Below are 71,816 nucleotides of genomic sequence, written 5' to 3' on the forward strand. Positions count from 1 at the left end.
CTCATTTCAGGCTTTTAATTGACCCTTCCCACCACTGGATTCCTGGTTAGTCAGTGCTGCTTATACCAAGTACAATGCCCCAAGACATGATTATCCAAAGAGTCAAAACATCACTTTCTATATTTATATTAAACATCAGAAACAAACTTATTTAAAATAAGAAAGATGTGCTGCTTTCATATTAGAGGTTTCATCTCAGAAAAAAATACTCAAAAGATGTTTGAATCAAGTTTTTATTTAAACTTTAAGACAACATAAACACTAATAAACAACAGAACTAAACAATGAACCATCAGAGCAAAACAACTTTAACCGTCATCAAATCTAGGATCAGGATTTTCCTGATACAATAATAAAATAAATAATATAAACTGAATAAACAATACTGAGAGGATATAACTGGTTTAAGTCATATCTGCATTCTTAACAGCAGTGTTCAAGTTGATTGTTTGCTATTATCATTTAAAAACTTCAAAATGTGAATCCCACAAGGTTCAATTTTAGGACCACAGTGACTCCAAAATAATTTCCTGTCTTTGAACAATTAAAAAAATTAAAAACTGTCAACGTGTTTCTCAATCAATCATAAGACAATTACGTGATAGTTTTTCCATAATTATTGATCAGAAAAAAATACATGTTAATTAATTAACATGCTGGGAAGTAATACGGACTCATCAATTTTAATTTGAAGCCCATTTTAGAAAAATGCACAAAACGACAGATTGTACAAAGATTGAACTGTTTGACTTGTACAATTATCATCTGCCTGTAAAGGCTGCCCAGTTAAATTTAATGCTATGATTCTTTTTCCTTATCTTTCATACTGTGCCAACCAAATCAGCCAGTAAATGGTAAAATGGACTGGTTCTTATATAGTGCTTTTCTACTCTTCTGAGCACTCAAAGCACCTTACACAACTTGTGCATTCACCCATTCACACCCATTCGCACAAGCACATTTTTCTAAGTGCTTTCTAAGTAACTAACTCACACACACACACACACTCATACTCCGATAGATGCATCGGAGAGCAATTTGGGGTTAGTATCTTGCCCAAGGATATTTGGCATGCAGACTAGGGGAAGCCAGGAATCGAACCACCAACCTTCCGATCAGTAGATGACGTGCTCTACCGCCTGAGCTACAGCCACAGTGGCATTACTGTAAAATTTAGGAAGGATATTATATGTTATAATATAATATGCTTTTTTTAAATACATTTTTCCTTATTAAAACTGTACTTTAGATGTGTAAATGGCCTTGGCCTTAAATCAGTTACATGATTTGGAAATTCAGCAGTAAAGGTGTAAACACAAGGAGAGTTATTAATAATTGTAGGTTACCAAAATGTAGACACATCTGGTCTGCTCTCTGCTAGAGTTAAAGGCCCACAGATTTGGAATACTTTGCCACTGAAAAATAAAAATATTAGTCACTAAATTTTAAATGCAAAGGTAAAGTTACGTCTTTAGTCGACAGACACACCAGTGCCTCCAAATGAGCTCGCGGAATTAAAATTATGAAGTAGCAAGATGCAGTCTCACTGAATCTGTCTCAATTTGAGTTGACAGTGAAGACTAAAAACTACCAGTTTTAAAATTGTGTTGATAGGAAGGGTTTTCTAAGCACAGCGCTTGCCCTTGCGATTGGGGGCAAAAAACCAAAGTATTGGTTGAACAATTCACCACATCAGGACCTCCCCAACATTGGACACTTTCAAAGCTCGTCTAAAAACCCACTTTTATTCCTTGGTTTTTAAAATCAGAATGAGTTTGTACTCTTACTCAAATCTAATTTTTTGAGAGAACGAGGGCCTCTGTAAAGAGGGCGCAGAAACCTGATAAATTAATTAAAACATAATAATTAATCAACAATAATAATTATTGCATATTATAAATAATTAATACATTTTTGAATATACAATAATTATTCTAAAAAATAAAAATAAAAATACAAAGCATCTTTATGCCGCTGAAACCTGTGATATGGTATTCTTTTTTTTTTTTTTAGATTATAATTCTAATTATTTTTGCTATAAAGACACAATTTCCTACTTTTCCCCTATTGCGAGGGTCCCGGAACGTAACTCCTGTGACAATTGAGAGAATGCTGTAGTCTAAAAGACCCGTTTTTATTGTTTTTTGCCACTGACACACTCAGCACAAGCTGTGCTGACACAAACCAAAATGCTGCAAAAAAATTAGAAAAAATCCAGATTTAGACAAAGAATACAAATGGACTGATGTAGAAACAGAAGATGTCTATCAGCTTTTTGGTCTCTGGATTTACGTATCGCTGCCAAGACTAAGACTACTGGAGACACAATCATGCCTTGTCTGTGCCCCTTCCATCAATGACATAAAGACAAGAGACAGGTTCAGAGCCATATTTTGGAACATCCACCTCACTGATCCTGAGTAGGATGTAAAAAATTATGAAATCCTCTGTGCCACCCAGCTTATTAACACCCGAGGAGGGAACTGGCAGTTGATGAAAGGATGGTGGCACCTAAAGCAAAGCCTGGCATGACACAATACATGACGGACAAACCAACTAAATGAGGGATGACCTTTAGATTCATCATATACACTGTTAAGACTTTAAAAGCAAGTGATCATGGGCTGTCTTATGATATGGTGATGAACCTTTTTCAGCTGTTGCTTAGCACAGGATGCCATGTTTACATGGACAGTTGTTTTGTACCAGTCCCAAATGTTCCCGGATCTGACCAGCACAAGATTTGGTGCATGTAGTATCTACACAGGGAATGCCTGGGAGGGAGGGAAAATACTCTCAACAAAAAAATGTAAATTGGGATCTGTGAGATGGATCAGAGATGACCCACTTAACATTGTGAAGTGGATGGGCACGTGGGAGGTGCCTGTGTGCACCACCATCCACCTGTATGTCCAGGGGAGACGGTGAAGAGAAAGGTGGAGGATGCAGATGGACACTGGGCTGTGAGAGGGGCTGACATACTAGACAAGTTCATTCAGTATTAGTCCACCCACAGCAAGACTGCTGCAGGTACGGGACCGTGCTGTTACACTTCCTGGAGATTGAGACAAGAAAAGCATTCATCTTGCACCGTGAGGCGAGCAGTGCCATGCAGGTGCTGCCCATGGCACACAAAGAATTTGTGGCGGAGCTGGTGTGTCAGCATGGAGACAGGCATTCCTCACAGCAGAAGAGCTGAGAAGATCGTGTTCCCATTGTCACAGACAAAGATGCTGTCCAAAAAGGCACTAAAGGCAGACGCTTATTTATACACCGTCTCGAGGTGGACAGCAAGAGGAGTGACACACCCCGGAAGTATCAGGACTGTGATGTGCCCTTCTGTCTTGTGGTGGACAGGAACTGTTTTTGTAGAGGCATCTTATTGTAACACCTGATTGTTTTATTATGAATATTGTTGTTATTGCTGTTTTTTTAAGGGTTTGATTTTATATTTTTTTTATATTAACTGGTGCATTAGTTACTTGCCAAATTGCCCATAGGTGTAAATAATTGACCATCTATATTTTAGCTAAGGAGCTGACCTGTCCAGTGCATACCCATATCAGCCTACGTCAGCTGTGATAGGCTTTAAAATGCAGAAATGTTAATATGTATCATCCTTAAATAAAAAACATTTCTTTTTACTGCTCTGCTCTACACAAAAAATACTGACTTCTTCACTCAAGTGTTGCAGTCATTAAACTTCTGGTCAGTGTGAGCTTTATGACCAACAGACTACTACTACTCACAGCTATCTTATCTAAGCACGAAACTTCAAGTAGTATGAATTTTCATGTGCCTACTTAAGTGTGGCTTTTGAACAAAGCTTTTGCCACAGATGCTACAAGAATGTGGTTTCTCTCCCGTGTGAAGTTTTACGTGAGTTTGCAGTGTTGATTTATGACTAAATTTTCTCCCACACGTGCTACACGAATACGGCTTCTCACCTGTGTGACTTCTTACATGAGTTTTCATTCCTGATTTCTGAATGAATCTTTTCCCACAAGTACTACAAGAATACCGCTTCTCACCTGTGTGGACTCTCCTGTGAGCTATGATCCCTGACAGGTCAGTAAATCTTTTCCCACAAGTGTTACAACAATGTGGCTTTTCACCTGTGTGAATTCTTAGATGGCGTTGCAACTCTGGTTTCAGACCGAAACTTTTCCCACAGGTGCTACAAGTAAATGGCTTCTCACCTGTGTGTGTTCTCAAATGACGCTTCAAATTTGATTTCTGAATGAATCCTTTGCCACAAGTGGTGCAACAATGTGGTTTCTCACCTGTATGAACTCTTAAATGTGCAGTCAGATTAGATGTATGTAAGGTTTTCCCACAGATTTCACATTGTACATACTTTTTCACTTTGTCAGATTTACTTTGACTCTCTGACACAGTGGTGTTGTCCAAGCTCTGACTGTGTTTCCTCTTCTTCAGCTCTGCATTTTTACTTGATCCTGAGTCCACATGCTTTTCTTCATGATCTTGGCTCTCTGCTTCAGGAGAGCTGTGAAAAAGGAGCTGCTCTTTGTTTGACTCTGGTTCACTGTGGTCACTTTCCTCATAAGATCGAGTCACCATGAAGATATCAGTCTCTTGCTTCAGTTCAAGCTGCTCTCCCTCCTGACTGCTGCGGAGTTCCTCCTGTTCTTCTTTAATATGTGAAGGCGCTGGAGCCTCCTGGTCCAGACTGGAGTTCTTCTCCTGGTTACAGACCTGCTGGTCTGTGAGAACTTCCTTCTCACAAATGTGTTGGTGTCGGAGGTCTGAAGAGACAAATTGGGAGAAATGATAGAAAAACAACAACAACAACCCAAACATCTGAGGAACATATTCTGATTTGAGCCGTTGTCTCTTAATAGTAGTCACTTCTGTGTCATTTTAAATCTCAGTAACCTTCTGCTCTTAACTCTTAGGCCTGTGTCTTTGGTTAAAGACAAAGGAAGAGGAGTGGGTGAGGCATTGTTAGAGAAGAGAAGGCAGTAACATGAAGGTTAGAGTACAGGCTAACCTTATCTCACTGGTACTTTACTTTCAGTGTCATCTCTGGAAAACAACACAGTTTGTCACCATGGAAGATGTCTGCTCCACCTCTGCTGTAGTTGTTACGCCTCAAGAGTCTGTGCATGGACCTCTTCTTGTCGCCATCTATGCCCTTTCTTCATTACCACCTACTCAGCTGGACTTGGCACGGTTCACCACACACGCATACTTGGTTATAATGGAAAATCGGTCAATTTGAGTTGAGTCGTGGCGTATCGTGCTGAGTCGATTTGAATAGGCATTAATGGAAAAGGGGCTTATATGTACCCCCTGCTCAGATTTTCCACCACTATGGTCTCTGCTTCCATTTCTATGCTGAAGATACACAACTTACCCTCACAATCACGTGCCATCTAACCTCCCCAATCTAAACAGTAATAAAACAGTGCTCCTGTTTGTGGCCCCCAAAGTCTCACTCAAAAATCCTTCACTGCCCCGACCCTCAATACCTGTGCGACCTGTTGAAGCCAAACGCACAGTCTCAGACACTATGGTGCTCTGCCTTGCATCTGCGTTCTGTCCTTTGCGTTAACCTCCATACCTCTAGTGACAGAGCCTTCTGTGTGGCAGCCCCGACCCTCTGAAACGCTCTCCCATCTTAGTTTTGCAACACCTCATCACTGGACTCTTAAGAAACGTAAAACTGACCTCTTCAACAAAGCCTTTCAAACTCTAGCATTTTTGTATGTTTATAAATTGATTTATTTAAACTCCTTTGTACAGTGCCCCTGGGTTTCTTGAAAGGTGCTATACAAATAAGTTTTATTATTATCATTGTTAAATATAGGGATATGACTCCCCCATTCCTTATTTTCCTACTGGCCCCTTTGCTTTTCTGTAGAAACGAGAAATCAACTGGTATTTATTTCAGGAACAAGGGCCGCGTGCAGGGTTGTAGTAACTACAGCTAATAAGCCAGATATGCGAAACGTTAGCTGAAGTTAGGTTAAGGAGAGAGGTGATGATGAGCAAGCAGTAGTATGACTTCATGTTGCTTATTACAGTTGGACCTTCAATTCTTCCTGTGCCTCTAAAAAGACAAAAAAAATAACTTTAAGCTCTGATTAGGATCCTACGTGAGTCATATTCATTGTCATTAAGCCCATCTCAGTTTTACATACCTTTTCTGTGCAAGTTTATCTCAGGTTTCCAGATGGTCCCCAGCAGTCTGAGCTGCTCTTCATCAGTCCAGACGATAATGCCTTCAGTCTGCTTCAGTCCAAGCTGCTCTCCCTCCTGACTGCTGCAGAGTTTCTCCTGTCCCTTTTTAATCTGTGGAGGCTCTGGGTCCCCCTGGTCCAGACTGGAGTGCCTCTGCTGGTTACAGACCTGCTCCTCATCCAGACCCCTCTCTTCCTCACAGACATGCTGTTGTGGGAGGTCTTGAGAAAACAAAGAAACACAAGAACAATAATCGCTAAGGTGTTGATACAAAAAACACACACAACACTATTTTACAAAAGCATGAATCAAAACCTGAATAAATAGTGATCATTTACACACAAATGTTTTAGAGACAGTGAGCTCAGATTGTGGCGTGACTGGTGTCACAGTGAGATGTTGATCGTGTTAAATAAACTACATACATATAAAATATTTTCATCAGCTGAGGCGCTCCCTGGTGGCACCCTCACATGCCTTGATGCACTGCAGCTTTTTGCAGGAATGTTTTCCACATTTGAAATGATCTGGTGTAAATTTTTAGAGCACAATATGCTTACAGTCTACAAAATCCACAAGTCCAAAAAGGCTAGGCAGCGCCTGTACCACATACGACAACTGAGGAAGTTCAGGGTCTCTCCAGGGATCCTCAGGACTTTCTATACAGGCGCTGCGTAGAGCATCCTCACACAGAACATCACATCGTGGTAATGGGAACAGCTGTATTAAGGACCAAAAAGCTCTTCAGAGAGTGATCCGTACAGCAGAACGCTGCTGCAGGACTGCTCTTCCCTCCCTACAGGACATTTACACCAAGAGATGCTGGACAAGAGCAGCTCAAATACTGAAGGAGTCATTCCGCTCCAGCAATAAACTGTTCCAGCTTCTGCAATCAGGCAGAAGGTTCTGCACCGTCCGGACAAGAACAGAGAGGCTCAAGAGGAGCTTCTACCCTCAGGCCATCTGTGTGTTAACTCAGCCCCCCCCCAATCAACCATAACGAACTGAGAAAGGACTCACATATTCCCATTTCATGCCTGATCCTTCTGACTTCATTGCGGCACAAGCCACTTTAACACCCCACTCACACAATGTACATTCCCAAATTTTGAACTGTAAATTTCCAGATTGTTTTATTCTATCTAACTTAATGTACATAATTCACTCACTTATCGCACTTAATGTCCTCTTTGTATATATCTACTTAATTACTGTATATAATGTTTTTTGTCTCTCTATTTTGCACAGTTGAGGAACGTATCAGGTCACATTTCACTGTGTGTTAAACTGGTACAACTATGTACGTGACAAATAAAGTGATCTTGAATCTTGATATTAAGCTTGTTTTATTTCATTTCATTTTATTTTTTAAAGCCTTTTATTAATGATTATCATGGAAAAGAACCAGCCTACCCTAAACAGAAACAGTGACGTCTCTTATAGGTGGATGTAGCAGTGACCATGGACCTGCACCAGTCCAACATAGTCCATCACTGGACACTGACCCACAGCACTGATAAATACCCAGTTTAACATCTTCTAGTAAAGTCAGTCACACTGAAGAATCTGAGCTTGAACAGCACAGAGTTAAAAACATGTCCATACCTATGATGTGTGAGTTTCTGTCGAGTTTCCGGCTGATATCCAGCAGTCTGTGCTGACGGTTGATCTCCTCCTCATACTGGACGATGGTTTTTTGAACCTCTGAGAAGATTTCTTCACAAACAGCAGTTAGTCTCTCCTTGATGAACTCTCTCAGATACTGATACGAACTCATTGCTGCTTCAACTCAGGCTGGGCGGATCGATACAAGCATTGATAGAAGCGATACCGACAGTGGTATTGGTACCAAATCCACACTAATGTGACGGGATCAGTACTTTAATTTGTGTCTCTCCTTTAAGTTCAGTCCACTTCATCAAACAGCAGCCATGGCCGCACACCCACAGCACCTCTCTTGTTCTTCACAGCTTAATGGCATTTGGTAAACAGATCCATTATCGTCACCTGTGCAGACAGGAGTAAAGCAGGGAAATCAGGTACACACTTCCTGTGTGGCTCTCCCTGACAAATTCTTCCCAATTCTAGCAAATTACTGCATCCAAGATAAAAATCACAGTGCTTCACTCATGATATGATATGATATGATATATGTGCAATGTATATGTTTTGTCATCTTTAAATCACGTCCTCACAGTAAAACTTTTGTCATTCTTATTTAATCCAATAAAACAGAAACAAGTAATCTGAGCTGCTTTGATACTTACAGCATCTCAGAACAAAAACATCTCCGTGGTGGGGAGGTCTAATCTCATAACTAATTTATCCAGTGTACATCTTACTTTGCTCTTAAAACTTAATAACAGCAGCCAAGCCGTTGCCGTTACATTTCTCCCTGTAATATGTGTTTTAAACCAGCACTATTGTCCCTGTCCCTGTTTTCTTTTCTTTTTTCTATTTCAGGTACTCCGGATAACCCACAGACGCTCTTTTGCTGTCAGGCAGCAGACTGTGGAGTTCATTAACGCTTATTTGACTGAGTCGTGTGTGTTTATCTTGCTGAACCACATCCCTACAAACACTCATCAGAGATCCGTTTCTCAGTATTATAGGACTCTTCATCTCCCTACAGGCGTATTTATCGCTGTTGTAGCTGAATCTGGTTCCACTCACCGAACGACGACCGTCTGGAGACGATTTTATGATCGCTTTAAATCCGTCCTCGTGTCTCGTTGTCACGGTTACACTGCGCTCACTGTCCGTTTCCTTCACATTACAGGTTTACTTTCACTCTGCTTGTCGTTTTTCGCCTGTTTTAACGTATTTCCGCTCTCCCGCCATCTACTTCTGTTCGCGTTTCACTTCCTGATACGTCACTTCTCTCCTGCCCATTCACAGCCAGCTGGCCAAACCCTGGTCGGCCCCGCCCCCTCCACTTCAGCTCTACTGTGGTCACTTGGAAGAGCTAAGTTTCTTTATCTACTCTAAAACTATTTCTCTATTTTATTTCTCTAAACTATTTTATATCGCACAGAGACAGCGTTAACATCTAAATATGCATCAGATGTGCAACATGTTGAAAGACACCTCCATATATTTGTTATTGCTACAGTATTTATCACAGGTCCTCCATGCATACTCCTGCTGTATATCATTAAATAAGGAAGAGCAGGAGTGTTTAGAAGCAGAGACAGTAACAGAACTAATTAGATTCCTAATATTTTTCTTTATCAACACATCAGAGCAGTGGAATGGTCTTGAAGGTTGTGTTGCTTAAGTTTACATGTCTGTATGTAGGTGTGTGTGTATCTGGGTCATATAACTCCACAAGTATCTCACTTTAGCACCTAGCAGACCTAACTTTACACAGTAGACAAGATGATTGTTACTTAATGGGTTTGTGCAGGATTTGAACGCAGGACCACTCACACACACCCAGGGAGAGGATCATACACCTAGACCAGGGGTCAGCAACCTTTAAAACCCAAAGAGCCATTTGGACCCGGTTTCCACGCAAAAGAAAACACTGGGAGCCACAAATACTTTTTGACATCTAAAATGAAGATAACACTGTACATCGTCGGGTCTGCCGTGATATTTTTTACAATGGGACTTCTGCTCCTGAACCTCTGAACAAAGCGTCTGCAAATCGGGGCTGTATGAAGTCACTTTCATCTTTACGCAGGACTGTAAGCTGCCGTCTGTGAGGCGTGAGCAGTGTTTGTTTTTAACATAGTTCACGGTGGAGAACTGCTGGTGACATAATGTGGATCCGAAGATCCATAATTGGCCTACCTCGGGTTGAAAGTCTCGATGAATGCACGGCGTTTAGGCTTCCGCGAGTTTGACGCTTATTTTGAACGATGAACAAATTATAGAATATAATTTTATTTTTGTATTTCAATATCACAATAATCTTCCAATTTAGAACTACAAGTTAAAAAAGAACTAACATAAATAAAATACACTTCAGCTAAATACTTCTAATTTATTTTCCCAAACCACATGGAGCCGCAGTATAAGGACTAAAGATCCGCATGCGGCTCCGGAGCCGCAGGTTGCCGACCCCTGACCTAGACCTACAAGCCACAGAGCGTCTGTGAAGTTTTTTCCTAAACATTAGTGTAACATGGTAGACTAATGTGCCTGTGTTAATTCAGCTCCATCTTACTGTGTGAAGTTGCACTGGGTTGGGAGTGGTTTTGTGTGTGTGTGTGTCACATTTTTGGTGAGCCAATGGCTGGAATGGGGTTGGACTAATTAGAGGCAGGTGTACTTGATTGCACTGATACACTGGTCTACTTATAGCCCACACTACAAACACTGCTGTGTCGTTTTGTCTCTCTGTGCAGGTATGTAATGTGATGAAATCAGATATGTTTGGGATGGATGGATGGGTTTTGCGCTTGAATTTTATACTGAAGGTGTCGTTTTGTCTCTGTGCAGGCCAGGGCCTATTATATGCCACAGCCTAAAGGCAGCAGAGTTGCAGAGGCTGGAGTGACCACTGGTTATATGCTTGCAGGGTGGTGGGTCTCCAAGGACAACTTCTAACCCTGTTAAAGGCAACACGTGGAGTGCAACTGGCCGTGTGGCATAGCGGGCTCTGGCCTTGGGACTGTGTGTTTTTATATGATTCATAAATGGGACACTGGACTGTTTTATCTTTTATCTCTTGATATTTTTTTTGTCAATAAATTATCTTTTAGAATTTTATTGACTGTCATCTCTTTGCCCACGACTGAGACGGTTGGTCAGACCTAGAATCTTTCTTTGGGTGTGTTACATTAGCAGAGAGAAGTAAAAATTAATCTGAGGATACAGGATTACTGCTGTGACATAGAAAGTACTGCTTATATATATTTGTTAGCTAATATAGGTTAGACTGTTTGAGCTCATTAGCTAATTTTAACTTTCTACACTATATGCCTGCTGGTATGTCACCAGCCAAAGAGCTGATGTACTTTATCAGTTTACAGAGTCAGGAGACTGGCAAGCAATGCTCCCTCTAAGCTGCGCGCGTGCGCAATTGCGCACTGCTGGCACGGTCTCTGCGCACAGAAAATCTGCGTTGCACACAAAAAAAATCTAACCTGAATTGAAATTAAAATTAAAACTTTAATAATTCTGTTTTGCAGTGTTAGTCAGTAAGTGACTGGCTGCTCCCGTATGGGATTAGAACGATGCCACCTTATCCCATAGTCCAGCCAATAATGCGATTCACATTCGTATATACATTGTTGACAGGCTATGACAGCGTCCTTATGTACCGACACCGGTGTTTTAGCTAGCAAAGCGGCGTGGCTGATGTCGAGTGAAGCCACGTTAATGACAACGTGTACAACCATTGGAGATGTGAGCAGGACAGACGGAACAATTGACGGAAAAAGTGTGGACTTTATACCAGTTTTTAAATTGTGTTGATCGGCAACGTAAAACCAGTTATGATAAAAATATCTGCAATGTTTGGTTTTCTTCCTAAATACTATCGTTGTTTATATTTACTGCGGGAAGAAACGGTAAAAACTGCGTTTTATAAGGAAAGCACTCTCCGCCTGTGAGCAAAAACCAGAAAAAAACCCCACCCTTTCCTATTGGTCGAAAAGTGTACCATGTCGACCAATCAAAAAATGATATGGCATTTAGTTGTTTAGGAAGGGGGACATGAGGGGCGGGGGGAGTTTTAGGGGTGACAGTGTTTTGAGATGTGAGAGATTTACGACGTTTAGCGCAAATCTTGTGTAGTCAGTGTTGTGAGATTATAATATTATTTTATGTCATGTTAGACCCTTAATTAAAGATTGTGAATTATTATGTAGTTTTAGTTTGCATTATTCTCCTGAATTAGAAGAAGGTGATAACTATTGCATTTGTTAAACTGATTTGCATTACATTAGACTGCTGGTTGATTGTGAACGAATGATATTGTTTTATGATGCATTATACTGCTGAGTTATGAGAAATACTGTTCGCAGAAAGTCATCGCCTTATTTGTCTGATTAGAAGAGAACAGAACATACTGGAGAGGTTTTCTGCCCCATCTCAGCAGGAGCAGATAAACAGGGAGCCAAGGTTGTAGCTTAGGCGCTGTGTGAGAGAAAGAATGTGAATGTTTAGGCTTTTATGATTAGGTGGGGGCCACTAGAGGCTATAAGAGTTTGATCAATGCTCCACCATTTTGAGATCTGATGCTGTCTGCGTACGGTGTCCATCTCCCACGCGTGTGATCATTAAAATCATCGTTTGACTCAACCCGGCCGGACCAGTGTTGTTATTGTGGTTTTTCCTCTTGTATCCATCCCCAATATTTGAATCCGTAACAGTGTGTAGTGTAGTCAATAGTTTTGTTGTGTGTGTCAGAACAATGAGGCGACTGCTGAATGTTACAGGTGTTACAGGAGTGATACATCTCCTGTTGTCAGGCCTGCAGGTATCAGGCTGTTGTTCTCCTTTATCTCATAGTGGACAGAAATTATTTTTTGCAGTGGCACAAATAATTTGTGTGGCATCAAATTTGATGCAGAACAGCTGATTGTTCTGTAAATAGTTTGAAATGTTTATTTAAAAAAACACCTTGGCTGCATTTTTAGGTAAACAACAGCAAAAAAAACCATCAGTTTGACCTCCTCGGTTGTAATTTGTCCAGCCCAGAGTCGATCATCACCAACTGCCCAATCCACCACCATTCATTTATACCGTTAAAAAAAGAAAAGAAATTAAACCCCATCGGCCTATAAAAACGAAAAATGATGGCCAGTCCAGCCCTGGTTGTGGCTAAGCAGCTTACAACAGCTTTGGAGAAATGAAGCATTCTTGATGTTTGACGTTTCAGTGTGGCTTTCGTAGATTTCAAAAACTTTGCCTGAATGTCTGCGGGTGGTTTCAAACGCTGCAGCAAGTCCCCTGACCAAATCTTCTAAGTACTCGCATGTGACATCATTGCTAATACAGCTACATTGAATTCAGAGTCCATTTTAAGATTCTAGTTCTGACTTTTAAAGCTGTTAATGCACAAGCATCATTTTACATTATTGACCTTCTACATCCCTATATCCCTAGCTGGTCCCTGAGGTCATGTGATCAGGGCCTACTTGTTATACAGCATACTAGGCTGAGAACTAAGGGAGACAGAGCTTTTGCCAGTGATTGTTTTCTTGCTTTTGCTGCAGATGTAAGGACACGTATTGGGAATTTACTCAAATATATAATGAATAAAGATAAACATTTCCTTACCTTTGTGGCAAATAGCCTCATTTGTGTCCATTGTGACCGTTTAGTTGTTGGCTCAACAGAAAATCCAGCAAATGATGCTATAAGAGGGTTCAAGGCCAGGAATGTTTATCATAACAGTCACTGAATCGAAGGACCAAAGATCCTTCAGAAGCCAAAAACTGATTGGCCTACCAATGTAATGGAAAGCTCCTTAGAACCAGATGACCCTGAAGTCAAAGGTGAGTCCACAGTAAATGTTACTAAAGTACAAGCCTTTTCTGATCCTATGTGTTGATTGATAGCGTACTTCTCAGAGTGGAAGAGGCTCAAGGTTGCTGTTGCTTGGTTCCTTAAAATGAAAACAATCCTTTGTGGAATAGGATGTTAAAAAAAAAAAAAAAAAAAAGGAAGCCGTCATCCTAAGTCAAATAATCATACCTGTAAAAGATGTACAAAAGAAAAGGTAAAGATAACACAAATGTGTGGTCTATCCACAGAAGATCTTCTGGAAGTTGAGCTCGCCCTTATCCGATAATGCCAGCGACAAAGATTTGGAGAAGAGATTGCTACGTCGTTAAGTGGAAGCAATAAATCCTTAAGCTGACATGATAAGTACAGCTGGAGTTACTGGACTTTCTCAGTACCACAAGTCTCATTCATAACAGAGGCATCAGATTTCCCTGCCCTCCTTGGGATGTCTAGAGGTAAGAATCAAGTGCACCCAAAGGAACTTTGCATCAGTGGCCATATGCTTACCATGCAGAGCAGATATTCGGAGCTGCTGCAGAGCATTGCAGTTGTAACTTGTTGTTTTATGTGATTAAGTTGTGCGTTAATGAATCTGTAAGTGTTGTTCCTTTGCTAAATTAATTGGTGTGATTGGCCTTACTGAGGCAGACTAACTGTGTTATTTAAAGGTTGCATGTTAGTGCAGGATAAACAGGTTAGTTTGCTGCACTGTGATGGATTTAAAGTAAAGAACAGTGTGTGACTGCTGCACAGTGGCTGTGGTTTTCATGCTCAGAGTTCGGTTACATTAAGTGTAGCAGAGATGAATTTGAGTTAAGCTGATGATGCTTAGATTCATTCACTAAATTCCACCTGTATAAATTCCACAGCTGTTTTACTTTTGTACATCAGCCTTTTTTTTTGTCAATTCCACTAATCAAAACTCTATTTCTGGGAAAATGTCTTTTTGCTGGTTTATGAAGTGTGTAAGTATCCTCCCCGTTTAGACAGTGTTTCACCTCCAGTAGTGGCAGCGTTACATCTGTTGATTCCCCTGCAGCAATGTGAAGCTTATTCACACTGCCCAAACCCACTGAGTGAGCAGGGTCATGATATCATTTATGTCATGTGTTTTCCACGATCGCTATGAGACACAAATGATCAGAATGTGAATGTTAACATATCTTCTTATTTTATTTCCATCACACAAAAACACTAAGCAGTGCACGCCCGTTAACCCTTTGAGGTCCACACCAAGAAAAAAGCAATAGAAAAATATTTTGTTTGTATTTCTTATTGACTTGGGTGAGTAATAACCACAATCAATTTTTTTTTCAATAGACCCTGTAGTTTTTAAAATATTGATCTCTACCAAATGCTTGAGAAGTCACTGGTAAAAGTATGAAACGTCATGCAAATACAAGTACATTAGATAATACAGTTGAAAAAATCTAATTATAATAATTAAATTAATAACAAACTATCCAGGGCACAATAAACTGTATCCCTGTATCCATGGATACAGTTTATTTCTAGCAGCATGCCAGTAACCATTGCTGGCTTTCATTCCATCAAAGGAAAGTATTACATCAAACAACAAAATACATGTTTTTTAATCTGCAAATGTGACAAGTGTGCAACAGCACACAATTCTCACATTCAGGCCACTTCTGATTGAATGCTACAGTGCAAAATCATTTTTGTTTCAAAAATAAAAAAAATAAAAACAGTGCAAATCAAACACATCTGCTTGTGGTTTTGGTCTATGGTGTAGCATTTATTCTGTGGTCTTGGAGAGCTGGATCACAGTTGTCCAACTCTAGATGCTGGCTTGTTAACTTGGTTCAGACACAGCCAGGTGGAAACCTTTTGAGAGCCATCGGTTTCTGATCCAGTAGGGCACAGTTCCTCTTGTAGATCAGGTATTCAAGTCAAGGATGTATCTGAACAGTGGATTATGCTATCTCCGTAACTTATAACTTGTGTAATATCATATCAGAAAGCTTAATTCCTCTTATATGCTAATTATATACAGGGATGAGTGATGGGCATGGAATGGTGATCTTTGCATTGGACTCTTTGCTCCACCGTTTGACCGATAAAAGAAGCATGAACCCACAGGCATTGTTTAGGAGGTTGACACATTTCTTGTCAAACCATTTCATTGCAATCAGACCTTCATCAGAGCCTGTAATAACAGGCTCCATGGCCCTTCTTCATCAGGTTTTTGTCTGCTATCAGGGGAGCTCCACCAGTGCAGTTTGGTCATACAGTACCAATGCACCTGACAGGTGTGCAAGTTCTGCACCAAGCTGAAACTTGTGAAGAGCTGAGGTTCTTTTATGGGTTTGCATAGTGTTTTTTACAACTTTGGCCCCTTAGAGGTAGCTTCTGTTCCTTTTCACTGAGGGGAGAATTGAAGAATGTAGATCCCCCTTGATACAGCAGCAAGTCGTGGATGATGCCAGATGAACTTGCTTGGCAGAACAATTTAAAGCCCCACTCATCAGTGGACCTGTTGTGGCGGCATGCAAATTGTAGAGGGTCCAGTGAGTCGGGTAGTGAAGAGCAAACGAAGTCCCTGACCAGCTTCTCGAAGCATTTGCTCACGATGGGGGTCAGGGCTACAGGTCGCCAGTCGTTCAATGCTGTCATGCTTATTAATGCTGTCAAGTAACATACATCTGTTTAGTAAGTCCTCTAACACTACCATGTATCAAAAAATTATATCTTCCTACCGTAGTTTCATCAAAAACAATCAAAATATGTTGGATGTTTTTTTGTTTCTGACTTCCTGGTTGGGAGAAGTATAAGAAGAGCCAACCGTTCACATTCACAGTGCCTTCTGGTGGATTTATTTGGCATTACAGATGCAAACCAATTGGTAGAAAAGACTCAATAAGATAGGTCAATTTCAGTGAAAGCCCCAGTTAGATATAGGGCCTGAAAATGTACCCTACCAATTGGTTGAGCAGAATGCTAAAGGATTACATTTTATGCTTCCCACACTAAAAGATTCTGACCATATGCAACAGCACCAATTTAACACACTCGCTGTGATCTAGGGAATTGTGCAGCACATCATCAGTTGTGTTACACTTTATTCTGCTTCAGCTGGAAGCTGATGAAGGGCATTCAGAGAATGTGTTGTTAATTCAAACTGGAAACATAAGGCTGGAAACCCGTTTCATAAATCCTCTGGATCGTACCATGAATCTCATTTGTTTTTGATTCACTTATTGAAACTTCAAACATGAGGGAAGTACTCTTAGACTGTGTAAAGGACCCGGCATGACTCAGATGTGGGATGCTTTATATTTTGCCCAGCACTCTGCTGGCACTACCACAGTTGTGTTTTTACACTCCCCCTGACACTCACTCTTGTGCTGCTTGTCCAGCTGCTTCACCCTCAGCTCATTTCTCTCCTCCTCCAGCCACAGCAGATACTTAGATAGGGAAGGTATGCTTAGATGATGCTTGCTGGCTGTGACAACCAGCCTCCCCTGACACCACACCCTGAACCCATTTCTCCACCCCTCCACTGAAGCTGAGCTACAAAGCACTCTGCCACAGTCTGCTACTAAGAATCAACATCCCACAAAACATTGGACATTGGATAGACCCCCGACTACATTGGGACAGACAGACCCAAAATAGACATGAGCTGCACGTCTATATTGGGTCCATTGGTCCATGACCAGTTCACGTCATGTGGACATCTATTGGTGGTCCAAGAACGACTTCTAAAACATGTCACTCCACCAACCTTTGCGCAGTTGGGAGCATTGTCCAACTCATTTTGAGACGCTTGTATCGTGGATCCTGTATTCTGATTCTTTGGGTTTTATGGATGTTTTTGAATTTGTCCAGAAATTCTTTGTATGATAACAAAAAACATTACAATGGATGGCCTTTTTGTTCCATTAAGTATGTATGTGGGAAGAAAACAATTCAAATGAGGTGCTTGAATATGATACATTTACATATTTGTTGTTGTTTTTATCTGTAGCATTTTCTCCTCTCTGTGTCTGTGTTTTTCTGAAGACTGACAATGTGTATTTCCAGCTGTTTGTCTCCACTCTGCACTTTAGTCTTTCTTTCTGTCATGTCTTTGTTTGTCCACCAGGTGTCTCCCTCAGCACTTTTTCTCCAAATCAGACCAATCAGATTTGGAGAGTGTGGAGATGCTCTGCCTGCCAGACACAGCTCAGAGCAATGACATATGTCTATTCTCCACAATATACAAGTCTGTGTTATTTAGCTTTTATATTTCAATGTATAAATGATCGAGTGTGATCAAGCATTTCATCTGAAGAATGAGATTAAATGTCATCACTCTAGCTATAATAATAATAATAATAATAATAATAATAATAATAATAATAATAATAATAATAATAATATCAAAAACCTAAAAGATTCAATTTTTTTTATATTTTTTAAAAGTTCAAACCTCAAAGACATTAAGTTTACAGTCATATATGATTGAAAAGAAAAATCAACAATCTTCACATTTCAGAAACTGGAACCAGCTTTAAATGTGACTAAAATAATGATAAAACAATCAATTCTCTAATCATTGACTAACTGATGAATCACTGCAGTTCCAATATATTGGTGCATTTGACAACCCACTACAGCAACTACAGAATAAAAGCACTAACCAGACTGATGACAGATTTCAAACATGCTGAATATGAAGAGTAGTATCATTTAAACTCACATGATTATCAGCCATAAGAACAAATTCAGATTTATATTGATGTAAGGTATATAAATGTAAGTACAGTTTGAATCAGTGCAATATTATTTTCACATATCAATGGACCACTGAACTTCTCAGCTTCTAAAATGTAAAGCCTCATTTACAGGGAGTGCAGAATTATTAGGCAAATGAGTATTTTGTCCACATCATCCTCTTCATGCATGTTGTCTTACTCCAAGCTGTATAGGCTCGAAAGCCTACTACCAATTAAGCATATTAGGTGATGTGCATCTCTGTAATGAGAAGGGGTGTGGTCTAATGACATCAACACCCTATATCAGGTGTGCATAATTATTAGGCAACTTCCTTTCCTTTGGCAAAATGGGTCAAAAGAAGGACTTGACAGGCTCAGAAAAGTCAAAAATAGTGAGATCTTGCAGAGGGATGCAGCAGTCTCAAAATTGCAAAGCTTCTGAAGCGTGATCATCGAACAATCAAGCGTTTCATTCAAAATAGTCAACAGGGTCGCAAGAAGCGTGTGGAAAAACCAAGGCGCAAAATAACTGCCCATGAACTGAGAAAAGTCAAGCGTGCAGCTGCCAAGATGCCACTTGCCACCAGTTTGGCCATATTTCAGAGCTGCAACATCACTGGAGTGCCCAAAAGCACAAGGTGTGCAATACTCAGAGACATGGCCAAGGTAAGAAAGGCTGAAAGACAACCACCACTGAACAAGACACACAAGCTGAAACGTCAAGACTGGGCCAAGAAATATCTCAAGACTGGTTTTTCTAAGGTTTTATGGACTGATGAAATGAGAGTGAGTCTTGATGGGCCAGATGGATGGGCCCGTGGCTGGATTGGTAAAGGGCAGAGAGCTCCAGTCCGACTCAGACGCCAGCAAGGTGGAGGTGGAGTACTGGTTTGGGCTGGTATCATCAAAGATGAGCTTGTGGGGCCTTTTCAGGTTGAGGATGGAGTCAAGCTCAACTCCCAGTCCTACTGCCAGTTTCTGGAAGACACCTTCTTCAAGCAGTGGTACAGGAAGAAGTCTGCATCCTTCAAGAAAAACATGATTTTCATGCAGGACAATGCTCCATCACACGCGTCCAAGTACTCCACAGCGTGGCTGGCAAGAAAGGGTATAAGAAAAACTAATGACATGGCCACCTTGTTCACCTGATCTGAACCCCATTGAGAACCTGTGGTCCATCATCAAATGTGAGATTTACAAGGAGGGAAAACAGTACACCTCTCTGAACAGTGTCTGGGAGGCTGTGGTTGCTGCTGCACGCAATGTTGATGGTGAACAGATCAAAACACTGACAGAATCCATGGATGGCAGGCTTTTGAGTGTCCTTGCAAAGTAAGGTGGCTATATTGGTCGCTGATTTGTTTTTGTTTTGTTTTTGAATGTCAGAAATGTATATTTGTGAATGTGGAGATGTTATATTGGTTTCACTGGTAAAAATTAATTATTGAAATGGGTATATATTTGTTTTTTGTTAAGTTGCCTAATAATTATGCACAGTAATAGTCACCTGCACACACAGATATCCCCCTAAAATAGCTAAAACTAAAAACTACTTCCAAAAACATTCAGCTTTGATATTAATGAGTTTTTTGGGTTCATTGAGAACATGGTTGTTGTTCAATAATAAAATTATTCCTCAAAAATACAACTTGCCTAATAATTCTGCACTCCCTGTAGAAACTACACAAGTACATATAATGGTCAGGGATCAACATGAACCGGTCTTCTCTATTTGACTTTAATCAACTCTGCAGTGGCTCCAAGTCCATAAAGAAAAAGTCCAGCATAGAGCGGCTGAGTGAATGTGGTCTGGACTCTGTGGAGGAGAGTCATGGTTTCAGAGACGCTGTAGAAAGAAAGAATACCTGCTCTGTGATCCAGGTACACTCCTACTCTGGAGGACCGAGGACCTGAGAGGTGAGTTTGGACATTGTTGTGGCGAAATTTATAATTGTCTGTGTACCAATATAATGCCCAAGATTTGTCATTGCGTCCAAAGAAACATTCATTCACTCTCCCTACTCTGCTGATATTCTTGTATGCGACTGCTATACAAACTCCTCCCCATCCCCACTCCACCTCCCAGTAACAACATCCAGTCAGACTCTCTCTACTCAGAACCTGATAACATCCAGTGAATCTGTCTGGATGATCAGAATAAGACTGTTGTTGCTTCATAAATATTGCTTTTCTGTTCCCCTCAGATAATAACAGATGTGTGTGTGCTGTGTTTGGATCCAGTGTGATTTCACATGAGTATTTTAAGAATCCAGCTCTGGTCTTTGGCTCTGGTGGTGACAGTAAAACATCCTCTTCTGTGACTGTCAGTGAGATGTTTGTCCATTCCTCTCTCAGAATGTCCTGTAGTATATCTCTGGTCTCTGACACAGCTGCTGTCACATCCTCAAAGTACCTCAGAGGACGAATATTGATGCTGGATGAGTGTGTAGACTCACTGAGTGCTGACAGTGAGGGGTAGTTGTGTAGAAACTGGTTGTGATCCTCTGTGTGTGAGAGCTGCTCCAGCTCGCCGTCTTTCCTCTTCAGCTCAGCGATCTCCTGCTCCAGCTTCTCCTGAAGCTCTTTGACTCGACTCACTTCAGTTTCCTGCTGGGATCTGACCTGCTGCTTCACATCAGAGCTTCTTTTCTGGATGAGACGGATCAGCTCAGTGAACATCTTCTCACTGTCCTCCACTGCTTTATCAGCAGAGCCATTGATGGCCTCCACCTCCTGTTGAAGCAGCTTCACATCTTTCTCTCGCTCCTGGATTCTCTGCTGGATGTTTAGTTGTCTCACCTCGAGCTCCTTCTGCTTCTCAGTCCTTTCTGCTGCAGCTGGGACTGTTTCATGGCCTTTATGTTTATCCATTGTGCAGAGATAACAGATACTCTGCTGATCAGTACGACAGAAAATCTTCATCACCTCATCATGACGAGAGCAGATGTTCTCCTGGAGCTTCTTGGAGGGGGCCACCAGCTTGTGTTTCTTTAATGGAGCTGCATCATAGTGAGGTTGGAGGTGTTTCTCACAGTAAGACGCTGGACAAGATAAACAGGACTTGATGGCTTTCAGCTTCCTCCCAGTGCAGACATCACAGGCCACATCTTCAGGTCCAGCATAGCAGTGATCAGCTGGAGCAGCTTGGAGTCCAGTCTTCTTCAGCTGCTCCACTAAATCTGCTAACATGATGTTTTTCTCCAGGACAGGCCTCGGTGTGAAAGTCTTCCTGCACTGAGGGCAGCTGTGGATTCCCTTCCTGTCCTCTTCATCAAAGTGGGTTTTAATACAGTTCATGCAGTAGCTGTGTCCACAGGGAATAGTCACCGGATCCTTCAGTAGATCCAAACAGATGGAACAAGAGAAGGTGTCTTGGTCCAGCTGAACTCCTTTCTGTGCCATTTCTCCTCTCAGTGTCAGTGACTGAGTAAGTTTCTCTTCCTTATAACTGAAACTAGTCTGAGCTCTGATCTCAACATGTGAATGGAGCTTGTCAGCTCTTACACATCACCACATGTTGACTGCATGTCAGATCGATAGAAGTGATACAGACGATGGTATCAGATCCACATTAACCTGATGGTATCAATACTTTAGTTTGTGTCTCTCCTTTAACTTAAGTCCGCTTCATCAAACAGCACCTCTCTTCTTCTTCAGAGGTTAATGGCATTTGGCAAACACAGATCCATTATCATCACCTGTGCAGACATGTGTAAAACAGTGAAAAGGAAAGAAGAAAATCTTTGAATCAATCAATTACACAATTGGCCTGACAAATTCCTTCCAATTCTAGCAAACTGTTGCATCCAGTAATATGTGTTTTACTGATTTGATTGTTTTCCTAAACCAATGTTTCCAATACAAGTGAGAATCAACGGACACCCCAACATAAAAATGCCAGTCCTTTACTCAGGACATGATATGTGCAATTTAGACATTTTTCATCTTTAAATCACGTCCTCACAGTGAAACTTTTGTCATTCTCTTTAATCCAATAAGAAAGAAACAAGTAATCTGAGCTGCTTTGATACTTACAGCATCTCCGTGGTGGTGGGAGGCCTAACCTCATAGCTAATTTATCCACATCTACATCTTACTTGGCTTATCAAACCTAATAACAACAGACAAGCCGTCACATTTCTCGCTGTAATATGTATTTTAAAACAGAACTTTTGTCCCCGTTTCTGTTTTCTTTTTTTCTATTTCAGGTACTCCGGATAAAACCCCACAGACGCTCTTTTGCTGTCAGGCAGCAGACTGTGGAGTCCATTAACGCTTATTTGACTGAGTCGTGTGTCTTTACCTTGTTGAAACACATCTCTACAAACACTCATTAGAGAGCCGTTTCTCAGTATTTTAGCACTCTTCATCTCCCTACAGGCTTATTTATCGCTGTTGTTGCTAAATCTGATTCCACTCACCGAGCCTAAAAGTTTTTCTTCTTGGGCCATTTTTTATACTTTACATCCCTCTTCGTGTCTCGTTGTCACGGTTACACTGTCCATTTTCTCCACATTACAGATTTCATTTTGCTCTTATTGTGGTTTTCGCCTCGTTTAACGTCTTCTTCTTCTTCTTCGTCGTCGTTGTCGTTTGTTGGCGGTTAGCAAACAACGACGTGGCGCATTACCGCCACCAAGTGGCTTGGAGTGTGGACCAGCGTTAGCTCATAGCAAACAATCAAATAAATAATACAGTTTATTATTATTATTATTATTATTATTGTTGATGTTGATGATGATGATGATGATAACAATAATAATAATAATGCTAGAATAAAACACATAACACAATGTTGTCAAAAGAAGAGCAATAAACACAAAAGCACATGATAAAATGAACAAACAGTGGGTTCACAGTGAATATGCAGATTTGAACAGATGGGTTTTGAGTCTTGATTTAAACTGGGGGAGCAAACCAATGTTTCTTATATCTGGGGGTAGAGAGTTCCACAGCCTGGGAGCAGAGCAACTAAAAGCTCTGCTTCCCATGGTGGTGAGGCCGTATAAGAAGGCACAGAAAGCTGGATAGAAAAAGAAGATCGAAGTGAACGGGCAGAAGAGGTAGTGCTTAACAGGTCAGAGAGGTAAGGAGGAGCAAGGTTATGAAGGGCCTTAAAGGTGAGCAGAAGAAATTTGTATATTATCCGGAAGTTTACGGGGACCCAGTGAAGTTCCTGAAGAACAGGGGTGATGTGCTGGTAGGAGGGGGTTCTGGTAATATTGCCAGCAGAGTTTTAAACCAGTTGAAGCTTATGGAGGGATTTTGGAGGAAGACCCTGGAAGAGAAAATTACAATAGTCAATGCGGGAGGTAATTAGACTAGGACAAGAATGGATGTAGACTGGGTGGAAAGAGAAGGACGTAATCTGTTGATATTGCGTAGACGGAAATAGGCAGAACGAGATTATTGATGTGCGATTTAAAGGAAAGTGAACTGTCTAGGATGACACCAAGGCTCTTAACCTGAGGAGAAAGGAAAACTGTGGAGTTATCAATAAGCAGAGAGAAATGATTTGCATTCAAAAGGTTGAATTTAGTGCCAATAAGGAGGATTTCAGTTTTATCCTCATTGAGCTTAACAAAATTAGAGCTGAACCAGGATTTTAATTCAGATAGGCATTCTGTAAAAGAAGAAAGTGGGAGGGAGGACGGATGGATGTCTGAGATGCTGAGAGAGGAAAGTCTGCTTAGAAGGACAGAGTGAGAGATGAAATCACTGAGGAAGACAGAGTTAGGTTTGGGGAGGCGGTATACAGTAGCTAAGATGGTGCCAATAGGTCCAGTCAGACCAAATTCAGACCAAACACATGGGTCAGCCACACGAGTAAAAATAAGACCGTAATTTCCTAGCATGTACCAAAGAAAATGACTGTAGTCATTGTCAGAGAGATTGTTAAAAGTTTGAAAATAGTTGCCGTCTAATTTATAAATGGAGATAGATGCCAACTGAATGACACTTTGCTGACCATCTATTTGAATTCTTGTTATATTCCTATACAGCAACATATATGTGATTTTTGATGTGTTAGCAAAGTTAATTGATAGATAATGCAAGTATTTGCTAAAATGACCCCAACTGTAGGCAGATTTTAGACTGAATTTACCTTGAGTCATAAGGCTGACGTGTGTGTGTGTGTGTGTGTGTGTGTGTGTGTGTGAGAGAGAGTGAGAGGTATCAGGAAGTGAAATAAGAACAGAAGTCGATGGCGGGAGAAAGAGCGGGGGTGAAAAAAAGTTCAGCAAGAGGCGAAAACACACACATACACATACACATACCAGGGCTCGCAAAATTTCAAAATCCCTGGTAGCCCTTCGGGCAGGGACTCTTCAGTTTTTGGTAGCCCAAAATAAATTTAAGTAGCCCGAATAAAAAAGAGAGCAATTTTTTGATTGATGTTTTGTTTCCTGTTTTGTTTCCTTTACAATATTATACATTAAAGTATAATATTGTAACGGAAACAAAACATTAATCAAAAAATTGTTGAAACACAAATTACAACATTGTATAAAAATTACAATCATCAACTCAAATACTTGGTTCTAATTGAACAGAAATTTCTATGAACTTGTAAGAACTGTGTAGGACATGAATCAGCCTGTGTCAGATCCTGAATTTGAAATTTCCACTGAAGTCACGGGTAAGAGGCAAGTGGAACCAAGATCTAGGCCATTTGCTTTTTGAAGTTTGCAAAGACTGCTAAATTTTGCCAGTGGTAGTTCACTCTTTGCAACATAGTACGCTGTTCTAAACAGATTTTTCAGGTTTATTTTTAGTATGTTATTTGCAATTGGTGTTTATTCTGGGAAAGATATTGCAGACTGAGCAATAATGCATTTCTTGCATTTCTCATGGGTTCTAATGGGGGTCTTTCTTAAAATTACTGGTCCCAGTAACAAAGGCGCTTGTCGACTCAGAAATCGAGGGAAAACCAACAACACACCCGGCAGAACATTATGTTATTTACACGGGTGCACATAAGTGGTCCGCATGTGCGCATTCGCTGTCAAAATAAAAGACGCGCACCAGATAAGAAGTTGCAACGCGTGTTTGCGTCCATATAAAATGCACTGTTTTTGTCCGCTAGAGTGGGATTTTCACGGCACATTCCGCACCACATCTCTGTGCGTTCATCATTTGTTTGAAGCCAGCTCACCTCCTGCAACTACTTTTCCGAGAATACGCGCTTCTTTTGTGGTTCGGAGTCCTTCTGACATTTCTTTGGAGGTGGAGGAACACCAAAGTAATTGCTTAAAGGAGCTTGCTTCTTCGACATCTTTAAGAGTTCTAAACAAATGTCTGTCCTCCTCCAGAAAATCTTATGTACGAAAACACGCGTTGCAACTTCTTATCTTGTGCGCCTTTTTTTATTTTGACAGCAAATGCACCTGCGGACCACTTTTGTGCACCCCTGTTTATTATTTAGCTTGTCATATTGCAGCCACAGAAATTCTTTTGTCCATGAAACCATAAAGCTGCACTTTATTTTTTGCCTTATAGTCTGATTTGTCATAACTTTTCCGTTTTGTGGTAACCTTTTCTTTGGCTGTCACTTCTTCACCCTGACCTGTCTTATTTGGCTCAGCAGAACTAAAATATATATCCTGCTGCTTTTACACACGCACTCACTTAACGCTCAGCGATTTTCTGCGCGATCAACCTCTCACATGTTTAAGCTTGCTGCGGGAGATTTCACTTGTCATGTTTGCATAGTAAGCTAACGATTGATAAGACGATGTCAGAGGAATTGGTGCACAAATTATCGTCACTCACCAATCAGTACTGTCGCTCTCTATACACAGTTCGCGCGATTGCAAAGTGAAAGCAAAAAAAACAAGCAAATTCAAACGAAATTTCCGAAAGAATGCAAAAGCATTGAAATATATTTTCCCTTCCTACGATAGCCCGACGGGCAGGGCAGAGATAGATTTTGGTAGCCCGACTGGAAAAATCGCTAGCCCCGGGACGTCGGGCTAGCGATTTTGCGAGCCCTGCATACATACACACACACATACACACAATTGATCACTAGGTTTCTTCAGCTTTTCAGCTTGCCTGGAAGTCCGATGATACTGCGTTTTGTAAATTAAAAGTACTTCTGAACTTCAACGGGTAACAAACTGTTGAGCAGTCAGGCTTCCGCTTCTGTTTCTACTTGTTCATGTTTCTACAGTAGAATCACAGTGGAAAGTAACAAGCTGTACAATGAACACATTATTTGATGTTAAACTAAACTCAGTTACCTTTAACACAGTGACCATAGCTTTCTCATTGAATTCCTTAAGTCTGTCCTCTATCACAGCTTTCAAAGCCTGAAGGGAAGATGTGAGAACTTTTAGAATAGTAAATATGGACACATGGGGGAAATGCTTCATGTGCTCTCATATGCACTTGCTTTGTGGAACAACATCCTGACAGTAGCTCAGTTGCTTACCTTCTTTAAATTTATTATTATTATTATTTTACCATACAAAGAACTTGTGGGGCAATTTAAAATATCCATAAAACCAAAAGGATCTGCTGTAGCTTTAGATGCTGCACCAAAAAGTGTCCTCATACTGTTACCAAACTCTGCTGTTGGTGCTGTTGAAAAGAGAAATGTTACTGTCTCTCTCCCCCCCCCCCCCCCACCACCACCACAACCAGTGTTGCCAACTCCTCAGTAAGGAAAATCGCTATTGGCTGTCCTAAAAGTCGCGATAAGTCGCTAAATGACGTCATCGCCTAATTTGCATAATTGGTCATGCTAATGTAACAGTGTTTATGTGGTATTATTCCACTTGCCACAAATGTCAGTGTAATGGGGAAACAGCGCCCCCCTCTCGGTGTGGCTGGTTAGGTGAGGCTGGCCGCTGGCTGCAGTAGTCGCTGCCAGTCTGCCGTAGCCATACGAGAGGTGAGTTGTATTGTTCCGCACACGATATAGCTAAGTAGTACAGACACATAAAACATGTTTGATTAGCTGATGGGCACCGAGTGTAATAAGTGCTTAGTGGACACATGTTCAACACCAGTTTTATGTACTTGTCATTTGTTTATTATTGTGTAAAACTGTATGCTAAAGCGGAATGCTAATGGGATGTTCTGCCGTAGTGTGCTGTGCGGAGTGTTGTGTGGCGAGCCATTTGCACTGATACAACACCGTTGTTTCCATTCAGGTACATCATTTGTTGTTGCTGTTATTTTATTGTATATTAGAAATTGTAATATTGCTGCAGTAATCGCGGCCAGTCTGCCGTAGCCATACGAGAGTGTGCTGTGCGGAGTGGTGTGTGGCGAGCCATTTGCACTGATACAACACCGTTGTTTCCATTCAGGAAATAAAGTGGCAACGATCGATCAGAGACTCCTTGTCTTCTTAAAAACACAACACAACGCAGAGTCGAGGAGTCTGTTTGGGTCGAACTGTTGCAGCGGGATGAGGCAGAAACCGGTTACACTGGTGCCGTGACCCCAGCTCCTGCAATCCTGCGACCGCAACGGGGCCGTCTACTTCCTGGAAGGTGGAAAAGTCGCGGGAGACTGGCTTTTCTTAGTCCCGCCATTTTCTGCGTTCTTTAGAGACATCGGGGCGGGGCTCTGTGCTTTCTTTTTTTTTGGAGAGAAAAAAAAAAAGAAAAACGAAAAAAAGGGAGAGACACATTGCTGAGCCATGGCAGATTTTCCCAGTTTTGGCAGGGGAAGGGGGGCAGTTGGTTTTACCCCTCTGCATTCATTTGGCAGAGGCAGATCTAGGTTGCTGACAGCCCCAGTTTCATCCACACCTAAGCCTGTCCTCGCTGAGTTAAATGAAAACCCTATTGATGGGAACTGTGATGATCTACAAAATACTAGATCAGAAACCAGTCCCACAAAAGAGAACCTTTATGCAGAGATTGCAACACAAATTGGGTTTTCTATTGGGGAAAGCATTGCCTCTTGTCTTGAATCTCGGTTGGGCTCTGGAGTGGGAAACAGTGTTGTTGGGTCTGCCAATAATGTGTTATCAGAACCTTCACTATTGAATGTGATTGTAAAGTCTGATGTTAAAGAACCTGTGTGTTTTAGAGGGGATGGCTGTGATACATGCAGTGTTCAGGAATGGGAGGAAATGATGATGATTTTTTTTTAAGAGAAGAGGGGTACCAGTTGCTGAACAAGCTGATGATGTGCTAAGTAAACTGCTGGGGAGGGCACGAGAAATAGTCAAGGTGGGCATACGTAGTAAGCCATCTGTGTGTCTTGAGAGGGGCCCAGAGCCCATTTTTGAGATCTTAAAGCAGCACTTAAGTGACACTGCCTGTTCAAGCATGCCTTTAGCTGACTTTTATGCAACACTACCCAACTCAGGTGAAACACCGTTTGATTACTGGCTCAGGTTGAACAGAGCCATGGAGGTGACTGAAGACTGTCTGAAGAGACAAAATAAGTCCTTTGCATATCTGACAAAAGAGCTGACTGCTATGTTTATCCGCCACTGTCCAGACTCAGAACTGTCTCTTATTTTCAAGTGCAAGCCCCTGCAGCAGTGGACGGTTGCTGATGTGCACGAGAAATTGCTGGAGCATGGCAAGGACCGGAAGTGCACCCCTCAGTTTAGTGCAGTCAGTGCCTTGAGTTTTCAGCAACAGGAGGTGAGTCCTAATGTGCAGCAGGCGACAGGCAACAGTAAGTGTACTACACCATCACCAACCTCTGTCTCAGCATCACTTACCGACCTTCACGCAAAACCACCTACTGATCGTCTTGATCATGTGATAGCCCTGTTAGAGAAAGTCCTGGAGGGACAGCCTCGACAAGCAAAACTGCCTGCTAAGGATGATGTAAGGGTCCTCCGGAACCAAACACACAAAATTGTGCCTTGCGTGATTTGTGGTGACACTGAACACTCTACGTATCACCACTGTAGAGCCCATCAGCTGTGTTTCATCTGCCATGCTGGCGACCACACACGGGCTCAATGCCCCAGGGCCGTGAATGTCAGAGTGAGGGGGCCTGAATCAGCCACCCAGCAGCTGGGAAACTAGATGGCCTACATGTGGAGGGGGCAAGTGTTAGGCCTGAAATCGCCCCCAAAGAGGATGATTTTGATGATTTAGAATCTGTATTACACACCGTTTGTGAGGAGCGCCAGCTAGGCCGGAGACCCATTCTTCAGAACACACACAGACTAAAACAGCATGATGAGCTGTTCTATGAAAATGTGACCCTGGGTGGCAAAGTGTCTGTTAAAGCCATGCTTGACAGTGGCTCTATGGCCTGCACCCTCAGCACCAATATGATGCCCCAACTATTACATCATGCAGTGCTGCAGACCCCCACCTTGCAACCCACGGATGTCGTCCTGATTGGCTGTGGTGGTTCGAGGACCGTTCCATCAGGTGTGTGTGACATTACGGTGGAGATCTATGGCTGTAAAGTTGTTGTGCCAATGTTGGTGATTGCAGGGCAGAGTGAGGACCTCATTTTGGGCAGCAACCTAATGAGGTATCTGGGTAATCGCCTGAGGGAAGAGGGACATTTAGGACAGGAATGCAGCAAGACCCTGAGTGCTGAAGAACCGCCTAATAAAAATCTGCTGAGTTCAATGTCAGGAGTGGTGGCCCCAGGGCATGTTGGTGATAAGATCGGAACTGTCAAGCTAAAGAGAGCTGTAACATTAGAGCCCTTGACAGAACACCTTGTTTGGGGCAGGCTGCAGTTAATGAATAATGGGGAAGTGGGCAGTGCTGTAGTTGTAGAGCCCACCGGGTCAAGGTCTGGACCGAGGTCAGTTATGGTTGGGAGAACTGTAGCGCATCTAAACAGTGATGGGTGGCTCCCTGTGAAAGTGCTGAACCCCTTTGACAAGCCGATAACACTGAAACGGAACATGAAGTTGGCTGACGTGTCCCCCTGTGCAGCAGTGGAGAACTTCAGCCCCACTGGCTCCTACTTGCAACAGAATATGCAACGGTCTACTGGCTCAGCTTGCCATGATGAGCAGAGTTTAGTCACTGATGTTTCCACTCTGCCAGATGATCCACCTTCACAGGAGGTGACAAGTGGTTGTAGCCCCTTACATGCAGTGCTGCAAAATCTGGGGCTGTCTGATATCGACATTGATTCATGTGCAGTTTCGCCAGCTGGCAAAGAAAAACTGGTTGGCCTTATAGCCCAGTTTGAGTCTATCTTCTCGAGAGACAAGCTGGATTGTGGCAAGGCTAACGGCTGCCTACATCGAATTCGAGTTGTGGACGACAAGCCATTCCGGTTGCCATGCCGACGTGTGCCGCCGACTCATTATGAAAAACTAAGACAGGCTCTGAATGACATGGAGGAACGGGAAATAATTCGGAAATCTTGTAGTGAGTTTGCATCACCCCTGGTCTTAGTTTGGAAGAAGTCCGGTGAGTTGAGAATCTGTAACGACTTTCGCTGGCTTAATGCTAGAACTGTCAAAGATGCTCACCCACTCCCACATCCGGCTGACGCACTGGCTGCTTTGGGAGGGAACGGATTGTTCTCCACAATGGACTTGACTTCGGGTTATTATAATGTGGAGGTGCATGAGGAGGACCGTAAGTACACGGCATTTACGTCTCCATTTGGGTTGTACGAATATAATCGTATGCCACAAGGACTGTGCAATAGTCCGGCCACCTTCATGAGGATGATGCTAGGCATTTTTGGGGATCAGAACTTCCTCAGTGTGCTGTGTTATCTTGACGATGTTCTGGTTTTTGCCCCGACAGAAGAATTGGCACTGGAGCGCTTGCATATGGTGTTCCAGAGACTCCAGGTTCACAACCTTAAGTTGGCTCCAAAGAAGTGCCATTTTCTGAGACAGTCTGTGAAATTCCTGGGGCACATTGTAAATGCTGATGGGATACAGTCAGACCCTGACAAAATAGCATCCATTACATCCCTTGCAGAGGCAGACCTTATGGAAGAGGGTTCGAGTGTCCCATCCCAACAGAAGGTCCGCTCATTTTTGGGGATGGTAATGTTCTACCAACAATTTATTGAGAACTGCTCATCCATCGCAAAACCTCTGTTTCGGCTGACATCTGGGGATAAAGGCCCTCGTGGTTCACGGCGAAAGCACCGGCTGGTGCGTACAAAGCTGTGTGAGGAGGACTGGACAGATGAATGCAGGGCAGCTTTCAATAAGCTGAAGCAGGCCTTGTTGGATCGAGTGCTCCTGGCCCATCCTAATTTTGAGGAGCCCTTTTTGCTCTCTCTTGATGCCTCCAGCAGTGGCCTTGGTGCCGTGTTGTCGCAAGTTCCTGCTGGGGCTTCTACATCTAGACCGATCGCCTTTGCCAGTAAGACACTCAATCATGCACAGTCCAAGTACCCAGCGCATAGGCTGGAGTTCTTTGCTTTGAAGTGGGCGGTGTGCGACAAGTTCCATCACTGGTTGAGGGGTCATCAGTTTACCGTATGGACGGATAATAACCCTCTCACTTACATACTTTCTAAGCCACGACTGGATGCATGTGAGCAGAGGTGGATCGCAAAGCTAGCGCCTTTCCAGTTTGACATAAAGTACATTCCTGGTCCTAAAAATGTGGTTGCTGACGCGCTGAGCAGAGAGCCCTTCGTGCACCCCAGGGCCTCCCACCGGTTGATAAGGGTTCCATATAAGGAACTTCTGGCAGAAGCAGAGGCAGTCGCCACTGGTGGGGTTCAGGAGGCCTTCAGATGGACTGTTCACTCAGCTGATAAGGCCTCGAGCAATGACCAGCCTGTTGTTTCGCAGTGCACGGCTGTCGCACAGACAGGAATGCTGACATCTTCTGAGGTGGGAGCTGTCTTCCAGGCCCATAGTGAACATGAGTCCAGGGTGTGGCCACATGCTCTCCTTCTGCCCCAATGCTCTCAGACTGTGCTTACGCCAAACCAGTCTGACTCTGAACCCTTCTCGCGTGATGACCTAGTGGGACACCAGCGGCGTGATAATGTGCTGTGCAGAGTGATCTCCTATGTGGAAAGGGGACGGAGACCCTCGAGGAGGGAGCGGGCAAGTGAACCGGTTGATACGAAGAGACTTCTAAGGGCTTGGGACAAGTTAACTGTGAGAGATGGTGTGCTGTATCGAGTCTCCAAGAATCCCATCACAAAGACAAAGACTTATCTGTATGTTGTTCCGCCAACCTTGCGTCTCGCTGTACTGAAAGGCGTCCATGATGAAGCCGGTCACCAAGGACAACAAAGAACACTTTATCTGGCCAGGCATAGATTCTACTGGCCTGGTATGGCCAAACATGTGTCAGAGTATGTACGGTGCTGCAGAAGGTGTGTTGTTAGCAAGTCGCCTGAGCCAGAGGCGAGAGCACCTTTGGAGAACATCAGAGCCCCTTGAACTGGTCTGCATAGATTTTTGGTCTGCGGAGGATTCGGCGAACAAATCAGTGGATGTGCTTGTGGTCACAGACCACTTTACTAAGATGGCTCAGGCCTTTCTATGCCCCAATCAGTCTGCTAAGGCGGTAGCACACCAACTCTGGCATAACTACTTCTGCATCTACGGCTTTCCAAAACGCCTTCACTCGGATCAGGGAGCTAATTTTGAGAGTGTGCTTATTGCCGAGCTATTGAATGTGGCAGGTGTCCAGAAGTCTCACACGACCCCATACCATCCGATGGGAAACGGCTCCTGCGAGAGGATGAACCGTACCTTGGGCAACATGATTCGTGCATTACCCCCGAGAGCCAAGCAAAGGTGGCCTGATGCACTGAAAGCTCTCACATTCGCCTATAACTGCACAGTCCATGAGACAACTGGCTATGCGCCATTTCTGCTGATGTTTGGCAGAGTGCCAAGACTGCCGATTGATGTGATCTTTGGCTCTGTTATTGAGCACCAAGACATCATGAACTATGATCGATATGTCCAGACATTGAGGAGGGACCTCACAGAGGCCATGGATTTGGCGCAGGAGGTGGCACGCAAAAATTTGAAGCGTCACACGGACCTCTACAACCGGAAGGTGCGGGGAGCCCCAGTAGCGATTGGTGATCGCGTCCTTTTGGCCAACAAAAAGGGACGTGGCAAAAGAAAACTTGCTGATCGCTGGGAGAGTGTTGTCTATACGGTTTTTGACAAAAATGATGAGAGTCACACCTTTAAGCTGATGGATGATTCCACAGGGCAAGTGAAAGTTGTGCATCGCAACCTGATAATGCCAGTGAACTTCCTCCCTCTCAGTGGTGCTTCAGTTCAGGATGATGGAGATGAGCTTTCTGAGTCTGGCTCGCTGATGGTTGGATGCGACGGAGAAGCTGTCTGCAACTCATCGGTGGGCACGGCCGAATACAGAACGAGAGCTTGGGTGTCTGACTTACCGTCTGCAGTGTCCAGCGACTCGCTGATGACAGAGGTTACTCAACCAGAAGGCAGCATTGTAGATCAAGAGCTTGCCTGTACCAGTGTTCCCCCTGTTGACACTGAGGAGCAGGTAGATACCACCTCTGGTGGTCAACATTCTGACCTGCTTATGTCTGTGGCCCCAGTTGCAGCCTCCTCTGTTTTGGAGTTGGCAGCCATTACTGACAGTGACCAGGACAATGAAGCTGCTATTGAGGGTCATGTCTCAACCACAGTTGTTCCGCCCAACGCAGACCCGATTGATGTTAGCAGGGTGGTGGGGACCCGTGCTAGATCGAGAGTGGGACGGTTACTTAAGCCTGTTTCCAGGTTGATTGAAATGATGCATCAAAGACCTGTTAAAGTTTAAATATTGTTGATAACTGTGAGTTGATTCTATTGTTGTTGAAGTGGGACTCTGATCTTTAGAATTGAAACTGATTATTTGTCGTTGATTTTTCTGTGTCAGAGTGGCGTACAGTTATGATGTGATGAAATATGTAACTGGCATATTTTGTTCTTTTTTTGGAAGGGGTCTGGCCAACTTCTTTTTCTACTTCCTTTGGGGATAGTCCTCTGACTGAATTTTCTTTGTAACTGTACGACCTGGTATTACTGAACAGATTTATCACATGTTGATAGCTGTGGATTAGCTATTGGATTTTTTTTTATCTTGTTCTTTTTTTTGAGGATTATTGGGTTTTTGTCCTCTGTTTGTGTTATGGTGACTGTGGTGTACCTGTTTTTTTTTTTTAAGGGGTTTTTTTTTGTTTTTTTTGTTTGTGGTGTTTGTTTATTTGAGTGTGCAAGTGGAATTCAGCAGGGGGGAATGTAACAGTGTTTATGTGGTATTATTCCACTTGCCACAAATGTCAGTGTAATGGGGAAACAGCGCCCCCCTCTCGGCGTGGCTGGTTAGGTGAGCTGGCTGCAGTAATCGCTGCCAGTCTGCCGTAGCCATACGAGAGGTGAGTTGTATTGTTCCGCACACGATATAGCTAAGTAGTACAGACACATAAAACATGTTTGATTAGCTGATGGGCACCGAGTGTAATAAGTGCTTAGTGGACACATGTCCAACACTAGTTTTATGTACTTGTCATTTGTTTATTATTGTGTAAAACTGTATGCTAAAGCGGAATGCTAATGGGATGTTCTGCCGTAGTGTGCTGTGCGGAGTGGTGTGTGGCGAGCCATTTGCACTGATACAACACCGTTGTTTCCATTCAGGTACATCATTTGTTGTTGCTGTTATTTTATTGTATATTAGAAATTGTAATATTGCTGCAGTAATCGCGGCCAGTCTGCCGTAGCCATACGAGAGTGTGCTGTGCGGAGTGGTGTGTGGCGAGCCATTTGCACTGATACAACACCGTTGTTTCCATTCAGGAAATAAAGTGGCAACGATCGATCAGAGACTCCTTGTCTTCTTAAAAACACAACACAACGCAGAGTCGAGGAGTCTGTTTGGGTCGAACTGTTGCAGCGGGATGAGGCAGAAACCGGTTACACTAATGTAATTGTAACCTACATTGTTGGAGAGAGAAATAACATCGTGGACGAGACATGAAGTCAATAAAAAACGTCCTAAATGCAGTTAGAATTTATTTAGAACTACAAATTAAATTTATTTTAGCAATTGTTTTTTAATGTCATAATTCCAACTCTGCTCCTTTACCCGGGCTTGGACCAGCAAACGTGACCCGAAATTGGCACTCTGGTGGAGTTACTTTGTGTGTGTGTGTGTGTTTATAAGTAGTTTTAAACCTTGTGATCCACAAAACAGCATAACAGTAAAAGAAGAACTGACTGTTACAGTCAGTGCGGGAGCAGCGGCTTCGCTCATGCGCGATTCATTCACCGTTTGGACGCACAGGTGTGAATGTCTCCTGCCCTGATAGCAGCTGGGGGAGGACTATCCTTCGCCTGTGAGCGCTTTGGCACGGGTGACGTGCCCACGGCAGCACCGCTGCTTGTTGAGAGAAAGAGCGATACGTGTTTTCACGTCAAAAAGTCGTCATAAATAAGTCTTCAATCACACCAGAAAAAGTCGCCAGATTTGTCGCTAGTCGCTTTTTAGAAAAGAAGTTGCTAAGGGGGTCTGAAAACTCGCTAAATATAGCGACAAAGTCACTAAGTTGGCAACACGGCACACAACAACAGAGGAGGGGGGAGGGTCCACGGGAGGTTTGACCGGCAGGTCTGCGAAGGGACCGGAAACAGTAGAGGGACGTGACGTTTCAGGAAGTGAAATAAGAACAGAAGTCGATGGCGGGAGAGAAGATCGGGGTTGAAAAAAAGGTCAAACAAGAGGCGAAAATTAAAAAAAAAAAAAAAAGTGAAAGTAAAGCTGTGATGTGGATGAAACGGACAGTGAGCGCAGTGTAACCGTGACAACGAGACACGAGGACGGATTTAAGTCGAGGATAAAAAAACTGTCTCCAGAAGAAAAAGTCTTCGGCTCGGTGAGTGGAACCAGTTTCAGCTACAACAGCGATAAATAAGCATGTAGGGAGGTTAAGAGTGCTAAAATACTGAGAAACGGCTCTCTGATGAGTGTTTGTAGGGATGTAGTTCAGCAAGGTAAAGACACACGACTGAGTCTAGTAAATGGAAAGGAGGTGCAGTTTGAGCAAAGTGTTCAAACAGTAGGTAGAATGACAATAAATGTGGCGGAAAAAGTGACAAGATGTTCTGAATGTGAGCAACAAACAATTCATATTCACATTCATGATTATGGCTGAAGTGATAAAGAGCTCAGCATAGACAGGAAAACATGACAAAAAACTAACATCGTGTGAAATCAGCTCATTGTTATTGTTATTAATATTTTTACTTCAGCTGGGATAATTGATGGATGAAGGAAATGTTACTGCAGTCACGGAAGGTGGAAATAAGTTCCACTGAATTACAACAAGTAGATATAGGAAAATAAGATATGTGTTACTATATAAGCTATGGGACAGATTTATGAAGCAGGACAGATTATTGTGACGCAGCAGTTGCAGTGAGATTTAGAAACATTGTACTGTAATTTATTTAGAAGCGTGGAGCCAGTTCACTTGAGTAAAGAACAGCTCAAAAACCAACCGATCTGATGAGGGAAACAGTGATGGCCTACTAGCTAAATCAAGATGTGACCCTGTGAACGACTTCCCTAAACCTGCAGTCCAGCAGTTCATCTAAACAAAAGGCACCTAGACTAAAACAGATGTACTTGTGTTTGCTATACCATAAAACAATAAAAGAAGGTCCGAGCTCTTCTTGTGACTCCAGGATCTGAGTGTGAATGCCAGAACACTCTGGAAGACACAGTCTTTGCAGACTACTAAGGATCACACATCCTATCACTACACAATCGATTATACACCTCTAAGCATATATGGTTATATTTTTCTAAGCATAAATGACAATCAACAATATAAACCTGACAGACTTGAATGGCCTATATTTGTGAGAAACACAAACTAAAGTGTTGATCCCTTCACGTTAGTGTGGGTCTTATACCAATATGTCTGTATCATTTGTATCGATCCGCTCAGCCCCAGCCTCAGCAGCAATGAGTTCAGCTCAGTATCTGAGAGAGTTCATCAAGGAGAGACTAACTGCTGTTTGTGAAGAAATCTTCTCAGAGGTTCAAAAAACCATCGTCCAGTATGAGGAGGAGATCAACCGTCAGCACAGACTGCTGGATATCAGCCGGAAACCCGACAGAAACTCACACATCATAGGTATGGACATGTTTTTAACTCTGTGCTGTTGAAGCTCAGATTCTTCAGTAGGGCTGCCACGAGTAGTCGACTAGTCACGATTACGTCGACTATCAAAATCGTCGACGACTGATTTAATAGTCGACGCGTCGTTTGAAGCTTTGTAAGATCCCAAAAGACGCAGGAATAAGTAGTAGGATTTAAGAGTGTAATAACGGACTGAAACAGAAGATGGCAGCACTGCATGTACAGGGATGCCAGCTGCCGTTAAATCCCGAAGAAGAAGAAGCTCTGTCCCAGAATTCATAGGGCAGCCCAGCTCAGTTTCCAGCAATGGCGGCAGCTAGTTAGTTTTAATATTACTGTTATTATTCTTTCTGGGTCACAAAATAAACGTTTAACATATTTTCAGGCGAGAATGTAGCTGTGTAAACCTCAAATATCTGCTCAGTTTATCAAGACACCACATATTTTCAAAAGCGCTCCGACGTTTTCGGAGACGTCTGTTACCCACTAGCTCGATAGTTAGCCGGTGGCAATGCTCACTAGAGCCGTGAGAACACCGGACTCCCGGCAAATCGTTTTCAGACCCACCGCCGTCTTTCGCTACTCAGGTTAAACATGATATATAAGTCATTTAGATAACTTAAAAATGTTATTGTTTGGCTTTTTTTAGTATTTTATTTGTTCCTGAGTAAATCGGTTTGGCTGAGATTAAAGTTATAGTTTTTACAGAGCTGAATAAACGTCAAGCAGACAACTGATTATCAGAAGTGTGAGATGCTGGAGAATATACTCCGGTGTCCTGTTATATTTTAGATGGCAAGGAGTTTATTAAACTTCACCGAAACAATCTGCAAATTTCATTAAAATTTAACAAACTATCATCTTGTCTTTATTTTTAGTTAGCACATACCTTAAACACTTAAAGCTGTAAGCTAATGATAGTTATATAAGAGCAGATGCTGCTGGTGCAATAAGCTGTACGTTTTACGTCCAATGGATGATGATCTGATTAGTCGACTAATCGCAAAATTAATCGGTGACTAGTCGACTATCAAAATAATCGTTTGTGGCAGCCCTATTCTTCAGTGTGACTGACTTTACTAGAAGAAGTTAAACTGGGTATTTATCAGTGCTGTGGGTCAGTGTCCAGTGATGGACTATGTTGGACTGGTGCAGGTCCATGGTTACTGATAGATTAGGTGGAATAACACTACCCTCAGCCATGATGAGAATATCCAGAATAAATCTAAACTAGTTTATATCATTGCACAAAACCAGATTACAATAAATGATTAAATATGTTGACCGAAGTTTTCTGCAGTTAAATTTAAATATAGTTAACGAAAGCTCCTTTTTTGATTGACATATTTTGATTCATTTATTTAAAGTGTTTGTCAAACAGATTCCACTGTTGAGTTCATCAAGTGTCAGTGTTCCTTCCAAGCACTGAGACTGTGCAGTAAAGATAAAGGTAGATCTCAGATATACAATACACATTTAACAAGTTGTTACCAGAAGTGGAAATAATTCTTTATTTAAAGGTACACTCAGTCATCTTTTCAATTTATTTAATAAGAAAAAAGAACATTGTTCTCATTCACATTTATTAGTGTCTTCTAACAAACTGATTCAATGTAATGAACTTAGAATGAATCCATTAGAAATAGGAGAATTGGTTGGTTTGTGGAATGTCACTAGAGCAGGGCGATATGACCAAAAATATTTATCACAATATACATTTGAAAATTTGCGATAACGATCTAACTGACGATATAATTGACACTAGACAAAATACTTTACAACTCCACAACTTTATTAGTGCAAGAAAAACAGCATCAGTGTATTTTCACTTAAACAAGCAGCTGTTTTTTAAGTGCATTAAAGTTATATAAAAATTTAAGAGTGCAAATGCAAATTCCTTGCTGACAGTTTAACCAAAAGACATTTCCAGTGGAAATTAGCCGACATATCCTCAGCATAACCATGTATAATATCCACAAAACTTAAAAAGAGGTTATACACACACAATACGGTAATATTATGTTGAAGCACAGTACGTATCACTCCGCGAGGCTCCTGCCTACGATAGCCATAATGCTCCGACAATCCATCAAGCGGTGCGGGTTCGTAGCTTAGCAAAGTCGTACTAAAACTTGACAGATTTTTGAGCGCCGTGTACGACATAAAATCGTTTCGAGGTCAGTAAACACAACCAGAATTTATACATAAGGTCCATTGGATTATAAGGGGCACTGTCGAAAGGATTGATTTTAAGTGTGCCGTATGTTCCAAAAAACACGGTAACAACAACGGCCTGCTAGCATGCTCTACCAAAAATAGTGTGATAGGTTTGTAGCTTAAACCTATTCGTTGGAACATTCAAGACAATTTACTACACAGCAAAAAGCAACACACGAGTAGGCAAAGTTCTTTGTGTTGCTCATGCATGAGGGAGGCCTGCCTGGAGCCAAGTGTCGTTCCACCCACTTGACCTCCGTCAGACTCTCAGCCAGGTTCCCCATAGCACTCCTTTTATTTTATACATAGGTTCATTAACATATGACATATACACAAAGAGTACCGTGTGTGTGTGTGTGTGTGTGTGTGTCTTAGACACAGGCACTTAGACTTAAACAGATATCCGTGTGTTTGCTATACCATATATCAGTAAGAGCAGATATAACCTCTCTCCTGACCTTAAGTTCTGTGTGCCTCCCAGAGTGCTCTGGGAGGCACACAGAGTCTCCACAGACTACTAAGGATCAAACCTCTATCAATCTACAACTAATTATAAAACTCTAAGCATATGAGTAAATATTTCTAAGCATCTAAATTCTAAATCTAACATAGTGCTTTGTTGTGTTTTTGACAGACGAAAGCTAAACCAGTTCCACAAGTTGCAGCATTTTTACAAACCAATTCTGGTTCATCCGTTTCATTCAACGATCCGCTTTCGCCACCATGCTTTTTCCGCCGTGTGCGTATGAAAACAAAGGCACTGCGCATGCGCGTTTTACCCATATTCTATCACGATATTTCATTTTTCTATCGTTGACCAACATTATACCGGTATTACCGTGAACGGTATGATATGGCCCAGCCCTATTACCCACTATCTTGAATACACTGGCTGAGACGGTCATCCCTGTGTTTCGGTAGATTCACAGCCCTTTTCTTAATATAACTGCTTTAAACAAATTCCCTTTGGGGGGTTTGTCATGAAGGATATCTGGTGTAAAATCTTCACCAAATGTGGATAATTAAGAATTTGACCTCCGTACTGGATCGATCAGGGCCCAAGTTAACGACAGCCTTGAGTCCTTTTGGCCAACAAGGTGTTGGTGGAAACTGTGTTACTGTTGGCCAGAGACAAAAGAATCAGAGAGGGGGATGACATGTTAGGAGGCAGTAAGAGAGGAGGAAAGGCCACAGAGGAGGTTCATGGCTGTGGTGAAGGAGGACATGCAGAGAGATAGTGTGAAAGAGGAGCGTGCGAGAGATAGTGTGGTGGAGGCAGATGATCTCCTGTGGAGGCCACTAAAGAGGGCAACCTTTTAGGATGGCTGCCAAACGCACAAAGTGCTTTTTAAAAATAATTTTTTCACATTATTGACCTTTTTATTGTGTTTCTTTTCTCCTCAAGACCTCCCACAACAACATGTCTGTGAGGAAGAAGAGGGTCTGGATGAGCAGCAGGTCTGTAACCAGGAGAGGAACTCCAGTCTGGACCAGGAGGACCCAGAGCCTCCACAGATTAAAGAGGAACAGGAGGAACTCTGTAGCAGTCAGGAGGGAGAGCAGCTTGGACTGAAGCAGGAGACTGAAGGCATTATTGTCTGGACTGATGAAGAGCGACTCACACTGCTGGAGACCATCTGGAAACCAGAGTTAAAGTTGGATAGAATAGGTATGTAAAATTATTATTGCTTTTATATTATTAAAATGAATATGACTCATGTAGGATCCTAATCAGAGGTTAAAGGGTTTTTTTCCCTTTTTAGAAGCACAGAAAGAATTAAAAGTCCAATCAGCATGAATGCATCTCTTTTCTCTTAACATGTAACATTAAACCTTCACTTGGTATAAGTCAAAGAAACTGACTTGAGTCTGGAACCTAACTAAGCTGTTAGCTCAGTGATGTTTTATTACCTTAAAGGGTTGTTGGTTGTTTTCTTAATACAGTATTTCCTAGATTTTCAGGAGGGGTGCGGTCTGGGACCCACCACATTAGGTACAAATCAATGAAATGGAAACCATATCTTTTCTAAAATATATTTTTAAGCCATAAAACCTTCCCTACGCTCATCCCTCCCACTCCTGCTGCTACTTCAATCATGAAACTGATCAATGATCAGCTGATCGGCTTTTCTGTTGCGAGTCCGTCTCTCTTGTTTGTTTATCGTCCACTTTGCGCCAGAAAGAGGAAACCAGCAGCTGAACAACAGCAGCATGTTTAAGCTTGATAATCTGTTGTTAGAATTGATTTAATATTACTTTCTAGACCAGGATCGTTTTCTACTTAGCTGACGGCTGGTAACTGTGCAGGGGCGGGTCTAGCAAAGTTTTGCCAGGGGGGCCGATAGGGCATTAACAGGGAAAAGGGGGCACTAAGACATACTTTTCTTTCTTATTCTCATTTAAAATGTCTAGCTTTTAATAAATAATTATCTGAATCTTACAACCAAAGTTTTTATCTGTCTGCAATTCTGTTGAAGAAAGATGTTGAATCTATTTAATTATTCTTGAAAATAATTGATTTCTGTGCATTTTTTTTCACACTGCATCAAATAAAAGTTAAGCATCATGAGGTGGAGGGTGGGGGTTGGTTCCCTATTTTTTTTTTTTTTTTTTTTTTTTTTTTTTTTTTTTTTGTTGCTAGGAGTTTCCAACCCTATTGGTTAGGTTGCTTACGCTTTAAAATACCAGAATAGGGAGGATGGAGTAGGTTTAAGTTCATTAGATTGATCAGTGTCGCTGAACTATGAAATATTTTGGGTGCAGTGTATTTTTTGCATACAGGTATAACAGAATAGCTTTAGTGTTTTTTTGTTTTTTTTAAACTTGTGTATGAACTTATTCAAAAAGCAGCAAGATATTTAAAAAAAACAGTTTTATTGATTAAAAACACACTATATCGGACTCATATCGGTATCAGCAGATATCCAAATTTATGATATCGGTATCAGACATAAAAAAGTGGTATCATGCCATCTCTAATATGGACTGTTTAACCCAGTACACGGAGAGCCATTGAGCAGCAGCTCCATTGTTTATACCAGGGATCAGCTGTTAGCAACCAGCTAATTCACCCCAGAGAAATACCAGAGATCCCCAGGGAGTTACAATGGAGGAGACGGGGCTGTAGAGCTGGAGTTAAGTGTCAAGAGTGGAAGAGACGGTACAAACCATCTGTACCCTCGATCGTTATTGGAAATGTCAGATCTCTTCCCAATAAGATCGAGGAACTGGCGGTGCTAACCAGACTCCAAAGGGAGTACCGGGAGGTTAGCATGATGTGCTACACAGAATCGTGGCTAACACACCTCACTCCAGACTGTCACGTGACTGTTCCTGGATTTCACCTGGTGAGAACAGATCAGGACGCAAAGGAGACCGGCAAGAGGAAAGGTGGGGGGGATTGTGATGTATGTGAATGAGAGATGGTGTAAATTGGGGCACATCCGTGTTAAGGAGCAGCGCTGTACTTGAGATGTGGAGCTATTAGCTTTTAGCATCCGACCGTATTACCTACCTTACGTTAACCATGTACATCCCGCCAGCGACAGATACGGCAGCAGCATGTGAGACAATTCACACAGTAGTGTCCCAGCTGCAGACATGACACCCCCAAGCCTTCCTTTTCGTCTCTGGAGGTTTCAATCATGTTTCCTTGTCCTTAACTCTCCCTACTTTCACTCAGTATTTAGATTGTTTTACCAGGGAAAACAAAACACTGGACTTACTGTATGCAAATATTAAGTATCCATATACATCATCACCCTTTCCCCCCACTGGGTCGCTTGGACCATAACCTGGTCCATCTGGTTCCCTCATACATACCTTTTGTGTGTAAACAACCCCCCACCACAAGGTATGTGAGAGCATGGTCTGAAGAGGTGAGCATGGCACTGAAAGACTGCTTCAAAAACTACAGACTGGGTGGTGCTATGCAGCATGGGGAGGATATAAAACACTAACCACCTGCATGATAGAATATATCAACTTTTGCGTGGATAACACTTTATCAACCAGGAAAGTACGGTGTTACTCCAACAGCAAGCCGTGGCTGACTCCAGATCCGAGGACCCTGCTGGAGCAGAAAAGGAGGGCTTTCACATCTGGAAACAGAGAGGAAATGAGGAGAGTCCAGAAGGAGCTAAGGAGAGAGATGAGGAGGGGAAAGGACAGGACAGCTACATGAGGAAGCTGGAGGAGCAGCTCTAGCAGAGCAACACCAGAGGTGTGTGAGAGGATTGAACACCATCACTGGACGGAGCACTGTGAGCAGAGGGAGGGGGGGTCCAGGTGTGGGCTAATAGACTGAACCATTTCTAAACAGGTTTGATTCAGTAGCCCTTCCCACCCCATCCACCAGAGCTCTTCACACCTCCTTCACCCCTCTCTGCACCCCCCCACCCCAGCACCTCACCTGCCCCACTTCCGTTTCTTTTAACAACTCTACTGCCTCCTCCCCTCCACGTTAGTCATTAGGAGCCACCCACCCTCATCCCACACTGCAGCCTCTCCATCACAACCGACCAGGTGTGAAGTCAGCTGAGGAAGATGAAAACCAGGGAGGCCACCACTTCAGACCCGTTGCACTGACTTCACACCTAATGAAGACCATGGAGAGCCTTCAATACAATTCAACCCTCAGTGCTAAGGGAGAAGATGCAGGGAGAGGGAGTGGACCATCAGCTGTCCTCATGCATTATTGACTACCTCACCAGGAGAACCCAGTATGTGAGGCTGTGGGACTGTGTGTCTGAGGTGGTAGTCTGTAGCACTGGGGCCCCACAAGGAACAATACTCGCCCCTTTCCTCTTCACCCTGTACACTGCAGACTTCAGTTATAACACGGACACTTGCCATCTCCAGAAGTTCTCAGACGACACCGCCATTGTGGGTCGGGTGTCGGAGGGAAACGATCTGGAATACAGAGTGGTCATCAATGAATTCGTCAGCTGGTGTGAACAGAACCATTTTCGCATCAATGCCAGCAAGACCAAGGAGCTGGCAATTGACTTCAGCAAGAAGCCACACTGGTGAACATCCAGGGTTTGGACACTGAAATGGTGGAGGAGTATAAATACCTGGGTTTTCACCTCAATAACGAACTGGACTGGTCCACAAACACAGATGCACTTTACAAAATGGGTCTAAGTCGTCTCCACTTGCTACGGCGGCTGAGATCCTTCGGGGTGAACAGGACACTCCTAAGGACATTTTATGACACTGTGGTGGCGTCTGCTATTTTCTATGCTGTGGTCTGGTGGAGTGGCAGAGAGGGACAGGGGGAAACTCAACAAACTGGTCAGGAGGGCCAGCTCTGTCCTAGTCCACTGAAGTCCATCGAGCAGGTTGGGGAGGAGAGGATGTTGTCTAAGCTAACATCCATCATGGAGAACACCTGATAGAACACCTCCCAACCCCTGCATGAGACTGTACGAACACTGAGCAGCTCGATCAGCAGTAGACTTTCACACTCACAGTGTAGGAAGGAGCGCTACCACAGGTCATTCTTACCAGCAGCTGTCAGACTCTTTAATGCAGCTTAACATTTTTTTGGTCATCTTACTCACCAGCTTCTTTGTTTACTGTACATTTTATACATTTCCATACAAATTTTTCCATTTTTTTCCATTTTTCTATACGTTCTGTACATTTTTACCAGTACATACGAACTTCGGCTGTTTATGTTTATAGCACCACCCTGTGTCTTCCTTTTTATATTTTTTTTCTCTTGCTGTAAGAGTTCTGTAACACCAAAATTTCTCATCCGTGGGATAATAAAGGTCTATTCTATTCTACTCTATTCTCTTATAAACCCTTTGTATAATCTTAAAGGGAACCCCGCTATTAACACATCTTTGCGCTAAAATATGCACTAGGCTTTCAATAACATATATATGGTATCAGGTATACGCCAAATGTTTTCCTTTTCAGCACATTTTATATAAAGCTGATTTACCAGTAGGCCGCCATTTTTATTTACTTCTCAATGCACTCTGGCTAGTGCGGTTGCACCGCATCGAGTTCACAGTTAGCAGCGCACTGGAAATGGCTTCTGTTCAACCTTTTTCAGTTCCAGAGCAAACCGAAAGAGAGGATGAAAACAGTCAACCAGTACTTAGTTTAGATGAAGATGAAAACAATCCGTCACACGAGGACACGCGAGTGAGGGAAAACTACTGCTGTCTATGTGGCTACTTGTTGCCAATGGCAACAGCGACTGAGAGCGTTCGTTGTAAAGAGCTCAAAGAGCTTTTATGGCCGCAGCTATCCATGGTAGCATAACTGCATGATAAAAACATTAATAGAATTCTAATTTATTAACTCCAGAAATTTTGAGATATTAGCTCTTTATACAGTAAACTTACAGTGGGATACAAATAATATCAGGCTGATCCTGCCACAGTCTGTTCCCCCTGTCCAAATACTTATTGCTCCTGAAATTTTGGAGGTTTTAGCTCAGTACAGTTCTGTACAGTTACAGAAGGATACAAATAATGATCGTGGCTCAAGAGTTGGCAGTTTGTCTTGTAATCAGAAGGTTGCCGGTTCGAGCCCTGGCTCGGACAGTCTTGGTCGATCGCCCGATATAAAGTATAATCACTATGACGACCACTTTAAAGTCTCTTTCTGTTGGTTTTCATTTTTAATTTGTGTTTTCGGCTTTGTGTTCATATCTTAATACTAAGAGAAAGATCATATGTGTGTCCTTATTAGGATAGGGATTTGTGTTGGTGTGTGGATAATTATTAGAAAATGGATTTCAGGTCATTTTCACAGAGAAATGTGAAAGTAATGAGAGTATTCAGAGTTTACAAAATATTTTTGCCCGTTTTTCTATCATTTTTCTCTGTTTGTCTCTTCAGACCCCACACAGCAGCAGGTCTGTGACCAGGAGGACCCAGAGCCTCTAGATATTAAACAGGAACAGGAGGAACTCTGCAGCAGTCAGGAGGGAGAGCAGCTTGGACTGAAGCAGGAGACTGAACAAAAACTAAACAGTGAGCAGCTCCTTTCTCACAGCTCTCCTGAAACAGAGAGCCAAGAAGATAAAACAGGTCACAATCAGAGAGTAGACAACACTCCTGCATCAGACAGTCAGAGTAAAACTGAAACAAAGAAAAATGTTCTAACATGTGACAACTGTGGAAAAACGTTCAACTCTGAATCCGATCTGACTACACATCGGAGAGTTCACACACGTAATAAATCATGTTGTTGTTGTTGGACCTGTAGGACAAAATTCTGTCAGTTCTTGAAACTTCACACAGGTAAGAAATCACATCCTTGTAGCACCTGTGGGAAGGAATTCGTTTCGAAGTCAGCACTAGAAGCTCACATAAGAACTCACACAGGTGAGAAGCCGTTTTCTTGCAGCACCTGTGGGAAAAGTTTCTGTCAGAAATCAGCACTGAAAAAACATAAAAGAACTCACACAGGTGAGAAACCGTATTCTTGTAGTACCTGTAAAAAAACATTCGGTCAGAACTCGACACTGCGAGCTCACGTAAGAACTCACACAGGTGAGAAGCCGTATTCTTGTAATACTTGTGGAAAGAAATTCAATCTGAGCACACACTTAAAGAGACACATAAGAAAAATTCATAATGCTTGAAATATTCATGCTTCCAAAGTGTGAGACAGCTTTGAGTCGTAGCAGTGTGTGGGTGGTAGAGCTCACTAACCAGAAGTCAAATCGCTGCACTGATTTAAATAAATGTAGAAACTGATGTTTTGACTCTTACAATCTTTTCACATTTGTGACCTTAATCTGGTCAGTTCTTGAGTATGGGTGTATAGTTTTATGTTTTATGATAAGTGTGGTTTGGATGATCCTGTGGCTGGACTCCAGAGTTGGATCCGTTTGGCAGCGACTGTAGTTGTAATGGCTCTGCTAACGTATCCAGAATTGAAGACGTGTTCCAGTTTTTTGTTCGATACTGCAATAAATATGTGTGTTGAGGAAAAAGTCTGGGTGTTTTCTTTTTTTCTCTCTTTTTTTTTTTTTTTTTTTTAACAAAACAGCCTTAGAGGAACTATTTGTACACAGAATGTGCTCGTTTTTATTGAAAATGTAACCACTTTCATGAGACAGAGTTAGTGTAGCTGCCCCTGTGCTTATTTGAGCTAGTTGCTAGAAGTTGCTAAATGTCATTGACTTTCTGTGGTTTCTGGTTGTTAGTGATTAGCAAAATTAGGCTTCATGAAACCAGCTCCACGGGGACACCTGCTGGCCAATTTTGTTATCGCTACATGTTGTAGATGCTGTTCTGTGAAACAGTGATTCAGATAAGCCCAGCACAATTTTAAACAAAGTTCCTTACTACACCAGGCGATCAGTAATTACAATCAACACAATTTTGAGAAATACTCATACAATCAAATAAAAATATTGAGACTGTTAAAGAAAACAAACTCAACTGTTGTCAGGAAAATTCTCCATCTGTTAACAAGAATGACTGAGATGTGTTTACTGTAAAACCACACAGGGTTCCAACTGTTTTTGGATTCAGTTGGCTTTGGTTTTTGCTCACAACCCACAAAGTTTGGTTGACATTTATAATTTCTAGTTCTACAACATCATCACAAGCATCAGTTCTACACACTCTCAGCCAAAGGTAAACGCTGGCATAGCATTAGGTTCTAGATTAAATTAATTAAAAAACATATATTGAAATGGAAAAAAAGACTAAATATGCTCTCCTCCTATATAAAAAAGTAACGTTTGTTATATTTTCATGGGCTTATTCTGACCAATCATAATAGTCCATTTCATATACATTTTAAAATAATTCTCTGTTGACAAGCGTCTGTCATCATCTATATGACAGAAATCACAGAATACGATTATTTATTTAATTACACTTCTAGTGATTCTAATGTTTAAGAAACTACATTTGTCTGCGCAATCTACAGCAAAGTAAGAGAGACGGTTTTCTTTTGCACATGCTCGTGTAATATGTCGTTTTACAGAGTAATGCAAAAGTAATCAGTGTTGGGAAGGTTACTTTTAAAATGTATTTGACTACGGATTACTGAATACATGCCCCAAAATGTATTTCGTTGCATTACTCAGAGTAACGTAATGGAATACTTTGGATTACTTAATGTATTATCATGCTTTTTACAACTACATGAATGTACTCTTGCTGTGTGATTTTTTTTTTTTACTATTACTGAAGGTTACTCGTTATACCAATACCAACTAGATTTTTAAATCTTAATATAAAATGAGTAACAGTAGGGTAGACATTAGGTAAGGCTGCACTTTTTGCAGCGATCTCGAATAGAAAACTATTCCGTGCGTATATAAACAGGTCCGCAGCTCCAAACCGTTGTAAAGGGACCTCTGGCTAGTACGTGGACTTCCGTGTCGCGCCGAAAACTATCTTTACTTGTTTGGGTCAACTTTGCCCAGCGAGACAGAGAGAGGCGTTGAAAGGCTGCTCCAAAAGAAATTATTGTTTCGAGAAAAAAAAAACACGAGCGCAGCGTACAGTCGAGTCTTAATAGCTTACTTACAACTGGGCTTGTCAGGCACTCTTCTTGGCTGCAGTGGTTATTATTATATTTACATGCTTCCATCTCCCGTTTCTGCTCGGTGACAACTCGTACTTTTCGACTCTCCTTTTTCCTCCCTCCCTCGCTCACAGACACATAACGGGTATGGCAGTCCATTCTCCCTCAGCATGGACTACACTGCCCATGAGGCCACATTCTTTAGAGCATTGCCTGTAACACTCTGCCTATTGCCTTCAATTAAAAATCAAAATTAAATATTTTTTGAATAATAATTTGTAAAAATATTTCATCAGGTCATTATGAGGGCCACAAGTAGAGGTGACATGAGCCACGAGATTGAGACACAGGCATACAGCCTCTTAATGCGTGTTTTGTTTGGGTTTCCACCACCATGGAATTACCAAAAATAGAGAGGGTAGAGACTAACATATGAAACAGGAAAAGACCCTGTGTAATCCATTTATTTCAACAAAGTAACTGTATTCTAAATACCACCCTTTTAAACGGTAACTGTAACGGAATACAGTTACTCATATTCTGTATTTTAAATACGTAAAGCCGGTACATGTATTCCATTACTCCCCAACACTCAAAGTAATGTAATGAGAAGTGTAACAAATTACTTTCTCCTGGGAGTAGTTAAGTAATGTACTGCTTTACTTGTAAGAAAAATGTTCTGTGTAATATTTAAATTACATTATTTTTCTGAGTAATGACCCCAACACTGATCACAAGAATGAAGGGAAATACGTCCAACATGCATAAACATTTGATCTGACAGCATGTAATTAATCGGCACAATAGATTTGATTTGCTGCTTGCTGATAGTGGTGACTCTCATTGCAGAGCCAAGGAGATTTGATAAGACAATCAAGAAGTGATGCTGAGAATGGAATCGTAATCTCAAAATTCTTATCAATCCCTAATCACATCCCTAAGAAGTCGTTTGGACCTCTGTGCCAGACAGCAGGAAGGTCTAAAGGTTTTCAATGTCTAATGTCTTTGTGTTTCCCTGATGAGCATCACTAATAAATAATACAGATTTTTGCACACAACTTTTATTCCTTGAATTATTTTTCTATTGGCAGCAAATAATTTTATTGTTCTACTAGCACACAGGAGACATGCCCTGTACTTGCTGACCTCATATCAACTCTTAACTTGGACTATGTTGGAATTCTGCCTTTATATCTCAAACCTTTAAACAGCATCGAGTCTGCACCAGAGAGCATAAGAACTCAAACTGTCTGGAGCAGCTTAGCCTCATTTATTAGAGGCAATCAAGTCTTATTTTTAGATCCAGTTTAAAGTTTGCGCTTTTCCACTCTAATTGAGCGCTCAAAGTGCTTTTTACAACTTGCCCCATACACCCACTCAAGAAAGCTTTTTTTTTCTATGCTGTTCCTATGTAAGTACTTTCTAACATTCACACACAACTTTCACAAACACACGCACTGATATTGTTTCATGCTTAAATTTCAGATGAACTGCTACACAATTTGCCTCACTGTTAGAAAAACCAAATGACAAACTGAGACTGAGCAGAGGCAGAAAGTTTGACCTTATCTTGCCAGAGGTGTAAACGGGGAAGTCTGTTGTGCTTTTATACACTGCCTCCTAGTGACACAACCTGAGGAGTTGTTTAAACATAGCAAAACAAACAGGGGTGAATGTACATGCAACAGGTGTGTGCCATGATTAGTTGTTTCATCATAAATGGAATGGCGCAAACATGCAGACTGGTTGGGGATTGAACCACCATCCTTGTGATTAACAGATGACCTGCTCTACCTCTTGCAAAGCCAGCTGTGTCTCCCCTGATAGATTTTCTCATATAAAATTTGTAAGTATAGCTGTGTATTTGCAAATGATGGTCCTTGTTGCACATTAAGCGTGTTTCATGACTGATTTCAATGCAGTGAAAGCAGAGGCAGTGGCAGCTTGTCAAGTGTGCTAATCTCCCTCAACATATGATGCATTTTTCCGCCGTTGTTGTCATTCTGACTATAAAATGCAATTTTAAAGATTCTATTAAATGAAGATATCATTATCTTTAATGTGAACAAAAAGATTTTATATGAAATAAAACTTTGAGCAAAATCTTTTCATCTTTCTTCATTCCAGGATGTCACTCACTTTAGTTTGTGTTAGCAGGAACTTCATGTTCAGCTCAGTGTGATTGACTTCAAATGTGAGAAATCGTTACACAACTGAACCAGCAGTAAACATTAAAGTGAGCAGAGAGACTGAAAAACAAAGAAACTCTTCTTCATCATGGTTGTAGAAAACTGTCACACAGAGCTGAGCCGAGGAGGACACCTGGTGGACAAACATAGACATGACAAGAAGAATCACTAAAGCGCAGAGGAGCGGCAAACAGCTGAAAATACTTAATGAAAAGGATTCTCACGCACCATAAAAAGACTCAACTTACAAAGTCTAACAGTCTTTTATTATCTGTCTGTATAATGTGACCTTATGTGACCAACATGTAAATATAAAGACCGCGGCCCTATGGGACTGTTGAGGATTGATCACGTGACACGAAAAGCGGGAACCGCTAGCTTAGACGACGTAAGCTTCATGTTTGATTTGCACTTAGCCGAGGACTTTAGTTTGGTGATCTTATATGAAAATATTTCAGTTGTGAAGCAGCAATGAGTTCAGTTCAGTATCTGAGAGAGTTCATCAAGGAGAGACTAACTGCTGTTTGTGAGGAAATCTTCTCAGAGGTTCAAAAAACCATCGTCCAGTATGAGGAGAAAATCAACCGTCAGCACAGACTGCTGGATATCAGCCGGAAACCCGACAGAAACTCACACATCATAGGTATGGACATGTTTTTAACTCTGTGCTGTTCGAGCTCAGATTCTTCAGTGTGACTGACTTTACTAGAAGATGTTAAACTGGGTATTTATCAGTGCTGTGGGTCAGTGTCCAGTGATGGACTATGTTGGACTGGTGCAGGTCCATGGTTACTGTTAGATTAGGTGTTGGGCTGTTTGGAATAACACTACCCTCAACCATGGTGAGAATATCCAGAATAAATCTAAACTAGTTTATATCATTGCACAAAACCAGATTACAATAAATGATTAAATATGTTGACTGAAGTTTATTCTGCAGTTAAATGTAAATATAGTTAACGAAAGCTCCTTTTTTGATTGACATATTTTGATTCATTTATTTAAAGTGTTTGTCGAACAGATTCCACTGTTGAGTTCATCAAGTGTCAGTGTTCCTCTCCAAGCACTGAGACTGTGCAGTAAAGATAAAGGTAGATCTCAGATATACAATACACATTTAACTTTAAAAGTTGTTACCAGACTTCTCTGAAGTGGATGACATGTTAGGCAGTAAGAGAGGAGGAAAGACCACAGAGGAGGTTCATGGCTGTGGTGAAGGAGGACATGCAGAGAGTTAGTGTGAAAGCGGAGCGTGCGAGAGATAGTGTGGTGGAGGCAGATGCTCTCCTGTGGAGGCCACTAAAGGGGGCAACCTTTTAGGATGGCTGCCAAACGCACAAAGTGCTTTTTAAAAATAGTGTTTTCTGTTATTGTTCATCACATTAATGACCTTTTTATTGTGTTTCTTTTCTCCTCAAGACCCCCCACAACAACATGACTGTGAGGAAGAGGAGGGTCTGGATGAGCAGCAGGTCTGTAACCAGGAGAGGAACTCCAGTCTTGACCAGGAGGACCCAGAGCCTCCACAGATTAAAGAGGAACAGGAGGAACTCTGCAGCAGTCAGGAGGGAGAGCAGCTTGGACTGAAGCAGGAGACTGAAGGCATTATCGTCTGGACTGATGAAGAGCAGCTCAGACTGCTGGAGACCATCTGGAAACCAAAGTTAAAGTTGCACAGAATAGGTATGTAAAATTATTATTGCTATTATATTATTAAAATGAATATGACTCATGTAGGATCCTAATCAGAGGTTAAAGGTTTTTTTTTTCCCTTTTTAGAAGCACAGAAAGAATTAAAAGTCCAATCAGCATGAATGCATCTCTTTTCTCTTAACATGTAATATTAAACCTTCACTTGGTAGAAGTCAAAGAAACTGACTTGAGTCTGGAACCTAAGCAAGCTGTTAGCTCAGTGATGTTTTATTACCTTAAAGGGTTATTGGTTGTTTTCTAAATACAGTATTTCCTAGATTTTCAGGAGGGGTGCGGTCTGGGACCCACCACATTAGGTACGAATCAATGAAATGGAAACCATATCTTTTCTAAAATTATTTTTTAGATGTTTTAAGCCATAATAACCCCCCCTACGCTTTTTTTAAACCCTTTGTATAATCTTAAAACATCTGTATGTGTGTACAGTACCGTATCCTATATGTTGGAGCTATTTGTTCTTTATTTTTTTCATTTTAAAATTTGTTAAAGTTTGTTGTTAGTTTACTTATATTTTGGGGTTTATTTACAAGTTTTATTTGTAGGTTAATATTTGTTTTAATGTTTGGTCTGGTTTTGGTGTTTACCTTGTTAAGTCAGTCAGTAAGAGCTGTAGGGCCATTTTTTGTATAAATATAGAGACTGGTGTTGGACCAGCATGCACTGGCCTATGTTTTTTTTTTTTACCAGAGCAGGTGAAGCAGCAGGAAGTAATAAAAAATGAATCTTGTTATTGCTTGCCAAACTGGATGAATAAGCCATAAAAACGCAACTTTCAAGTAGGGATAGTGGACTGCTTTTGCCTGCGTACAAAATACAGGGAGTGCAGAATTATTAGGCAAGTTGTATTTTTGAGGAATAATTTTATTATTGAACAACAACCATGTTCTCAATGAACCCAAAAAACTCATTAATATCAAAGCTGAATGTTTTTGGAAGTAGTTTTTAGTTTGTTTTTAGTTTTAGCTATTTTAGGGGGATATCTGTCTGTGCAGGTGACTATTACTGTGCATAATTATTAGGCAACTTAACAAAAAACAAATATATAACCATTTCAATTATTTATTTTTACCAGTGAAACCAATATAACATCTCCACATTCACAAATATACATTTCTGACATTCAAAAACAAAACAAAAACAAATCAGCGACCAATATAGCCACCTTTCTTTGCAAGGACACTCAAAAGCCTGCCATCCATGGATTCTGTCAGTGTTTTGATCTGTTCACCATCAACATTGCGTGCAGCAGCAACCACTGTTCAGAGAGGTGTACTGTTTTCCCTCCTTATAAATCTCACATTTGATGATGGACCACAGGTTCTCAATGGGGTTCAGATCAGGTGAACAAGGAGGCCATGTCATTAGTTTTTCTTCTTTTATACCCTTTCTTGCCAGCCACGCTGTGGAGTACTTGGACGCGTGTGATGGAGCATTGTCCTGCATGAAAATCATGTTTTTCTTGAAGGATGCAGACTTCTTCCTGTACCACTGCTTGAAGAAGGTGTCTTCCAGAAACTGGCAGTAGGACTGGGAGTTGAGCTTGACTCCATCCTCAACCCGAAAAGGCCCCACAAGCTCATCTTTGATGATACCAGCCCAAACCAGTACTCCACCTCCACCTTGCTGGCATCTGAGTCGGACTGGAGCCCTCTGCCCTTTACCAATCCAGCCACGGGCCCATCAAGACTCACTCTCATTTCATCAGTCCATACAACCTTAGAAATACCATTCTTGAGATATTTCTTGGCCCAGTCTTGACGTTTCAGCTTGTGTGTCTTGTTCAGTGGTGGTCGTCTTTCAGCCTTTCTTACCTTGGCCATGTCTCTGAGTATTGCACACCTTGTGCTTTTGGGCACTCCAGTGATGTTGCAGCTCTGAAATATGGCCAAACTGGTGGCAAGTGGCATCTTGGCAGCTGCACGCTTGACTTTTCTCAGTTCATGGGCAGTTATTTTGCGCCTTGGTTTTTCCACACGCTTCTTGCGACCCTGTTGACTATTTTGAATGAAACGCTTGATTGTTCGATGATCACGCTTCAGAAGCTTTGCAATTTTGAGACTGCTGCATCCCTCTGCAAGATATCTCACTATTTTTGACTTTTCTGAGCCTGTCAAGTCCTTCTTTTGACCCATTTTGCCAAAGGAAAGGAAGTTGCCTAATAATTATGCACACCTGATATAGGGTGTTGATGTCATTAGACCACACCCCTTCTCATTACAGAGATGCACATCACCTAATATGCTTAATTGGTAGTAGGCTTTCGAGCCTATACAGCTTGGAGTAAGACAACATGCATGAAGAGGATGATGTGGACAAAATACTCATTTGCCTAATAATTCTGCACTCCCTGTATTATCTCAGTACAGCAGTAGCTTGTGGATTTGTAATTGTGGGATGTTTGGTTTGTCAACCAAAAGGAATTGCCACTACACTATATTTTAAAATACTCTGCACATATTTTATACTGTAGACAATAGCCCAGCAACCAGACCCTGAACTTCAACAGATAACAAACTGATGAGCAGTCAGGCCGAAGCCTCCGTTTCTACCTGTTCATGTTTATAAAGTAAAATCACTATGACGACCACTTTAAAGTCTCTTTTTTTTGGTTTTCATTTTTAATTTGTGTTTTCGGCTTTGTGTTCATACCTTAATACTAAGAGAAAGATCATATGTGTGTCCTTATTAGGATAGGGATTTGTGTTGGTGTGTGGCAAATTAGTAGAAAATGGATTTCAGGTCATTTTCACAGAGAATTGTGAAAGTAATGAGAATATTCAGAGTTTAGAAAATATTTTCACCCGTTTTTCTATCATTTTTCTCCGTTTGTCTCTTCAGACCCCACACAGCAGCAGGTCTGTGACCAGGAGGACCCAGAGCCTCTAGACATTAAACAGGAACAGGAGGAACTCTGCAGCAGTCAGGAGGGAGAGCAGCTTGGACTGAAGCAGGAGACTGAACAAAAACTAAACAGTGAGCAGCTCCTTTCTCACAGCTCTCCTGAAACAGAGAGCCAAGAAGATAAAACAGGTCACAATCAGAGAGTAGACAACACTCCTGCATCAGACAGTCAGAGTAAAACTGAAACAAAGAAAAATGTTTTAAAATGTGACAGCTGTGGAAAAACGTTCAACTCTGAATCCGATCTGACTACACATCGGAGAGTTCACACACGTAATAAATCATGTTGCTGTTGTTGGACCTGTAGGACAAAATTCAGTCAGTGCTTGAAAATTCACACAGGTAAGAAATCACATCCTTTGTAGCACCTGTGGGAAGGAATTCAATCGGAAATCAACACTGAAAACTCACATAAGAACTCACACAGGTGAGAAGCCGTATTCTTGCAGCACCTGTGGGAAAATATTCAGTCAGAAATCAAAAATGGAAATTCATACAAGAACTCACACAGGTGAGAAACTGTATTCTTGTAGTACCTGTAAAAAAACATTCACTCAGAACTCGACACTGCGATCTCACGTAAGAACTCACACAGGTGAGAAACTGTATTCTTGTAGCACCTGTGGGAAAAGATTCAGTGAGAAATCAACACTGACAATTCATACAAGAACTCAGACAGGTGAGAAGCCGTATTCTTGCAGCACCTGTGGAAAGAAATTCAGTCAAAACACACACTTAAAGAAACACATAAGAATTCATACTGGTTGAAATATTCATGCTTACAAAGTGTGAGGCAGCTGTGAGTAATTTCCATGCAGTGAAAGCAGAGGCAGTGGCAGCTTGTCAAGTGTTCTAATCTCCCTCCAGTCTATTGGTGACCTCACTTAACATTAAGATAAATCCTTCTGTTGTGATTCTGTGATTTATAAAATGTAATTTTAATGATTATATTCAGTGAATATATGTTTGTTGTGAACAAAAAGCTTTTATATGAAATAAAACTTTGAACAAAATCTTTTCATCTTTCTTCATTCCAGGATGTCACTCACTTCTGAAAATGTGAAACTAATCTTTGGCTACGTTCACACTGCAGGCAAAAGCGCATCAAATCTGACTTTGACCCTATGCGACCCATATCCGATCATGGTATGACAGTGTGAACGGCACAAATCCAATATTTTCAAATCCGATCCGGGTCACTTTCGTATGTGGTGCTGAATCCGACACATATCTGATGTTTTAGAAAGCGACTGCTGTTTGAATGGTCACGTCGCATTAAATGCGTCTTTTACGTCACTGACACAAGACAGACGCCAATTATCAGCGCCGGAGAAGACATCGCGAACACTTCCTGGCCATCCCGTGTAGATGTTAGTGAAACGGTTGGTAAGACAGCGTTGGAGGAACGTGGACATTTTATTTGTACTGTATAATCGGCAGATTTTGACAGAAATCTGCAACTATAATTTGAAGCACCGCTCCTCTCTAAAACAGCAATAAGGAACATTATTAGGCCATATGTAAATAACACAATAACTTTATTACTCAAAGCAAAATTGGGAAACGTAAAGTCCGAAGTCTTTATATTAAGGGCCAACAGTCAAACAATACTGTTTGCTCTGGGTCTAAACAGAGCGCGTTGTGTGTGACGTCTTTTTTTGCGCATGCGGGCCGCTTTGAGGGTTCACACTAGAGCACATTTGCTGTCGCATTTTATTTGTAGTGTGAACAAGCAGACAAAAAAATTGGAATTGAGCATTAAGACCTGCAGTGTGAACGTAGCCTAAGAGACGTGTTTGGTTTTGCCTCATAAATCATTGTGTGTGTGTGTGTGGAGAGAGTTTTTCCGGAGGGTTAAATTGGGTGTTTTGCTAAAAAGTGTTTCCATTTGTTTAGTTTTTTTAATGTGTAATGTCTTTACTTAAATTGTCTAATAGACTTTAGTGAGCAGGATTTGCAAAGGGGTTATATACAAAGTGTAAAAGTGTCTTTATGACTTTGCATTATTGTACCAACATTATAACCAATCCACTCCTTTTTGGCCACTTGAAATATGTTTACAACCAGCTCATGCTTAAAAAATACACTTTTAAAGTCAGTGAGGTTTGTTTTGGCTGGATAAACAAATGACATATAAAAGTCACTTTGCAAATAACATAATTCAGTTTTTGGCACCATCAGCTCTCCTTCACAGTTGAGTGACATCCAACTCTTAATCCATAGAGTGTATAATGATTTTGGCCCAGTCTCTAAAGCTCGAACAACCTCAATGCTTCTGCAGGGCTTTCCACAAACTTAATCATCCCAAAGGTGTTCTATTAAGTTGAGGTCCTGGCTCTGCACATGCCAGTCAAGTTCTTCCACACCAAAATTGCTCATCATTGTCTTTATCGACCTTGTTTTGTGCACTGGTGCGCAGTAATGTTGTGACAGGAAGAAACCATGCCTAAAAATTGTCCACTAAGTTTGAGTCAGATAATTGTCCAAAACATCTCAACAAAAAGTCTCTGCTTTCAAGGAGAAAATAAAACAGGAAGAGTTTTCAGCTCTGTCTGTCCTTTTCGATTTTTTTCTACTTTCAAGAGAAAATGTTATTTGCTCAAGTGACATCATCCTCACTATAAACCATTACTCACATACTGTGTCACCACAAGAAAAGAAGAGCTAGAAAAACATATTAATTAATTACAGGTGATCTACTTCTTAGCAATTTTCATGACAAATTATTTTTTTCTTTTCCCTTGGTTATTCTCACAGACACTTCTGGTGCGACTATCACGCAGGTGTTGAACTCCAGGCCTCGAGGGTCGGTGTCCTGCAGGTTTTAGATGTGTCCTTGATCCAACACAGCTGATTTAAATGGCTAAATTAGCTCCTCGACATGTCTTGAAGTTCTCCAGAGGCCTGGTAATGAATTAATCATTTGATTCAGGTGTGTTGACCCAGGGTGAGATCTAAAACCTGCAGGACACCAGCCCTTGAGGCCTGGAGTTCGATACCCCTAGAGTATCTCATAACAACAGGAAGCCAGACGTTTATTATAACCGAAACTCAAGACTCAGGCTGAGTAAAACATCATTCCAGTGATACACAGTGTCCAAAGCAGCAGCTATACATCGCAAATAAAGTTGAGGAAAGTTTCTTCATCGTTGCCCCAACTGTTGCAATTGGTCAGGCGCACAAAAATACAACAAATGTGATATTTTTACATACAAGGCAGAGGTTCCAAAGTGGGGGGCGTGTCCCCTGGGGGCGCGTCCCCTGGGGGCGCAGAGCCATTGCAGGGGGACTGCGGCATGAATAAAAAAAAGAAAAAAAAAAGAATGCTTGGACACTGCTAGCATAATGGACAGGTTTTTTGACAGGGCTCCCACACAAACGCAAGGCAGAGGCTGAAGCATCGCCAAATATGTTTCCAAACCAACTTCCTTCCAAGCCAAAGACTAGAAAATATGATGAAGCATATCTTGCCTTTGGCTTCACCAGCACAAGTGCCGAGGTAGGTCTCTGCGACAGAATTATTATTATGTCGTGTGATGAACTCTGTATTCCTCGTTATTTATTGCAGTTTACTTTTATTTGTTCAATTGTTTACCAAAGGTTTAAGGTGTGAAATGACTGCAATGGAATTTGAAAACAAAATATGGGTGTGTGTTGTTGGAGGATGTGTTTGTTTCAAAGTTTTCTGAGCTTTCTGAACTGTTTGTCCTCCTCAATGGTAAAGGGCTGGGAATCCTCCATCATTATATTGACCAAGGCCTCATCCACATCATTCATCTCTGCTGATGATAAAACATAAATACAGTATTCATTTGGAGATGTCAGTAATTACTCATATTTAAAATATAAATTAAAGTTGTATAATACAAACATACCATGTGATTTTTAAAGGTTTTAGCCAGGTTGGTCTCCTTGTTTTCCCGCAAGTCTCTCTAATACTGCAACAGAGCTGAGATTTTATTGTTCAACACAGCTAAGTATTTACAAGTAGGGGAGACCGGGGATAGTTGTAACATTTTTGACATTTCTGTCTGTAAATTGGAGCTCTTTTAAGGTAGTGGATTCAAAATGTAATGCAAAGTATTTACATGTCTCTGCTATTAAATAGTGCAGCTATTTTCTCTGCAGCACAATTACCCATTGCATGGTATGGTCTCAAACACAAAGAGTGAAATGTTACAATTAACCCCATAGTCTGGGTTAGTTGTAACATATCCTGGGGTGAAATGTAACACAATGAAATAAGGGTACTAACAAAACATTAACATGTAATATTTGTTTATTCAACACATGAATGCACTTTTGTAGCTATGTGTGTGTGTGTGTGTGTGTGTGTGACAGAGTGCAGAAATCTAGCTTTTGAACATATACCAACCCCCCAAAAAAGACAATTATGGAATTTTCTGCAACTGAATATTTCATTAATTTTGGTTGGTCTTCCTTGAGTTTGGCCTCATTGGCTCAGTGGGCATTATAACCTACAACTCTTGCACCAACTTTTGAACATAACAATGAAGCTGAAAAAATGTAGTTGTTCACCAGCATCGCAATTCCATTACTTTTTATCATGGCTTACCTTGGTGTGGTTTGCAAAGTGCTTCAGAAAGATGAGGAAATCTGTTTCTTGCACCCATCCTGATTTATTTCCACTACCAGTACTTCCTACTGGTCCATCTCTGACACAGTGGTCTACATAATGTATGTGTGGGAACACAAACAGTGGAGGAATTGTGTTGCCAATGGCATTAACCGCATATACAAAGGTGACCAGTGAACCTCTCTGCTGATGTCATATCCCCAACTTGTTTAATATAAGTTAAAGTAATAGTTTGGTAAGTTGTAACATCTGCATTATTGTTACAACTAACCCAGACTGTTGCTGTTACAACTGACCCAGACTCCTAAAGCCATGAACTAGCTAACATTACAGCCAACGGCTAAAACATTAGCACTAAAGACCTACACAGAATATATCCCCATAGACATACAAATAACATAATTTAAGTTTGATGAGTTTAACTGCAAAGCAGATAATGCTATTAGAAATTGAAATAAAGTAGAAAAACTTACTTTTTGGCATACAAATTACTTTTTTTCATGTTAAATTGTCTGTGTTTGACAAAATGTGCTGATTTTTCACATGTGATAGCAGAACTGAATTGGGCATGCACAGGATGAGTCACATCATTTGAAACTTAGCCCTGATTGGAGAAATTGGAAGTGTTACAATTGACCCACGTTACAACTATCCCCGGTCCCCCCTATTTATTAGTATGTGCAGAACTTATTAGGAGACATCAGCTCCTAATAAGTATGCTCAGACAGGTGAAAAATACACCTTTCTTGCAATTTCCATTAGATAAAAAGAAGTTTAAAAAACAAACAAACAATAAAGTCAAAAGTCCGCAAAGTGTGACTTGTAAGTTGTAACTGCCCCCTATTTTAATGTTGCGCCAAACGCGCTAGCCCGTTCATAAATTTGTCACGTGGTATGGCCAGATCTCGAGATGTCGACGTCATGAAAGACGTCATCAAAAAGCGCCTCAATAGATTCTAGTCTGGACACCTTTTTTTTTTTTTTTTTTTTCTTTTCTAGCCTGGACACCTGTCACTGGCTGTATCCCAATTCAGGGTCTGCAGCCTTTTTTTTTTTTTTTTTGAATACGTTTTATTGACAAAGCACAAAATACAGATATACAAATACAAAATAGCAAACACAATGTCAGGGGGTTCGTATAAAAAAGCAAAACAGACATAGTCTATTAAAGAATCACATGATATTGAACAGGGAACATAAGTTTATGGTTTTGACAGCTTTTTGATTTTGAGAATGTTGTATGGTATTAACATATTGTTTGGTTTCATTTAAAAAGCACCGAAAGGATGGTTTTGCGTTAGAAAATTTCGACTTATGTATATGAAATTTAGCCAATAATATCAATAAATTAATCAAATAAAATTTGTTTGCCCTGTGCATGGGGTACTTAAAGAAACCAAACAATATTTTCTCGTAACAAAGAGAGAACTCAGAAAAGATAAAGGAAACAACAAAAACACAAAATTCTTGCCAGAAAAGATTCATGTATAAGCATGACCAAAATAAATGAGAAATATCTTCCTTCACACAATTACAAAATGTACAGTCAACATCAATGTCCTTTTTATAACGTACAAGAAAAGACCTAGTTGGTAAAAACTATGAATAACTTTAAAAGATATTTCCTTTACTTTGTTATTTAATAGAAATTTAGACAGTAAGGTCCAAATCTTCTCCCATTCCAGGTCCTGGTATAAGTTATTCCAGTAGGCGACAGCCGTTGGGACACAAGTTCTGTCTTTTTGAAACAGAGTCCGTATTTCACGGTTGTTTTTCCTCTTTACAGAGGGGAAACACACCTGACCGATATAAGTAACAGCAGGATCCAGTGGTAAAGGGGTCAAATCACTAACAACAAGATTTCTAAACAACATTAGGACCCCAGCAGGGATAGCATCAAACACTATGGCATATTCCTTTGGTGGAACAGGAAGACCATATGTATTCAAAAATAGTAAGAGTAAGAGAGTAAACCTCCAGCTGGATTTATAAGTTGTGCAACACGATGAATCCCATTATCAAACCAATTACTTAAAAACACAGATTTATGTTTGTATAAAATGTCTCTATTGTTCCAAATATAGTATCTATGTGGAGAAAAGTTGTGTTTATAAATCAATGACCAGGAAAGAAGCATTTGTTTATGAAAGTTGGATAGTTTTAAAGGGATTTTATCGATATTGTAATTACAAAGCAAAAGAAAGTTAAGACCACCAATTTTTGAGAAAATATAATTGGGAATAAAGTTCCAAATTGAGGTTGGGTTCCTGAAAAATTGTTTAATCCAGTTTATTTTAAACACATTGTTTAATGAGGAGAAGTCAAGAAAGTTTACTCCACCATGTTGGTATGAGTTGGATAAAACTGATCTTTTAATATAATGAATTCTATTCTTCCATATGAAATTGTAAATAAGTCTGTCAATGTCTGCCAGGGTTTCTTTATTTACATCAAGAGACAAAGCAGCATAAGTTAGACGAGATAAACCCTCTGCTTTCGTGAATAAAACTCTCCCTTTAATGGATAAATCCCGCTGCAGCCAAGCATTTAGCTTTTTTTGTGTTTTGTCCAAAATTGGAGTGAAATTAAGGGAGCACCTGGTGGATTGATTTTTATTAATGACTATACCAAGGTAAGTGACAGACTCTTTCACTGGGATGCCAGCAATAGATAGACTGGTACAATTTCTAAGGGCAAGCAGTTCACATTTGCCAATGTTTAGGTGGAGTCCTGAAGCTAAAGAAAAGGCATTAATTGTGTTAATAGCCATCTGCACCTGTGAAGCATTTTTTAAAAAGAGAGTGGTATCATCAGCAAGTTGACTAATGAATATTTCTTCATCCGCAATTGTTATACCTTTCAGAGGACTGCGTTTAATATAATCAGAGAGGAGTTGAGCACAAATGAGAAATAAGTATGGGGAGATGGGGCAGCCTTGCCTGATACCGCGGTTCAAGTTAAACCTAGGTGATGTACCTGCTTGTAGTTTGATGGAGCAATTCACATTTTTGTACATTGTTTTAATTGCATTCTGAAAAGGGCCAAAGCCAAATTTGTCCAAAGCCTGAAAAGTAAAACCATGTTCAATCGTGTCAAACGCTTTGCAGAAATCTACAAATAAGATAAAGCTATCATCCCTACACAAATCTGCATAATCAATTAGGTCAAAAACAAGTCTAATGTTGTTGGATATGTGTCTGTTAGCCATCAAGCCAGACTGAGTTTCATCAATAATATCATTCAAAACAGCTTTCAGTCTTTTGGCAAAGATCTGAGCTAGGATCTTATAATCATTATTAAGGAGGCAAATTGGCCTCCAATTGTCAATATAAGTGGGATCTTTCTTTGGCTTTGGGATTAGGGTTAACAGACCTTGTGATAAAGTGGGGGGAAGAGACTGATTTGTAAGACTTTCAATGTATACATTAAGAAGAAATGGAGCCAGTTGATCTGCAAAAGTAATGTAAAATTCAGAGGTTAAGCCATCAGTTCCTGGGGATTTATTAAGTTTAAGACGTCGAATAGCAGGTAGCACTTCACTAATAGATATCGGCCTATCACAGAAACTCATCTGATCTTCTTTAACTGTTCGCACATCAGGGATTTGTTCCATAAAGTTCAGAGCAGCACTCTCATCAAACTCTGACTTGTATAAATTTTTATAAAAATTGGAGCAATAGGTGGAGACTTTTCGGGGATCATCAGTTATAATACCGTCAATATTAAGTCTCCGAACAGAACTACGTTTAGAACGAGATTTCTCTAATTTAAAAAAATAGGATGAGTGTTGTTCACCTTCTTCTAACCATCTTCTCCTTGATCTCACAAAGGCTCCCTCTGCTTTCAGTTTATAGATATCATTTAACTTACTCTGTTGCAAGGCTAAGTCAGTTTTGTCTTCTTCAGATAGGTTCTCTGGTGGGATCTGAGTGAGAGCAGATATCCTAGTAATTACATTAATTTCTTCATTTTTCCTTTGTTTTGCTGCAGATGAGCCATACTCTCTTAAATATTTAGCGGCTTCAAATTTAAAGAGTTCCCAATTTTGACAGTAGAGATGACTGGTTAGGGCTTTATCCCAGAAACGTTTGATTAATGACAAAATATCTTCAAGCACTTTTTCATGTTTTAGAAGGGAGTTATTAAGTTTCCAGTAGCAGCTCCTACAAGTTTGGGCAGCATTAGTATTGAAAAAGACCTGAAGTGATACCGCTTTGTGGTCCGTGAGTGGAGTTGGCATTATATTGGCTATAACATTATCCCTATTTAAGCAATCAGAGATTAACCAGAAGTCAATACGGGATTTAGAAGAGTTGGATTTGTTACTCCATGTAAATAGTCTGGCTTTAGGGTTTTTAAATCTCCAAATGTCTATTAAATGAAACTTTTGCATGAATGCATTTAAACAACAGGACAGAGAGTTATTTGAGCTAGGTGGCCATCTGTCTAGTGAAGGATCTGGAGCAATGTTAAAATCGCCTCCAACTAATAACAGGAGATTCGGGTATTTGGATAACCAGAACAAAAAGCGTGTTTCAAGGGCATCCAATAAGAAGTCATTATCAGACTTAGAATTAAAACCATACACGTTGGCAAGAAGAAGAAGTGTACCATCAATGTTGACAATCATTAACACATAGTGTCCTTCTGAGTCCATTTCAGAGTGCATAACGTTCCCATTAAATTTGTTCTTCAGAGTAGTAACTCCTGCCGATCTTTCTGATCCATGTGAGAACCATAGGTCCTTGCCCCACTATGTTTTCCAAAAAGCAGTATCCTTAATAACAGAATGTGATTCCTGAAAAAAAACAAAGTCAGTATTCTGTTGATTTGCAAACAAAAACAAAGCTTTTCGCTTAACAGTGTCTCTTAAACCCCTGACATTGAGAGAACAAAGTGATATAGACAGTGCGGCTTTAACACAAAATAATGAACAGTTTACTTCCCTTAGTTAACATGGAACTGGTATTAACTTTTATCCTGAACCTCAAAAATTGTAAATAACCCCTTTGACATCTGTAACTTTATACCTCAAGGAGGGCATGAAACCTCCATCAACGCAGGTGCAGCATGATCCTCAGGTGAAGTGAGCGTTGGGTGCACCTCTTTCCCTTCAATGATCACACGGACCCCGGCAAAGTGAGCTCTTTTTCCTTCTTTCCTTGCAGCATCAATAAGAGGCCAAAGCTTCTCTCGAATTGCTCTGTCGGCAGAGGACAGATCTTCAGTGAACCTCATGTAGTTTTCTTTCAGAAAGGAGCAGTTTTTAGCTTTTCTCCAGATCAAGTCACGAGCTGATCTTGTCACAAATCGAATGATAACCAGCCTTGGTTTCTTCTGAGTTTCGCTGTAGCGGCCCAGGCGATGAACTACATCAATGCTGTTTTTGAATCCTGCACTTGTTTCCCCGGCAACAGTGCAGCAGATGTCAAGTACTTTTCTGGTGATGTCTTCTTGCTTTTGCTCAGGGACACCTGAGAGCCTGAGATTCCATCTCCGATGGTATCTTTCAACTTCGTTGACCTTCAGTTCTACTTGCGACATTCTGCTGCTGTTTTTTTCACAAGTAGCTTTAACGGTTTTGGTGACATTCTTCAAAGATTCTACTTCCAAGAACATGAAGTCAATAGACTTCTTCATGGCCTCGATGTTAACAGTATTCTTGCTGATCATAGCCTCCAGATTATCTGAGCGCTCATTAATCAAAGTAGCAATGTTGTTTTGCACATCAGCAAGAGTTATATCACCTTTGTGTTTTTTACCATCTGGTCTGGCTGGAGTATCGGGGTCCGAGTCCGGCAGTGGCATCAGTTCAGGACTTTTGCTGCGGTTGTAGTCATGTTCGGCAGTCACGGCATTCTTGGGGCTGGTTTTTGAGCCAGCTACACCTGTGTTTCTCTCCATTTCCTTGGTTGCTCCTTTGGTTAGACTTTTAAACTTCATGGGTATTTCTTTTTCCTTCCTTTTGCTACCCTGAGTTGCTGGAAACATCGCTGAGGTAACAGAGCTTTCCTGCTGTTAGCTGAGCTATCGCTTTGCAAAGAGGCTAGGGTCGCGAAAAAGTCCTTTGAAGTATGGTTCAGGAAGCCGTTACTTAGAAATGCCGCATACGTGTACTGAATAAACAGTCAGTAGAATAACTCATTTGTGATTCAGAGAAAAAACGACGGCTGAAAGGGAAGTAAAACTGCAAAATCCTGCTTAGCCGAGGAGAAGAGCGTCTACCTCGGTCGCCATCTTGGCTGCTCCCCCGGGTCTGCAGCCTTAAAGGCCGCATTTTAAGGCCAATTACGTCACAGCGACGCGACGAAGGCTGTCCCAATTCGAAGGCTGCTCGAAATGCGGCCCTCAAATGCGTCCTTCATTTCCCTGAATTTTAAGGACGTGGCGGTGTAGACTTCGTGGCCCAACATATCCCAGAATGCATAGCGTGGCAGTGGGTGTGGATAATTTTGCCGGAAAAAAACAGCGGATGAGGGGCGCCCGAAGAGTAAACTTTAAGTAAGTACTGAATATTATGTCACTTATTTATGTGCAAATGTTTAATAATGAAGAACATTAAAACATTACTGTTGGCCACATGTCGGCAAAGTTATGTGACATTAGTGACGTTTGTACTAACTTGGTTTTAAAGCCTTTACTTTAAAATATACGCCATTCAATAGCTGAGCTTAATCTTACAGAGAATGATCAAAGCTCATGTAGAAACAAACAAACTAATGAACAAAAGATTTTCTCCTTCATTTCTGTCAAACAAAACTGTATGAAACGTTTCCAGCTGTTAGTATCATGGTTGCTAGGCAACCTGGGCTAGACCGTCCCATTTCACAAGCCTTGCACTTCCGGCCTTAGCGGTCTTTAAGTACGCGGCCCTTGAGGATCGTTGAGGCTGCGTACTTTAAGGCTGCAGACCCTGAATTGGGATACAGCCACTACCTGATCCGTACTGGAAACCCGATCGGTACCCCGCATGCGCGAAAGGGGTCTACTTCCGGTCGAAGCATTTTACGATAGTTACAGGTCAGAGTATCTTTTAAGATGTTAAGAATAACAAGTATCTCTTAAAATGTTTCCGATAATGAAACATTTAATATAATGTAGTAAAAAAAAAAGAAAAAAAAGATAGTGACAGATCGGGACTCCCGATCCTTACTGCGCATGTGCAAAGTCGGACTGTACAAATCGGGTCTACCCGATCCGTACCGCGCATGTGCAAGGGTTTTCTTCTTCTATTCGTTTAATGGCAGTGTACTCCCCAGTGTACGAGGATACCGCCACCTGCTGACTGAGCGAATGAACCCTATTGTAAACTGAATTAGCGTCATTACAAACGTGTGTTAAATTTGATTTGATTGATTGATTGATTGATTGAATCTTTATTTTGAACATGTTGAAAAAGTACAACAAAATTGAATTAAAAGAGACAAATGAACAAAGCAAAACAAAAGGAAAACGAGCAACCACAACTCCAAATAACGTTCATGTTCAAAAAGGAGCAGGAAGAAGCATAAACTTATTTAATCCCACCCCTTTTCCACTATCTAGTATCAATAGACTACAAAAATACCTCCTTGCAATTACATTATATGTCATGTGTATTTGTTTTTTTTTTTTTTTTAGATTTAGTGATAATCGAGTGTGTTTATGCTTGTCTGTGTGGAGAGGATTGTTGGAATAGTGATGATGATGTCCGCTATCACTGTCAATTGCCAGTAAACACTTCATCTGGCTGCTGAATCTTCACGTGACATATTATAAAGTCTGTATTATTAACTCTGTCATTAGGCGCCATTCTTCTTATTTTACGGCGCTGTTGTTCAATCGGGGGACGCTCTCTGTTGAGGAGAAAAGCAAAAATTTGTTGCGGATACGGATTATTCATTGTTTAAATGTCCCGGTAGTCGAAAAGGAGGCAAAGCTGCTGAGAAATGCTAGGAGCTAACTGGGCGCTAATCGTATCATTCAAATATATTGAATGTTGCAAGAGGGAGGCACCAAGATGGCGGCTTGAACAGTCGTGTTTTTTCAGGAGCTCCGAAAGACCGCAGAATTTACTAAGTAACTTTATTCTCTTTCCACTCTAACTATAACTATGGATGCCCAAAAGGTTAATAAGAATGCAAAGCTGCAATTTGTGCCGTCAAACCCCAATGTTAAGACGTCGTCGCATGCTAAAGTCAGTGACCATGGCTATGCTAGCACTGAAGCTGCCAACGTGGGCTTAAACAAGCGAGAACGGGGAGCAGACTCGGCGCCGCCAACTCCATCAAAACAACCCAGGGCTCGCAAAATTTCAAAATCCCTGGTAGCCCTTCGGGCAGGGACTCTTCAGTTTTTGGTAGCCCAAAATAAATTTAAGTAGCCCGAATAAAAAAGAGAGCAATTTTTTGATTGATGTTTTGTTTCCTGTTTTGTTTCCGTTACAATATTATACATTAAAGTATAATATTGTAACGGAAACAAAACATTAATCAAAAAATTCTTTAAACACAAATTACAACATTGTATAAAAATTACAATCATCAACTCAAATACTTGGTTCTAATTGAACAGAAATTTCTATGAACTTGTAAGAACTGTGTAGGACATGAATCAGTCTGTGTCAGATCCTGAATTTGAAATTTCCACTGAAGTCACAGGAAAGAGGCAAGTGGAACCAAGATCGAGGCCATTTGCTTTTTGAAGTTTGCAAAGACTGCTAAATTGTGCCAGTGGTAGTCCACTCTTTGCAACATAGTACGCTATTCTAAACTGATTTTCAGGTTTATTTTTAGTATGTTATTTGCAATTGGTGTTTGTTCTGGGAAAGATATTGCAGACTGAGCAATAATGCATTTCTTGCATTTCTCATGGGTTCTAATGGGGGCCTTTCTTAAAATTACTGGTCCCAGTAACAAAGGCGCTTGTCGACTCAGAAATCGAGGGAAAACCAACAACACACCCGGCAGAACATTATGTTATTTACACGGGTGCACATAAGTGGTCCGCATGTGCGCATTCGCTGTCAAAATAAAAGACGCGCACCAGATAAGAAGTTGCAACGCGCGTTTGCGTCCATATAAAAGGCAGTGTTTTTGTCCGCTAGAGTGGGATTTTCACGGCACATTCTGCACCACATCTCTGTGCGTTCATCATTTGTTTGAAGCCAGCTCACCTCCTGCAAACACTTTTCCGAGAATACGTGCTTCTTTTGTGGTTCGGACTCCATCTGACATTTCTTTGGAGGTGGAGGAACACCAAAGTAATTGCTTAAAGGAGCTTGCTTCTTCGACATCTTTAAGAGTTCTAAACAAATGTCTGTCCTCCTCCAGAAAATCTTATGTACGCAAACACGCGTTGCAACTTCTTATCTTGTGCGCGTTTTTTATTTTGACAGCGAATGCGCACCTGCGGACCACTTATGTGCACCCCTGGTTATATAGCTCATCATATCGCAGCCACAGAAATTCTTTTGTCCATGAAACCATAAAGCTGCACTTTCTTTTTGCCTTATAGTCTGATTTGTCATAACTTTTTGTGGTAAGCTTTTCTTTGGCTGTCACTTCTTCACCCTGACCTGTCTTATTTGGCTCAGCAGAACTAAAATATATATCCTGCTGCTTTTACACACGCACTCACATAACGCTCAGCGATTCTCTGCGCGATCAACCTCTCACATGTTTAAGCTTGCTGCAGGAGATTTCACTTGTCATGTTTGCATAGTAAGCTAACGATTGATAAGACGATGTCAGAGGAATTGGTGCGCAAATTATCATCACTCACCAATCAGTGCTGTCGCTCTCTATAAAACAGTTCGCGCGATTGCAAAGTGAAAGCAAAAAACAAGCGCAAATTCAAACACGATTTCAATATGTCACATATTGACAGTGGCTCACCGATGCCAATGACATAATTACCCAGCTACATTTCCGAAAGAATGCAAAAGCATTGAAATATATTTTCCTATGATAGCCCGACGGGCAGGGCAGAGACAGATTTTGGTAGCCCGACTGGAAAAATCGCTAGCCCCGGGACGTCGGGCTAGCGATTTTGCGAGCCCTGCAACCGCCAGAGGAGTAAAGAACAAAATCTTCAGAGAAGAAAGATGATATCTCCAATAAAACTATCTTTGAAGCCATTATGGGACTTGACAAGAAATTTGAAGCACAACTGGAGGATATCAAGGAACAAAACAGACAAAGTGCAGCTATGGTTGCCAGCTTGGCTAAGGCTGTAGAGTTTAATGCTGCAGAGATAGTTGATTGCAAACTGAAAGTTGTTAAACTGGCAAATGCGAATGAACAGCTGCTTAAAGAAAACGAAGACTTGAAAAGAAGAGTGAGAGAACAAGAGCGCTACCGAATGAGGTGGTGCCTAAAGCTGAAAGGGGTGAAGGAAGACAAAGACGAAAACATTAGAGTGAAGGTTTTGCAAACGCTTCAGAAGATTGCCCCTGACGTGAACTTAGAAGAGGCCGTTGATATTGTCCACCGCTTAGGGAAACGAGTTGATGGCAGAAACAGAAACATCATTATTCTATTCACACAAAGGCGAATTAAAGAAGAATTGTGGAGGCGCACCAAAGATTCTTCAACCTGCAAGCAAGAAGGCATCAGCTTCGCAGAGATGTCGCCGCAGGAGGACATACAAGATCGACAGCACCTATGGCCTCTGGTGGAGGAGGCAAGACGTGCGGGTAAACAAGCCTACTTTCGTGGTCCACATGCCTTCATTGATGGACGCAAAGTTGAGGAAAGACAGGAGAACTAAAAATGACAAAAAACTGAAATAGTGGAAACTTGTTCGCGGTCTGAGGAGCTCAGCATTTAGTACTTTTTTTTCTTTTTTCTCACGTGGTGAGTGATATTCTGTCTATAGTTCATGTTGAATGTTAACATTTGTTTTGGTTCTTTAAATGTCAGGGGTTTAAGAGAATCTGTTAAAAGAAAAGCCTTATTTTTGTACTGCAAAGGTAAAAAATCAAACTGTATTTTTCTACAAGAGACTCATTCATCTGATAGTGATGTATCTTTTTGGTCAAACCAATGGGGTAACAAAATCCTGTTTAGCCATGGCTCAACGAGGTTGGGGGGTGTAGCAATTTTATTCAATAACTTTCCGGGGATCTTGTAATACAATGGACTGACTTGAATGGTCATTGGTTGATTGCTGTAATGAGAGTTGAAAGTTTGTTTTTCATTTTAGTCAACGTTTATGGATATAATAATGAAAGTCAGAATAAAATTATGTTAGAAG

General features: G+C 41.2%; 3 protein-coding genes and 1 pseudogene across 6 annotated transcripts; 2 read left to right on the forward strand and 2 right to left on the reverse strand.

Annotated features, from left to right (window-relative positions):
• Positions 1-215: 215 nt before the first annotated feature.
• LOC146390317 (uncharacterized) lies at positions 216-9,067 on the reverse strand. 2 transcript variants are annotated; one of them, XM_084923392.1, is made up of 4 exons: positions 8,878-9,067; positions 7,810-8,211; positions 6,165-6,425; positions 216-4,766 (listed from the first exon to the last, which is right to left on the reverse strand). In XM_084923392.1, the coding sequence occupies exons 2-4, from the start codon at positions 7,979-7,981 to the stop codon at positions 3,775-3,777; spliced, it is 1,425 nt and encodes a 474-aa protein (XP_084779518.1). In that variant the 5' UTR covers positions 7,982-8,211; positions 8,878-9,067; the 3' UTR covers positions 216-3,774. The 2 variants fall into 2 exon arrangements, with proteins under 2 accessions (XP_084779518.1, XP_084779519.1); XM_084923393.1 differs by lacking the exon at positions 216-4,766 and adding an exon at positions 4,817-6,073.
• An 8,989-nt stretch (positions 9,068-18,056) lies between these two features.
• On the reverse strand, positions 18,057-22,984 carry LOC146390318 (tripartite motif-containing protein 16-like). Its single transcript, XM_084923375.1, has 2 exons — positions 22,805-22,984; positions 18,057-22,081 (listed from the first exon to the last, which is right to left on the reverse strand). Exon 2 carries the CDS (start codon positions 21,783-21,785, stop codon positions 20,112-20,114), a length of 1,674 nt encoding a protein of 557 aa, XP_084779501.1. The 5' UTR covers positions 21,786-22,081; positions 22,805-22,984; the 3' UTR covers positions 18,057-20,111.
• An 11,619-nt stretch (positions 22,985-34,603) lies between these two features.
• On the forward strand, positions 34,604-47,631 carry LOC146390319 (uncharacterized). 2 transcript variants are annotated; one of them, XM_084923396.1, is made up of 4 exons: positions 34,604-36,179; positions 37,257-37,445; positions 41,074-41,337; positions 46,529-47,631. In XM_084923396.1, the coding sequence occupies exons 2-4, from the start codon at positions 37,274-37,276 to the stop codon at positions 47,275-47,277; spliced, it is 1,185 nt and encodes a 394-aa protein (XP_084779522.1). In that variant the 5' UTR covers positions 34,604-36,179; positions 37,257-37,273; the 3' UTR covers positions 47,278-47,631. The 2 variants fall into 2 exon arrangements, with proteins under 2 accessions (XP_084779522.1, XP_084779520.1); XM_084923394.1 differs by having other exon boundaries at positions 34,604-34,944.
• A 3,689-nt stretch (positions 47,632-51,320) lies between these two features.
• On the forward strand, positions 51,321-56,984 carry LOC146390320 (uncharacterized; annotated as a pseudogene). The gene is made up of 3 exons (XR_014799817.1): positions 51,321-52,013; positions 52,790-53,053; positions 55,922-56,984. The product of XR_014799817.1 is annotated as an uncharacterized LOC146390320 (transcript).
• Positions 56,985-71,816: the final 14,832 nt, after the last annotated feature.

The sequence above is a fragment of the Perissodus microlepis genome, chromosome 3 (assembly GCF_051167445.1).
Source record: "Perissodus microlepis isolate ML-2025 ecotype Zambia chromosome 3, ASM5116744v1, whole genome shotgun sequence".
In the NCBI taxonomy this organism is placed as follows: Eukaryota; Metazoa; Chordata; class Actinopteri; order Cichliformes; family Cichlidae; genus Perissodus; species Perissodus microlepis.

What these genes read in the sequence shown, in the direction of transcription:
- LOC146390317 (XM_084923392.1), bottom strand. Translation starts at nt 7,981, where the DNA reads ATGAGTTCGTATCAGTATCTGAGAGAGTTCATCAAGGAGAGACTAACT. An exon ending in CAGAAACTCACACATCATAG is followed by an intron (nt 6,426 to 7,809) that starts GTATGGACATGT and finishes TGTTTTCTCAAG; the next exon opens with ACCTCCCACAACAGCATGTC. An exon ending in GATAAACTTGCACAGAAAAG is followed by an intron (nt 4,767 to 6,164) that starts GTATGTAAAACT and finishes TTGTCTCTTCAG; the next exon opens with ACCTCCGACACCAACACATT.
- LOC146390318 (XM_084923375.1), bottom strand. Translation starts at nt 21,785, where the DNA reads ATGGCACAGAAAGGAGTTCAGCTGGACCAAGACACCTTCTCTTGTTCC.
- LOC146390319 (XM_084923394.1), top strand. Translation starts at nt 34,842, where the DNA reads ATGCTAAAGCGGAATGCTAATGGGATGTTCTGCCGTAGTGTGCTGTGC. An exon ending in ACACCGTTGTTTCCATTCAG is followed by an intron (nt 34,945 to 37,256) that starts GTACATCATTTG and finishes CGATCCGCTCAG; the next exon opens with CCCCAGCCTCAGCAGCAATG. An exon ending in CAGAAACTCACACATCATAG is followed by an intron (nt 37,446 to 41,073) that starts GTATGGACATGT and finishes TTTCTCCTCAAG; the next exon opens with ACCTCCCACAACAACATGTC.